This window comes from Asterias amurensis, chromosome 13 (genome assembly GCF_032118995.1).
Source record: "Asterias amurensis chromosome 13, ASM3211899v1".
NCBI lineage: Eukaryota > Metazoa > Echinodermata > Asteroidea > Forcipulatida > Asteriidae > Asterias > Asterias amurensis.
The window spans coordinates 20,646,142-20,718,230 of record NC_092660.1 but is presented as its reverse complement, the minus strand read 5'-3'; the positions used below and the strand labels follow the sequence as shown (position 1 = coordinate 20,718,230).

General features: G+C 38.8%; 1 protein-coding gene across 1 annotated transcript; it reads left to right on the top strand.

Moving 5' to 3' along the window:
* The first annotated feature begins 18,359 nt into the window (after positions 1-18,359).
* Positions 18,360-51,198, top strand: LOC139946528 (doublesex- and mab-3-related transcription factor A2-like). The gene is made up of 2 exons (XM_071944218.1): positions 18,360-19,052; positions 46,748-51,198. Exons 1-2 carry the CDS (start codon positions 18,635-18,637, stop codon positions 47,716-47,718), a joined length of 1,389 nt encoding a protein of 462 aa, XP_071800319.1. The 5' UTR covers positions 18,360-18,634; the 3' UTR covers positions 47,719-51,198.
* The last annotated feature ends 20,891 nt before the right edge of the window (positions 51,199-72,089 follow it).

The following is a 72,089-nucleotide window of genomic DNA, read 5'->3' as shown; positions in this document are numbered from 1 at the left end:
ATGTTGTTGCTAGTTTCCTCTTAATAATTCAGAGCTGTGTTTATTTAGCTGAAAAGACACCTGTGTTTGTATGGGAACGATCCAAGCAATACGAAATAAGAATTTGCCCCCATATGAATTCACAATTATCCAAGCTTGAACAATTCCACGTTGACCACAAGACACAAATGAAACCTGATACACCATAAATGTCTGTAACCATAACGTTAGAATTAATCGATTATACACGCCCATTTTCGATCAGGTCACGGCTGTTTCATGTCAGGTTAGTAGTGACTGTTTCATGTCAAATAAGTTCTTTGACACCTCGTTCAGTTTTGACAGCTACACTGCGGGTACGTAATAGCGCACTATGAAAAGACTGGAATGTTGATAACGCCGAGGTGTTTAGAAACATAATATTCTGGAGGTTGAATATTTTTCGGCAATGTTTATCCTTCCAAGTGAAAACATCCGTGATTTTTTACAACCCCCTCCCCCCTCCTATTTTGTTACCGACAAATATATTATTTTAATGTCATAATGAATTTCATCAGTGATAACGTAGCGTGGTTACACTCCTAACTACTCCTAATGACCATGGTTTGTGTCCTATAGCCCGATATGATTGTCTTCATCAGTGCTTCCGTGGCGTTTTCGAAACCACGACTTAGAGCTTTGGGTTTGGGCTCAGGCTACGTCAGCCTGTTTGGAGTCCGTACCGAAAGTACGTTTTCAACATTACAGACGGTGCCTAATCCAGAGCCTAAGCCATATCCTGTTGCAGAAACCAATATGGTTTCGTAAATGCTCAGCCTGTCCGTTTGTGCCTCTTCTTGTTGTTCCCCAACGAAGGTTTCTTTAAGTCCATGGTACTGGAGGCAACCTGGAGGCAACCTGGAGGCAACCTGGAGGCAACCTGGAGGCAACCTGGAGGCAACCTGGAGGCAATCCTGCTGATATGCCTAAAGGAAAACTTCGGCAGCAATGGAGACTTTCTTCTAACTGTGAAATATCCCCAAGCAAAAAAAAAATTGAAATGGGAAAGAATGTTCTTGTTGGACATTGCCTTTTGTCTTGTTTGAAGTTTAGGATTGCATTTGCTTTGTTTTTTGGCTATTAACTCGGCGAGTTTGTCGGAGCGATGAGATTACATCTTCATGGATATCCGAAGTACAAGGTTTAATCATGGAGGAAGAAAATAGTTCCTCCATGATTTAATGCACTTGAGCAAGTGAATCATTGTTATCGGTGTCGTTGTCATCGTCGTCGGTCATGGTGTCATTACTGAACAATGGAAGAAACATCCAACAGTGAATTGAATCAAGTATTTTGATGGTGATGCCTCTCTCATGGCTCTTGCTTTTTCAACATATTAAGATATCCATCCATTGGGCGTAACTTGCATGAACTTCTTAGAAATAGAATGCGTTTTCTTTCTTTGTTCACACTTGATGTGTCTGTCTCAATGAGGCTTGGGAGCTCTATTCTAAACCTTATTCCTTAATAACTTACTTAAAATCACAATTTACGATCAAACAAAATTACAAAGATTCCCCTGAAGCCTTTTACTTTTCTTCCATCAGTAACAAATTCCAAACCTCGCTAAAACTGTTGTGGCTGTCAAGTTTTCAGCTGAAGGCTTAATGGCTAAATAAAGACGTCGATTATGGAGCTACGGTGTATTATACACACCAAGTCAACAGTGATACTGTATCCGATAGTTCTACGTTGCATGGGCCCCTGAGGAACAACAACCAGGCGATACTAAACACCACACGCCCAGCACAAAAGTGCCCTTGACAAGATAGCCGCACCAACCGTTTTCAACCGTGGCTTGTTTGGACACTCGGGCCGTGTTTACGCGCCGGCGAGCGGGGGAAGGGAATCCGAGAATGTCTGGCAAGTTTTGTCAACAGCGCAGGGAATTTGATTCGCTAGTGTATCCTGTCCGTTGGTTGTTTTGGGACAGGGGCTTGGGAAAACATCTTAACAACCACATCAAGTTATCGATAACTCTTTCAATCATAGGTGAATAAAATTACTGCTAATTAGCTTAGATGGAGTTTAGATGGAGTCGAGTATTAGCTTAGATGGACTTTAGATGTATGGAGTCAATGTTGTTTGAAAAACGAAGATGCGCTGAAATCCGGTCTACCTTCACTGAAATTCACTTCAGGCGTGTTTTAATATACAATGGCTTTATTGGGAATAATAATATTACGTTTACAAAGCTGTAATAATTGCAAATTGATAGTTGCTAATGGATCCACCATAATCCAAGCAAAGTGTTTCTAAATTGCTCCAGGAAGAAAGAGTATTGAACGATTATTGAATTATGGAGGGTTCTGTACAATGCACATTGTAAGTTCTCAATTTGTCTAGAGTGGGAATCAGATATAAAACTAATAACATTGTGAGAAGACGAGACTGGAATATTGAAGTGAAAATAAACATAAAATACCAATTCACATATATACATAATCAAAATATATATCAACATAAATTGGATTGTATTGGTCATAATCAGATTAATGTGTTTGTCATGGTTTTTTTCTTTTAAAGTGTAAACTTTTCTTGAATATGGGCAACATTTTCTAGAGATCCTCAAATCACAAAGAGTATGAGCACAACAAAAACATTGCTTACCAGAATAAGGTTAACAGTCAAAATACCTTGCAACGTGTGCCGTCTGCAATTGGTATGCTATTTTGTTTTGCTAAGAAGAATTTGTGCTTAAAGGAACACGTTGCCTTGGATCGGTCGAGTTGGTCTTTGAAAAGCGTTCTATAACCGTTTGTTATAAAATCGGTATGGTTAGAAAGATGTTGTAAAAGTAGAATACAATGATCTACACAAATATGCCTCGAAATTGCGTGGTTTTCGTGTTACCTCGTCGACAAACACGGTCGGCCATTTATGGGGGTCAAAAACTTGACTCCCATAAATGGCCGACCGTGTTAGTCCGCGACGTAAAATGAAAACCGTACAATGTTGAGTGCTACTTGTGTGGATCATTGTATTCTACTTTTAAAACATCTTTCTAACCATATGCATTTCATAACAAACGGTTTCAAACGCTTTTCAAAGACCAACTCGTCCGATCCAAGGCAACGTGTTCCTTTAAGCAGCTCTATGAAATCGGGCCAGGTTTCCTCGGCTTGAGCTTCAACCTTTTGATGTGCCATCTTCAAAGTTCCATACATGAAGTATGTAGCTATATTTTGATAACATTAATATACATGTAATGGGGATTCAATGATCTATGTTATTTTATGAGCATAAATTTCATGTTTGCAATCAACACCATACCCGTATCTTATGTGTTTTAAACACGACAAGCCAGCGGCTTGAGAGGAGGCCAATCCATTTTGTCAGTTACACTCTTCACATGGCAACCAACATCTCCATCCTCTCACCATCGGGCACAATACAAGACGTAACTATGCCTCGACAAGTATCGACATTGCAACGCCTCACAAATCTTCAGATGTTAGTTTTGTAGCGTGTGTATAGTTCGCTAGTGGGTAGGCCTCGGGAGATCTAATAGTTGTATAAAGAACGATGATCATAAATAGAAGTTACCGTAGATTCTGATGTTACCGCGAATCTTCAGCGTCCCACACCCTGCGTAAACGCTCTAGGGTACGGCCGCTGTCTGGCAAGGTAACACAGCACTCCTCGTACTCACCAAAGGGTTCGAGTTTGTGTATTTTCTTGTATGAGTTGTATGTTTGGACAATATTTCCGTGTTACCTTAATTGACGCACGGGGATACAGGCGAATGATACAATCGCCTACCCTGGTTAATCATAATATACGCGGGTTTTAATTACTTGAAATAGTTATAATATATTGCATGCCTGGGATATACAAACTCCATCAGATCCCCCGTGTGCAAATATCGTCTGGAATTCTGGAATTTAAGAAGAAGAAAAAACGGGTTGAGTTTATAATGGCATAGATCTTGACGTATGTCAGTCAGTGTTGACGCCACTCAAACCATATCTGATATTAAGTATTGCTGGAGCAGAAATAGATTTCATGCTTTCTGTTTTTCCTAACTTGGCATCAGATTGTCTCTGAATGTTGTTGCTTCTCTGCAATATCGAATCCTCATCCTGTACATATTTGTCATATATGTAATATCAATTAATTGACTAAGTTAATTAGGAATTCATACTCGATCTTTGATGTGTTTCATCGGCCTCTTCAGGTGCAAGAGAAGAATACTGAGTATATGAAGCGAATGGACTCAATTGCTCTGGTGTTTCTGACCAGCAGGCCTGCTGACCAGTGTGAGTTCGAGTCCCTGTATTGACACTTGTGTCCTTAAGCAAAACACTTGGCCATTATCCCCTCGCTTGGGGAAAGCCTTGGTGTTCTCCTAGTGAATGGAACGGCGTTTCCACCTTTTAATGACGAATGTAGGTTACGACTGACCGACTGGTTTACGTTCCTGGTATTTGGAGACGAAGGTTCCTGAAAGAAACTTGGCCGCTTTCTCCTTTAGTGGATGATGGCGCTGTGGTTGCTAGACCAACTGCATGTCATACTGGTTTACTCTCTTGGTATTTGGAGACGAAGGTTCCTGAAAGAAACTTGGCCGCTTTCTCCCTGAGTGGATGATGGCGTTGTGGTTGCTAGACCAACTGCATGTCATACTGGTTTACTCTCTTGGTATTTGGAGACGAAGGTTCCTGAAAGAAACTTGGCCGCTTTCTCCTTAGTGGATGATGGCGCTGTGGTTGCTAGACCAACTGCATGTCATACTGGTTTACTCTCTTGGTGTTTTACTGATGAAGATGTCTCTAATTACTGAAGGAAACGTTGCCACTTTGTCCTAGTATTGTGAACGAAACGGAGTTTCCTCCCGGCAATGTTTTGAGATGACGCTTTTTGGCTTGCGGTACCAAACTGCAGACCTAACTGGTTTAGGTGTTTGAAGATCTCTAGTTGAAGCTACGAACAGCCTCTGCAAGTGAATGCAGTTCAAATCATTGTTTGCTCCTGACAATCCCTGATGCCACTGGAGGACTTTCCTTGAATCTTGAGATGACATCTTGTGTCATCTTCCCCATGTGAGTTTTACACTGAAATGTTGTTCTCCAGCTTGGGTTTCCATCCTCGTGTAGAATATGGACGACTTGAAGCTTGGAGACACCTTAAGTTGAACCATTAGAGAATAACTATCTGTGTAGTCGTGTTGGCACCCCCTCCCCCCCCCCCCCAACCAACCTACTTTTCGCGTTTAGTGCAATATTACTTCAAATATTTGAATATCCAAACGTCGCCTTTGGGCCACTTCGAAGAATCAAGTTTGTCTTCAACCCATTATCAATTTCAAATCAACTGAGCATTAGAGACGAAATAATATCGCATGATGCTTTCTAATACCATCAGTAAGCCGCTATAATACAAATTTAGAAAACCTTTAAAATTTACACACTCGGGGTCTTAACCAAATTTGACCCAACACCTTTAAGTTTTATTTTGTTTTAAGTGCCAAAAATTTGAACTTCCCAAACGTTATGATTTGTTTCTTGCGGATAATGTTCTTCAGTTGGGTGACAAAATCAGCAAACTTCCCAGACTTGACAACATCTTCAGTTTTCGAATAACGATATTTCTAATTGGCTACACATCTTACCGTCACCACGGAAACCATTGTGCCAAAGCCACGCCCATTCCAAGATGGCCAGTTGTTGATTAGAGGCTAACTACTGTAATTACATTTTTCAGATAGTGCAACTTAGTTACTATTTGCATTGTATTTGGAAACAATCCATGAACAGACCGCGGTGGGAACTAAACAATACACGCACACTTCACAAAGGAATCCGCTGCACTTTTTGGGGGTAAGAAAAATATGACTTTTTGTCAACAATAACAGCCGAAAATGACCCAAAGATTTATTAATCCTTCCAAACCGCAAATACCCTGGGTTTCCGGTTGAGCATTGTTCCAGGGTAGGTTCTTATGCTACTAATCGGCATTTGGATATATTCAAGATCTGCTCGTGTGGTTGTTAATTCGGAGTGTAACAAAGGCCTACTATGGTTCCTATCTCGAGGCAACCAACCCCTCACGGCCATTCTAACGGGCATTGTTGGTCGCAATGGTCAAGTCCAATCATCATTTCGCAAATAACTTTCAGCTGGAAAGTAAAGCGGATTAGTTGCTGTTTTTGTCGCAGACTATATAGGCTGTTGGGGATTGTGGGGCTAGCCAAAAAAATGCCATCGGCTCTCAAGGCCGGCTGGAGTTGTATTTTGGAGCGATTTTTTACACACATATGGCCCGTATATACAGTAATATTACGTGCACTGCATGTTATTCGGGCAATGTTTGGAGCGGGCACGGAGGCAAAGCCAGGCCGTTCTTTGAGCGCGGTTTGCCCCGGGGTACCCCCTTTGAACACCCCGGGCAAAGCAAAGCCTGTGTAGTAAACAACTTTTACATGTTTAACTTTTTGACTTTGGGACTTGTAAAATTGTGAAGACAATATTTTTCAACTGCAGCTACAGGCCTATATTTGTTTAAGCTTTCTACTGTATTTTTTGTTTGTAAACTAAAAAATTTAATAATGTTTTAATTATTTTATAATTTTTATTAATAAATGATGTTTCCATAGACTGTCAAAGATACTACGTTGACATTTTCAGAGAGGAGATCACTGTAAAATCTAAGTGAGGAAGTTATGCGTCATGAAAACAGCGTTCTACATTTATTTTGTCCTGAAAAGAATGTTTTGTGAAATATTAGGTTATGTATTTATGTTTTTGTGCAATGTGTGGCTCTATTTCCATTATGGTTTAACGACCTGAATACATTTAAAGTTTTTTATCAATTTTCGAGTTGCAAGGCCCAATTTTCACCGAGGTATTTTTCGCTTAAAATTGTTGATGTGTTTTCAAAAAGAAGACCCTACAAAACTTTCACAAGTATCACTGACAATGTGTTATAGCAAATTTGTTTGTCGTGGATGACGTGCAATAATGCCGGAATCACAACAATCATAATTCATTCCTTGAATCTATTAAAAATCATATTTTAAAATTGTAATATAATATTTGAGTCAAATCGACTAACAATTTGAACTCTGCATCTTTAATAATATAATGTTTTGGCGATTGATGTGAATCACAGTGCAGTCATTGTAAGTTATATTACAGTTATCACATCACAAAGTGTCGTGCAGAAGGTACAAAATCAAACGGTATACATTTTTATTTGAAACTGTTTGTTCAGAACGCGAGTCACGTGAACAACAAAAATAGAAAGGATTACCCTCGCAAAAAGTGCAAACGGGTACATTCAAAGTCTTTCTGCTTTTATATATGAGTTAAGCACGGAGGGCTTCACTCTAAAAGAGTTATTGCCGCGTGAAGGGGGATTTCGCGATTCTGAATGAAAGAAAAAAAAACGAGGGAATATAAAATGAAAATCTAGCAAAACGGCGAGACCAGAGTTTATTATCGCCCGTGGCACTTTGCAAAGCTGTAGCCCAGCAAGTACACTACTTTGTTTTTATGTAATAAGTTGCTAGCTCGATTCGATTTCTGTTGCCATACCATTTGGACACAATCAACATTGTGAACTGGCTTGGAAAGGGAATAAAAAGACATTCGTAACTCCCTTTTCCACGCTCCAACAATAGCACCAGAACAAATCAACGCATAGTTTGTCTGAATTTCTATAACTCCTCCATGAAAAAAGAAACACGATTAGCTTTTTTTTTTTTTCTGTGCTGACAGTCTACGCGAAAAGACAAAACAATTCACACGTGGGGAACAATTGAGTCCTCCAACTCAAAAGTACATTGACATTTATCTTGATCCTTATATTATTAGAGCTGTTTTGTTATTACATTTATAACCGGATTATGATGTTGTGTTTTGGGATGATTTTTTTTCCTCCCGCTAGTGTAGAGATTGGGATTTATACGAGCCCTTAGCCTTACACGACAAACACCGGGAATGGTGAGCCATGCTAGCGGGCAGCAAGCAACCCAGGTGCGGTTAAGCTTAGGGCGATGTACCCGGTTTCCACCTGGGTCTACCAGACATGTTTAGGGGTTTGGCAGGCTGGGGAGGGGGCTTTGAGTTTGTTGGTTTGTTTGTTCGTTTGGTATTGTTTGTAGGTTTTTGTTTTTCTTTCTGTTTTTCTCTCACAATTATTGGACAGTTGTTATTATTTGTTTCTAATTAGTCAAATCCTTTAAGAAGTTATCTTTTCTCCATGACTTAATGTACCCTTTGGAAATCAGAACAGATGGCCAATGTCAGACATTTCAATCCATTTCAATAATATTTACATTTCATTTATCGTACTGTGCTACATTTCGTGAATTTGAATTTGTTATGTTTTGAGAAACAAATAGTACAATCTTTTAATACGAATTATTTCAAATAATTATATAGAGCTCCCGAAATGATCCGGTTTTATTTTTCTTGTTTGTTTCATTTTTTTTTTTATTTAATAAAGAGTCCTTATAATTTGCATGGTATTATTTATTATTATTTTTTGTTATTTATTGTCATTTATTAGTTGTGGATTTTTGCAGTTTTTTAATAAATCCAATTTAATTTTCTGATGGAAATTAAATAAGCTTAATTAAATTAGGTTTCAGGAGAGCTTGTCTGATTTTGTGCCCATGAACAATAATTTCCCAATCTGCATTTTGTTGTTATTTTCTGACTTACTACACTTCCACTATCCCTTGTATGACATCATATCTAGGTCACGCTACAGAACTATAACCGTCGGGCATTGCCCTCGGCTCAGGTCATCAGATGACCTTGGACACGTGACCACATGACTGACCACACAGCTGGTATCCTTAGAAGTCAAATCAATCCCAATAAAATGATTTTCTGCTTCTATTTATAGTGATTATATAGATGACTTACTCCCATGGGATATAAAGAAAGTGTGAGTTTCCATTGTTTATGCCGGTTCCAATGCACTAATGCTTGAAATATTAATTATGTATTTTTTATTATATTGTTAGGAACTGGGTGCTGAGGATGGCTACGTTTGCCATTTGTGCCTCTCTGTCAACTGCATGTGCCTCGAGGGTCCCCCCCCCCCCTCCCAATGGTCCTGCTGTATGCGCTACGGACCACCCCCTAATCATGTCTCATACATGACTGGATCCTTTTAGAGCTCGCTATGGTTTAGATTTATACTGTTTTTACAGATCGGACAATGGGAGTTGTTGGCCTCTACGCGGGACGGGTAGACCTCCACCGACGGTTACAGTTGACATTATTTACTGGGCTAGGTTCCTTTCTTTTCTTTTTTGTTGTCCCCCAAGAGTTTGTGACGATGTCAGTGTTACTTCTGCCGGATATCTGGTTAACATGGAGAGTAGAATGTGCTTTTAGAAACAAGCGTGATAGTTGGTTTTATAGGTAGGGTTTTGTGTGTCGGACAGGCTTATGTGTTTTCTGTGCCATGCTCTTATGTGCTTACAGGCAAAGGGCGCCCCCTGTTGCCGGGAGATAATTCAATGTTCAGCGACTTTTGTGATAGTCTGGGCCCCTGTCTTTACGAGCCTCGTAGTGTGACGAGTTGTTCAAGACTGGGCCCCTGTCTTCCTCGAAGTGTGACGAGATGTTTAGGCTAAGTTCAGGGGGTTTTCAACGTCTGAAAATTTGCAATTATTTTTAAGCCATTTCACTATTATCGGCACGGGGTGATGGAATCAGCTTAAGTTTAGTACAAACTTATTCCCTTTTTTAAACTTAAGTACTAACCACAAGTGCAACAGACTGGGTAAAATGTAATTAACTTGGGGTCAAACAAAGGCAAGTACAAACATGACTTACATCAAAAATCAGAGAACTGTTTGGGTTTTTTTCGGTTTGAAGCTACATACACTAAAGTGAATTAGCGATAACACCAATATCAAATGGGTCGAGGTGATCATGATATGCGTCCTTTTTTTCACTCGTTTACCTCTGAATGTTGCAGCCGGTAGAAAAGAACCCTTTACGGGCATAGTCCGCTCGAAACTCGGTTGAAATCAGCGTCATTATATTTGGCCAAGAGGGTGGAACAACTCGACGTTTCGACCAGTTGCTCTGAAGAATTGTCTACGACTGGAACAGTTATAAAAGTTGTTTTAATGAATAGTCCGATTCTCAATGAATGCTCTTTTCTGTATGGTTTGGTTATTGGGCAGCCATATCATCCCTGCTAAAATACCCTTTTTCCAACCTTAATCTAATAAATACCATGTTGGAATCCATTAATAAAAAGATCTAACTGTAGTTTGAAAATCTATTATCATTTCGTTTGTCACTGTGACAATAGTTTGAATGGAACATCTGCAGTTTTCAAATTGGATGAATAACACGTTTCACAAGATAGACAATGAAGACATACATATCGAAACGTCGGTTAGTGAGGGTTTAACCATGCGTAAGTGATTTTTTGTTTTACACCGCATACTTCATCTTATTGTCATGAAGACCCTATGAACATAATGTTCGAAACGTTAAGAGATAACACGACCGCTGCTTGAAACCAACTCAATTAACACATCATCACAATTAATATCGGCACAGTCCTATTATACCTTGATAACAAACCCCGAATTGACCTCTGAATTTTCAGAACAAAACATGATTTTTGTTGTATTTCAATAATTCAGTGGCTAGTTCTATCGCTGGATTTCAGACTATTTCCCTTACGAGCCACTGCACCCATTAGTTCTTTCAGTCAAAGGCGGCGCAGTTCACGCCGGTCCATTGCGGATAATGAGTACGGGTCAAAGTGATTCAATGTTGGAACACAATTTGGATGGCTGAATTAATTAATATAATTATTGTGAGCGGTGCAGCAGCTTCAACGCTTTGCCGATGTGTCCTAATATTGTGGCTCCTGTTAGCATTTTGTCCAATTGGAATTTAATATCAATCTGTCCCTTCAATGTAATAGTATTTAGAAATGACATCAAGCAAACGTGTATCGTATATTTCTTATTTGAAAACTTGGTCTGGTACTTTTTTTCTGAAAGGGATGGTACAATATTGTTGTCGTTGATGTCGTTGTCGCTGTAGCTGTCGCTGTCATTGTGTAGTTGTCGTTGTTGCTGTCGCTGCTTTTGTTGTCGTTGGTTATTTGTTTGTTGTTGTTGTTGTTGTTGTTGTTGTTGTTGTTGTTGTTGTTGTTGTTGCTGTTGCTGTTGCTGTTGCTGTTGCTGTTGCTGTTGCTGTTGCTGTTGCTGTTGCTGTTGCTGTTGCTGTTGCTGTTGCTGTTGCTGTTGCTGTTGCTGTTGCTGTTGCTGTTGCTGTTGCTGTTGCTGTTGCTGTTGCTGTTGCTGTTGCTGTTGCTGTTGCTGTTGCTGTTGCTGTTGCTGTTGCTGTTGCTGTTGCTGTTGTTGTTTGTTGCTGTTGCTGTTGCTGTTGCTGTTGCTGTTGCTGTTGCTGTTGCTGTTGCTGTTGCTGTTGCTGTTGCTGTTGCTGTTGCTGTTGCTGTTGCTGTTGCTGTTGCTGTTGCTGTTGCTGTTGCTGTTGCTGTTGCTGTTGCTGTTGCTGTTGCTGTTGCTGTTGCTGTTGCTGTTGCTGTTGCTGTTGCTGTTGCTGTTGCTGTTGCTGTTGCTGTTGCTGTTGCTGTTGCTGTTGCTGTTGCTGTTGCTGTTGCTGTTGCTGTTGCTGTTGCTGTTGCTGTTGCTGTTGTTGTTGTTGTTTTTGCTGTTGCTGTTGCTGTTGCTGTTGCTGTTGCTGTTGCTGTTGCTGTTGCTGTTGCTGTTGCTGTTGCTGTTGCTGTTGCTGTTGCTGTTGCTGTTGCTGTTGCTGTTGCTGTTGCTGTTGCTGTTGCTGTTGCTGTTGCTGTTGCTGTTGCTGTTGCTGTTGCTGTTGCTGTTGCTGTTGCTGTTGCTGTTGCTGTTGCTGTTGCTGTTGCTGTTGCTGTTGCTGTTGCTGTTGCTGTTGCTGTTGCTGTTGCTGTTGTTGTTTGTTGCTGTTGCTGTTGCTGTTGCTGTTGCTGTTGCTGTTGCTGTTGCTGTTGCTGTTGCTGTTGCTGTTGCTGTTGCTGTTGCTGTTGCTGTTGCTGTTGCTGTTGCTGTTGCTGTTGCTGTTGCTGTTGCTGTTGCTGTTGCTGTTGCTGTTGCTGTTGCTGTTGCTGTTGCTGTTGCTGTTGCTGTTGCTGTTGCTGTTGCTGTTGCTGTTGCTGTTGCTGTTGCTGTTGCTGTTGCTGTTGCTGTTGCTGTTGCTGTTGCTGTTGCTGTTGTTGTTGTTGTTGTTGTTGTTGTTGTTGTTGTTGTTGTTGTTGTTGTTGTTGTTGTTGTTGTTTTTGTTGTCGACATCTCTTCAAATCGGTAAAACCCAACTTGTCAACTATTTATTGCCCTTATTCCGTGAGGCGGTACCTTTCCACCCTCATTCCATTCACAGAAAGTTTGCTTCTTATTACACGCCATGTCCCCCAGGTAGTGTGTAGTGATTGGGGGCCACAGCAGTGCCATTCTTCGGCGTCCACTCTGTCCGATGGAGACGTTTGACTCCTACCCTCTTCACCATCTCAAGTACCGGCTCATTGTACCCGGGAGTCACCGGTACTAATCTGTTTTCTTCGCAGAGTGTTTTGTTTCGCCTGTAATTATACCTCAAGTAAAGAGTCGTATCCCGTCCTCGAATGAGTGGGGTGGTCTAATGTTGTAAAGTCACTTTCTTTGACAGTGACACACCCATGGGGTGTTTCAGCAGCTTCTATCTTTTCTTTCTTACGGCAGGTGTTTTTAAAGAAGAGAGAAAATTACAAATGTTAATACGGGGGTATTATCCAGCTTTTAGGTGTATCTTTTTCTTGATCCATATGGTAAAAACATCCTGAGATAGCTGAGAGTAAACAAATTAATTCAGGGACATCAACGCCACACGTTATGCGAAGTTCTGTAATGTACACAGTTTGAATTCCGAGAAGAGGGTAGTGATACTTCAAAACAGTACCGATCCTGCAGAGAAATGTTACTGTCTGAAATGCTACTCGAGTAGAGAATTGTGTTAGATATCACTTTTGCTTATTTTGATTGCAACCTTTAGAAAGTACTGAACTAAACGTCGTGCTTAAAATCACTCCAACTTTCGTAGAAATACAATGTGATAAAGCTCACAATGTCGGTTGAAGGGAGTTTATAAGAAACTAGAGGGTGAACATGAAATGTCTCTTAAAAAATCATTAAGGTAGACCCTAGTGTACCTAAAAGAGAAACAATAACATAAAACACAGGTTTATTTAATCTTTTATGTTAATGTTTCGGTTCTTTTTCTTGAAATGATCTTTTTTTGCCGTTGTTGTTGCTGTTGTTGTTTTGCTTTGTTTTGTTTGATGCTGTTGCTGTTCTTCTTGATGCCTCTGTTTTATTGTGTTCCAAAACACCACAATGTACCAAGTCAGTGTCCCACTCATTAATATTCACAGCAGACTCGACCTTCCGATCGCTCCTTAAATTAACGCTATACCGTCGGACTTTATGCACCTCCATTTTATTAAGTGATAAAAAGCTTTTTAATGTAATTGTAAGCATTTTAAACACAGTGATATTATCCTGCTTATAAAAGTATGCCTCAACTAGGCCCTTCCGTTTAATACTCGTAAAATAAGAATAAAATATCAATTTATTGAATAATACGAAAAGTACCTATGACCATTAGGCCTTTATCACAATGTCAGTCTGCGAAACAAGAAATCCACCTTGCACAATCAGCCATTATTTCCTCGTTGGAATATACTCAACCGGGAACTGAGAAACGTGGCACTGATGTGTACAATCAGATTAAGGGGACGAACAATTGAATTGACAACCACTCCATTTGACGACTAGTTCACTTTGGCACATAGCTCATCGGCTTCGTTCCCTTAGCGTTGATTGCATTGGTGAAGAGGTTGGCAAGAAATCATTCCTGCCAAAAAGGCTGGTACATGTAAAAAGGTTCTGATGTAATTGTGACGGTCGCTAACTTGTTTTCTGTCACACAAACCTCGTAGTCTACATTCGTTTATTGCTAGTTATCGGTGCTCAACTCGAGGGTGGGTAATTTCATTTCAGAATCACGAACACTTATTGTTGCACGATGTGGTGCCCCCCCCCCCCCCCTCTCTCTCCCTTTTTCCCTTTTCCTGGTGCGAGAATAGGTAACATCGTGGAGTAGTCGACCGGGGAATGAGCTGGGTGATAGAAGATGGTAACATCTGGGAACTATTGGCTTCGAATGATACCATTTAATCATTGGTTTTAGTTAAAGCACATTGTGCGCTTTATAGAGGAGAATGTCTTCAACATTAGTGAAAACACCACGTGGACGTGTGTATGGTGTTTGAAGTCCCTATATAGGGGGGACATTAACATTCTAATGCTTGCACACACGTTTGTAGTTGCCGTCAATCACTGCATTCTCTTTGTTTTCTCATTGCTTGGACTTCTGAGTATTGTTTAACAATGTATTCATTGGTTTTGCACACGAACAAACCCGAGGACTGTTCTCTATATAATTTTACTGGATCCCTTTTGTTAAAGGCCTCGGTTTGTGTCATTCCCTTCCATTGTTTTAAAGGTAGAGGTAAAACGAGGACATCCATCCGGGCCCCTCTCGGTGTCCATGGTTAGACACGCCCCCACCCCTGTATACCCTTTTACATGACTGCTAGCGTAAGAAAGACCGTCACCTACTTACAATGACTGTCATCTCAATGTCGGCAACACGAGACACGAAACAGGCTTCGATTTTAGGATGAGCCGCGTGAGTGACAACGACCCACAGAAAATGAACAAACAACTTGAAAGCAACAGAAGAAGCAGGAACAAACTCTCTGGTAAATTATTTCGAATCTTCGTAGCAATGGCTACCTCCGGAGTGGGTGTTTTTGTTACATTGTATAAATGGGTAAAAAGGCCACAGTTCTGTATAGAGTTATGCTACAATAAACGTTGTGGGTACAATAGAGTGTTAGACTTTCGGCGGTCTGTTTAGTATATCATAATGATGCAGGTGTCTTCATTATGGTATCAATGTAATTGGGTAGAAACTGCTACCATTGGGGGCGTATCTATCTGAATGAAACTTGAAAGTAATTTGTGTGTATTGTCAAGCATTGGAAGTACTACAGGGTAACCAGTACCCACTTGACCTCATGAATATTCATCCCATATAACCCAATGATTAATCTTTACTAATGAGGTCAAACCAGGTCCTGTCTACCAGTTACTTTTTAACGATTGGAGAACCGAGTAAGTTGCCGAAACCTGTCTTAGACGACTTGCTAGGATCTGATAATGAGGTGATTATTCGATTACATCGACCCAAACAAACACAATTAGCGATCGATTATTATTATTCGATTACATCAACACAAACAAACACAACTAATAATCGATTATTATTATCACCAGGGCCCAATTTCAGTCCAGTTGCTTAGGCATAAAATATTGGTCAACAACATATGCTAAGCAAATGAGCAGGATACCAGGACCGAGTGTACATGTCATGGCGTAATGTTATTATGCTTAGCTTCTTTTCTTTAAGCTACTTTTCCTGAACTACTGAAAATAGAAATAATAATCAATAATGCTCATAAAGCGCTTAACATCCATGACTGGACCCCAAGACGCTGTAACTTAAAGTAACACCAAACAAGAGGTGGAAATAAAGAAAGACCATACAATCATTAACTTTAAGAAGATAAAATCACTGCTACTTTTTGGCAGACCAAGTTGCACCGAGCGGCTCGAAATCTTCACGTGTATCACAGATTTTGGTGTCATAACTGAAACCTGATGTCCTGATTTCATCCTTAGGTTAGTTGCAACCACGTGTTTGTTGAAAACAAGAAAAGAAAAAGGGGTGTTCCACAAAAATTGACATTTGAAGAGTAGACTTTCACAATCTTCATATTTTGATCAAAAACCTTCTAAGGTTTCAAGAGTCAAGAGACATTCCAAATAAAACGCATCTTCAATCAGTTCGTCTTCACCACAGTACTGATTAGGTGTGACGAAAACTATATATATCCAGTTATTAACATGAAAATACTTAAAAGAAGGAATTCGATGTTGTAGCATTCCCAGGCTTTGTCCCATGGAAGTTGTTATAACGCTAGAAGTGTTGTTGTTCGGTTATTCTGCATCGAGTTTCCATTGCACGTGCTGAAAAACACATGCTGTACATGCTTACCTGACGGTACATAATGACATACTCGCTTTCTATATCCGACAGCTTGGTTGTGTGACTAGCTACTTGCTAACTTTCCCGACAGCTTCGAAAGAAATTATTTATTGTTCACTCATATTTCACTGTTCATTTGCATATTTTAATTACTAGAATTCGAACTGGCCCCACCTGACGAGTTCTGTGATGAAATGTTTGGGCAAAGATGTTCGTGAATGCTGGTCGTGGGTTCAAACCCCATTCGGACCGCTCTGTAATTTGTCTTTCATGTCTTTCGTTCAGGACTCTGCAAAGTACAATTATTATTACGTATTGGTGTAAGGTGGATTTCAAACCTGCAAGTTGTCATGATAGTCCAGAATCAACTTGATGTGTGTGTTGTTAAGTTTCTCAAAGACATTGAACATTGTATGTATACGTAGGACCGGTCATTGTCGTCCTTTAGACATGTAGTTGTATTTTATTGAAATTGTTAGGATGCTAGAATAGAACTTACTTCCGTATCTATTTATGTTCATTTGTTTTGCTATATAGGCCCACCTTTTCTATATTATTTACAAACGTCCGCTTAAGTAGGATTTGAAACTTTGCATGGTGGAGATAAGGTTATAGAAGAGTTCGCTTGTTATCTCCCCTTTGCCGTTCTTGTTGATTTCCAACATTGAGTAGAGTTTGGGAGCCTTACGATGGGTGGCCATTTAAGCCAAATAATTACAATCAAGTTTAATAACAATTTTGTTCAGAGCACCTAAGATTATCTGTCTGTCATCCAAACTCATAATTATAATGATAACTATGATCTGTTTGTATCTTAACTAATTATATTGTCACTGACTTTATTCTTCTGTCTGACGTTGTTTTTGTTTTTTTCGAGCACGAGCTGTCGTCAAATATACCAGGAATATAAATTGCATTTAACATAATGATTTCAATCAGACTGTTATTATTTTTCCCATGTGTAGAACCTTATCCAAATTAATACACACGTTGATGTTACAGGCCTCTTTGTACGTAACAATTTAAAGGAACACGTTGCCTTGGATCGGACGAGTTGGTCTATAAAAAGCGTTTTGTAACCATTTGTTATAAAATGCATATGGTTGGAAAGATGTTTTAAAAGTAGAATACAATGATCAACACATATTAGCTTCGAAATTGCGTGGCTTTCCTATAACTTTGCGAACAAACACGGTCGGCCATTTATGGGAGTCAACAATTTGACTCCCATAAATGGCCGACCGTGTTAGTCGACGAGGAGGTAAGAGGAAAACCACGCAATTTCGAGTGATACTTGTGTGGATCATTATATTCTACTTTTAAAATATCTTTCTAATCATATGCATTTTATAACAAACTGTTACAAATGCTTTTCAAAGACCAACTCGACCGATCCAAGGCAACGTGTTCCTTAAAAACGCATTTCGTTGTTATAACAAAACAAAAACATTAAATAACATCACTGGGACCTGCTGGATTTTTTTTCTTCTTGAGAAAATGAGGATTAGTGTGGTAGAATGTGATATGAAACATCGTACCACCAACCTGTTTAAGTGCGTCTATACCTACAGGTAAAACCAAGAGCAAATGAGACGATTTTAAACTGTGAGACAGAAATTATTGTATTAAAACTCACACATTGAAACAATGGTTGGTAGACATCGGCTTCAGAATAACACACAACTGCATTTCATTCAAATGAAACAACACCTTACGAAACAATTTGTTGATACTTTGAAATATTAATGCAGTCCAGGATGTTATTTTGAAGTAACTGGTAAGTGTAAAATTTGTGGCTTATGGAATTTGCAATTCCTAAAACATCAACTATCGCATAATTAGTAGCAGAAAATAACTCAATCCAATGTTAAACAGAAAACTAGACTCCTGAAAAATATGTCTCGCTGCAGGCCCGAGCAAAGGACGCGATGAACTTCCTGTCGTCCAAGCAAACCTGCTTCCAGAATACTTCAACATAGCCACCACAACTCACACAACAACAAAAACTGTCATATTTTTTCAAGGGATATTGAAACTGAGTGACGTCACCACCAAGTGAGCGCCCTCAGGCATGGTCTGGGCCAATCAGGTGTCACGGTTGCCTTGTATCGTTGAGTAGAGACTCAACTGTGGACAAAACAAATAAAGCCTACGCAGTCAAGGAGAGGCGGATCACTGATTGGTTGGCTGTCAGTCACAGTAGCTCATATTCCTAGAGAGAAAGGTGGCAGGGGAAGTAAGCAGACCAGCCAGCCGGGTCTTATGGATCATAGAGCCGTGACGGGATAACGTAGTCAGTATCGACTTGCTAGTAACTACCACCAACCAACCAACAACGCACCACCATTGGATAGGGGTAGAAACTGTCTTACATGCGGTGTGTTGGTGTCAACTCTCTTCCGGTAGAAGCTATGCTATGAGACACACTTTTACAACATACTCTATTTGCTTGTGATTTTGATTTCTATCTATTGTTTTGTGAGATGAGTCTCTCCGGTGGACACATCGACTCTCAGCAGAATTCAGACATGCCGGTGTCTGCCCACCACTCCAATGCCCGCCACCATCACCCTACTCTTCTGATCAGGACCGAAAAGCCCTACCCACGGACTCCAAAATGTGCCCGGTGCCGAAACCACGGTGTAGTCTCAGCACTCAAGGGTCACAAGAGGTACTGTAGATGGAGGGATTGTGTATGCGCCAAGTGTACCTTGATAGCAGAACGTCAACGTGTCATGGCAGCCCAGGTAGCATTGAGAAGACAGCAAGCACAGGAGGAAAACGAAGCCAAAGAATTAGGGCTTTACTACGAAACAACTGACGGGGCAATCTACGCGATGAACGGCGTAGCTGTTCAGACTCATAAGCCGTACGACCAGTACCACCGTAGCGGTAGCCCTGGTAAGATAGTTTATTAGTAGTATTACCAACTTCGTAACAAAGTAAACTCGCACTTCAAAACTTTTCAAATTATTCATAATGACTTATCAAAACTATAAATCAATGATTACAATCAATGTTCACAGTTTCGGTTTCAGTTGTACGTCTTACCACTCTATGGTCTTAGGATCAACGGTTGAAACACATGGGGGTAGATTTATTAACGCCGATTTATGACCGCAATGAGCATATTATAGACAATCCTTGTTTTATAATGCTCCAATTTCTTAAACTACATCAAGTTAGTCTGAATTTTACTAAAGAGTTCTTGTTGAAATGTAACCTAAAAACCAACACCACATAAGCAAAGCTTTCCTACGAATGTCGAAGGTAGGCCTACCGTAATGGGATAGGTGCGCTGTTTACAATTGTCTTTAAACTGCCGGTCGAAACTCGACTGCGTTCACAAGACACGTCGCCGAAGATTACAGCGGATCAAAGTTTAATCGTTGTTGAAAAATGTCTCAAAATAATCACACTCTAAACTTCTAACTTTACCTCAGGAAAATCGCGAGGACTTTAAGTTAACACCAGAGAAAAACAATTGAGAAAGCGAACAGTTGTGACGGGTGAAAGTAGTTATGTGTTAATCTCCTGGTAGTAAAAAAGATCCTATACTGCTTACATACCTTCAACATATTGGATGAAACTTTGCTACAACTCGTTCTTTAAACCCATCCTGTATGTCCTTAAACTTCAAATCTTAACAAACTTCTTAATCAACTTCTTCATCGGCATGGAAGGTGTTTGGAAACTTGTTTAAACAAGACTCTTCTTGTTAGTCATGTTTCGTTTATCATTTTCTATAAAAACAATAAAAGGCGACTCTTACTTATTGTTGATGGATTTACAAGAAACTTGTATTATAGTCAAATTTACGGTAGTGGTATTTATCGAAGATAATATAGAGATAAATTAGTGGTAAATCTGAAAGCTTGCTAAAGTTCATAAGCTACCTATACCAATTATTTTCAAGACAACATTTCCATCTGAAGGTTCACTGGCTCAAAGTTCATACCAGTACCAATCCTCCAAAAAAATATTTCCATCTGAAAGCTAGCTGGTTCTAAAGTTCATACCAGTACCAGTCCTCCAGAGAAATATTTCCATCTGAAAGCTCATCGATTCTAAAGTTCATACCAGTACCAATCCTCCAGAGAAATGTTTCCATCTGAAAGCTCACTGATTCTAAAGTTCATACCAGTACCAATCCTCCAGAGAAATGTTTCCATGTGAAAGCTCACTGGTTCTAAACTTCATACCTGTACCGATACTCAAGACTGGATTTCCATCATTTCTCCCCCGAAATACTGTCAAAGTCAAGAAAATAGCATTTATAACGCTTGCCACAACAGGGGTCGAAATTGCCACTAGCCCACTAGCCCGGGACTACCAGATTTACAGCCGGGCTACTGATTTTTCAAGTTTGATAGCCCGACGGGCTAGTGGAAAAACAATGCAAAAATCATCATTACAAACAACAAAGAACTGTGCTATGGTGTATTGTAAAGTTTGAGCCGTGACGCGAGACATAATGTGTCTTTCGGGCTACCAAAATCTCACCAGGGCTACTAAAAATTATTGGTTACTAGCCCTGCTGACTACCATGAAAATACACTTAATTTCGACCCCTGCACAATCATAAACGTTTTGCTCAAATTGTGACAGCCATGGTTGTAAATTGCACGGGTTCATTGTTTGATGGTTGAAGAAAAATAGAAGATGAGGGATTAATTTACTCTTCCAAAAACAATAATGCTTTCACTTTAAAATGAATCTTGTGAAAGTTCGAACAAATTTTAATAATCCTTTTTTTTCAAGAACAGTTTGTGTCTTTGAAGGCACTGGACACTATTGGTAATTACCCAAAATAATTGTTTGCATAAAAACTCACTTGGTGACGAGTAATGGGGACAGGTTGATAGTATAAAATATTGTGAGAAACGGCTACCTCTGAAGTAACGATAGTTTTTATAGAAAGAGGTAATTTCTCACTCAAATATTTGAGAAGTATCAGAGGATTCTTAAAGCACACACATGTACAACAAGAGTGTTTTTTATTCTTTAATTTCTTTTTTTTTTACAACTTTGACGACCAGTCGAGCCCAAATTTTCACAGGATTGTTATTTTATGCAAATATTGGGATACACTCTGGTCTTATAGCCAAATATAATACTGGTCTTAGGTGTCCACTGTCTATAAGGTTGATCATCATTACAAACACAATTTAGTTTCTTCCGGAAATTTTGATTACCTTTCCAAAATGTTCGCTTCATTTTCTTTCTCATCACCTGTGAGGCTAAAGGTTAACTCATGATTTGCTACAGCATTTCAAATTCCAAAATATTCAAAATGGAAATATTTCTGAAGACACCTCGAACAAGAATGGTTTGTCCAGTCAGTATGATCATATACAATTTTGTTGGTAAATATATTTCTGATGATCAAGATCACATGATTCAAGTTTGAGCTATCACTGATGTGTATCTCGCATAGCATATCCACTGTATACACAAGCTGTACAGTCAAACAATAACGAAATGAACCTCGGTTGGAATTGAACCCAGTACCATCTCTAAACTCTAACAGAAGAGTCTCTTAACTAGCAGATAATTGAGCTGGATTTGTGCCGAGTTTGGTGTTAGTAATTAGCAGTGGCTATGCAGCAGTAATGACTACTGCATCAATTTGTCTTGTTCGTCGTTATATTGAAACGAGTAGCTAGCCCATAGCCGTATTCTCTCGCTATTTCACTCTCGAAAACAAATGCAACATCTCAGTCAGAATAAATCTCAGTCATTTAATTAGAAGTTTTCTGATACCTTTTTAAGATCAAGTTGTTGGCCATGACATGAATACCTATCACACTGTGAGTGAAGATGTATATAATTTACCTATAGAAGTTTCAGTTTTTAAGAAATAAAGTGAAAACGCAAAGCCATGTTTTCAGGAGAGTCGCATTAATCCGTTGTATGGGCTAAAACAATTTTCATATCCTGGGACGAAAATTGTTTGTGTGAAACTGTTTTACTCATTAATTCTCAAAAACTACAGCACCTCCGCAAGTAATAAAGGGAAGCTTTCTAAGTTGAATGTAATTGTGTGGAGGTTTGTGTTTTGTGTCATACAAAAGGTATCCAAAACCCTTTAAAGACACTGAACCCTTTTGGTAATTGTCAAAGACCAGTATTCTCTCTTGTTGTATCTCAACCTTTGCAAAAAATTACAAATGTATGAACATTTGAATTCAATTGGTCGTCGAAGTTGCGTTCGAAGTCAACTGAGTTCTCGAATTCTATTCAGGTACATTACTTGAGAGGGAGCCGTTTCTCGCAGTATTTTATACCATCAACAGCTCCCGGTTACTCGTTACCAAATAAGTTGTCATCATGCTAACAATTATTTTGAGTATTTACCAATAGTGTCCAGTGCCTTTAAGCATCTTACCACATTTTCTTTTGACTATTTTCTAATGACAATAATTTGCAAGTAAGTTTTAGCTCATGTAAATTATTTCAAAATCCCTGTGAATCGCAGTTAGCAACGATCAAGCGTTAAGGCATGATTTGATGTAGCTGCGTGTAATGGCTGTAAAAACGTAGCATCAGCGGTAGCGCGTGTTGGTTGGAAATGATGCCAGTTGATGTTTGTGTTTTGCCTTCCGATCTAATATGAAATTGAAGTAAGCGAGCTGTTAACTAATTGTTGTCATATGTTGACTGTTGATAAACTAAAATTCATTTACCTTTTTACTTTGGAACGATTTGTGCTAATGCCAATCTTATTTCACTTCCAATGATAATTCAAAACAGTGTCACTTCTGTTTTGGTTTTCCACAGTTGCAGTTTTCTGACTAACTGACAAAAATTTACACATGGAAAAAGGGAACCATTGTTTGATGACTGAAAATGAAGCCTTGTATAAATCACTTCTTACAGTAACTTCTTGGAAAAGTTGAATGGCTGAAAAGTGAAGGGTACCGCTTTGTGAAACTGAAACAATGTATAATTGTGAAACACGTTTTGAACCAAGGCCGTCTAGGGTGAAGTCTTTATAAGTCTGCTGATGCCCTATATTTCATGATGTGATTTGTTACGTTTAAATGTTTGTATTTCATGATGTGATTTGTTACGTCTAAATGTTTGTATTTCATGATGTGATTTGTTACGTCTAAATGTTTTGGGGTTCTTGAATAGATTTGTGAGGTTTACGAAAAACATTCACGTCCTTTTTTTTAATGAACTTCATAAGCATGTTTTAATTCCCTTTTCCATCCGAAGAACTAAGTGGGTTTTAAAATTCAATTGTATACACTCTTTTTTACTTCGAGCACATGATCCAAATAGAAGTATATGTTCTGGCATTTTAATGTGTGTGAACATTGTTTGATGCCTTAAGAATTTGAGTTAAAATTTTCTCAATTTCGTTTGATGAGTCTATGTTTTAAATCGGTCTTAGGGTTTTAGTCGTTATTTGGCGAAATTCATCTTTATAAGAGACAATTGAATTTTCTGATTAATAAGATGAAGCATGTTTGTTGCAATGTTGTGGAACGTTTGCAAGAAGTCCCGTTATAAAATAAAACCGCATTGTCTGGTAAACAAAGTACACCGTTATAAACGAATGAAACTAACCACACCATTGCAATACGATATTGCTCCCTGTCATTCTGAGTAATATAGTGATGTCAAACTAGTACAATAAACAGCATTTGGCTTGATTTTGAATCGACCCTGAAAATTCAAATCACTCCATACCATTTTGCGTTAACTAGCGCAAATAAAACTTATAAGTCAAACTGATCGAAACGTCAGGTTTTTGTATAGACCTACTGCACGTTGGTTTCGTGAAAGACAAACACAGACTTTATATCGAAACAGAAAGCATTTGGTTTCAATCTGAAAGTTCATACAAAAACCATTTCTCAAGCGCAATGTTGTCATCTGAACAAAATTGCTTTATTACTGTTAAGGCGTATATCAACGTGCTCAAAATCTCTGAAAACCCTTAACCGTTTTCGTCTTCGTCTTTTTTTTCTCATAGAGGATAGGAATGAATTAATTCGACTTCGTATTCTTTTATGTGTTTGGATACCTGTTGTATATCGTGTTTTTATGTCATGTCTAATGTTTTCTCTTGCTGCGTGCGATCCCAAGTCTGCATCAAAACCCGATGAGATTCAACCCACAACAAAGGAAAACCCAGAACCCTGACAACAACTTTCAGAGTTATGAATCCTCTATGCCTCGTTTGAACCCTTACACGCAGGACTTGCAATTGCAAGGTTGTAGGTTCGAATCCACCAAGCTTACAATTGATTTCACAACAACTATAATGAATATTGTCGTCTAGTTACTAAAACACAAGTTCTTGATTTGTGCAATTCCTAATCAGACGTTGATAGAGAGAGATTGGCTGTTGCCATCTTGGTATTAATATCCCCTTGTGTGAGTTTGTTGAGTTCCCTTGACGTGACGATCACACACACAGACAGACATAGGGCTATATAACCAGTTTGCATGTTGCAACTACGGTACTTTGAAAATAAATTAATTGCACGTGGTTTTCTCCCATACGGTACCTCTAATTTCCATCATCCTCTGTTGGAAAAAGTGGTGACAAACAAAATGCTAATTAAGGATCCAAGTCTCGAAACAGTGTATTTAACATAGAATTGTTGACTCATTGTAATATTAAGCAATATATATATTTCCGTAAAACAGCAAGTTGTTCGTAATTTATTAGCAGAACTGCTTAGCAAACATTTGCGGGATACCAGTGTGCTGTTAAGCAGAAAACGTATTACTACTTAGACTCTTTCTTGAACGAGTCTAGATCATCAGCTTGCAGCATTTTGTTGTGATTGACTTTTACACGTGCCCCATTATTTGACAATCTAACACGTTTCTAGATTGGTGGAAAAAGTCCACATTTTGATGGGTTCGTTCAAAAATCAACTTTGTGCGATAAGAGCGGAATGTCACCACGTTGCTAACTTACTTGATGTTCCAGGACCTTCACGTAACGACCACTCCTACTTTCTTATCAAATTCCTTTAGAATGGATAAGGAACTCAGTATGGTAGACATGCAATTGGACATGTGATTCTTCGCTTCCTTGATAAAGCCAATAACAAACTGGTCGAGAATTACCTCCAATTTCATCTCATGTAGAAATTTGTTACATAATAAACTCACAAAAATACTCAATATCGATCTGTATTGATCTATAAATCCCCCCTGCTATTAAATATTTAATCAAATTAGCAGAAACGAAATTGAGGAAAGGAATTAAGAATTGCAGATTGGGTTTTTTTTTTTTTTTTCAAATTTAGGTTTAGGTTCTTTCAGTTTGGGTAATTTTTCTAGACTTTGGATATTGCACTCCGAAAAAACTTTCTATGATGGATATATACGCCTGTCTTTAATTCCTTTACTTGTGACGACCGATTTATGTAATTTTCGATTCCCTTCGTCGAGGGAAATATAAACAAGTGAAACTAAGTACTTTTTGACTTATAAGGAATGCAACATCATTCAAAATAAATAATATCGTTGTACGAATGTTATTTTACTCGCAAACGAATAAAAACAACAGTAAATGCAATTTACACGACGCAAAATGAGTTCCGAGATATGACTCCACATTGTATTCTACTGGATAGCGGTGTCGTGCATTTTCTTTTTTGGATTTAAACATGACGAAGTTATTTTCTCGCTTTCATTATGTTATTTTGAAAATCTTTTAGTGGAACTTTGTTTGAAATATCCATAAGGAAAGCTATAAAGATGTTATTGTAAACTGAATAACGCAGCTTTCTTATGTATTTGTTTATTTTTTCTTCCATGTTTTGTTAAAACGAAATAACTGTGTGTGTTTCGTCCTCTTTTTAACCTCTCCTTTCCTTTTGTTTAATTTAGTTGTTCATTTATTAAGTTAGTTTTGATTTTATTTTTACATTTCATGATTTATTTATTGTTTTATTTATTTAATTTAAATTTTGTCATTATGACACTTTTGATATTGTCGTCAACGCTGATGTCATGGCCGTTGTCGTCATCGCTGATGTCATGGTCGTTGTCATTTACAAATAACATTTAAGTCATCCACATCGACAACTTCTAACTCTTCATTTTAGATGAATCTCGTACGATCATCAACCAGTTAGGTGAACATAATCTCAACAAATATGTAAGAAAGAAAACTAGCCGAATTTCTCGGGGATTATTGGGAATTTAAGTCGGTAAGAAATAAAACGAGCCGACTTAATACATTACCACACATCTTGTTTTTAATGATTATGTTTACTTCAGTAATTCAAGACGGCCCCAAGAAGTAATTAATATATAGGACACAATGACAATCGTCTTGACTCAATACTCTTGAGGACTACTGTTGGCGCTTCATAATTGAGATTACATTGTGTCTGATACATTCACAACGGGTATTACAATCCCAAATCAAAGTTGTTTTCACAAGCCCGGTACAATCCTTTTGTCCAACCCTCCCAACACCTGGATTGTAGCTTCACAAAGTTTCATTCTAGAAAGAAAGTAATAAGGGCCATTCTGTAACATCACAGAAGGAGATGTCCTCGAAAAGGTAGAAGTCTTTTCCCCGGGAGATGGGTGATTATCACCGGGGATTGTGTGGTGTCATGAGATTACACCAGCCCGTTGTTACCCAGCGTCTGCCCGCACAACAAAACCTCCCCGGTGCGGTCCAATAAATTAAGTTCCCTTTGTTAGTGTTTTCTGGTTGACAACACGAATTGGGATCGACTGTTGCGGAATAATCCTGCTGTAACAGATACGGTGGTGGATCTTATATTGTAGTAGGATTCTATTTGTACAGTATCAGTGTTCTTCTTGAGCTTCACATGTCTTGACTATCTTTTCTTCGTCTTCTCTAAGACTTTAATCCCATGAGCTATATAACTGGATTTAGGCTAGGTCATACGGGTCATAGAACCACTAACGAGGAGTAAGTTGTGGGTGTACATACCTTTAGGTGTTGAAGATGTTCCAGTGAACGTCATCATTTTTTGAGTTGAGCAAACTTAGCGTCACTTCATTCAACATTTTTTCCATCAAAATCTTCTCAGAATTTTCTCTGCAACAATTAAAGGCTCATTTTGGTTAAACTATAATTGTAGTTTGAAGTTTCGGAAACTGATTACGTCAATATTGCATTTGATTACCGCTATTGCAAAAAGCCGTCTTCCATCCGAATTCATTTTAATGTGTTTTATTTCTTCTCATACCACTTTGTAAGCTTTGAGTTTACAAATTATTTTCAAACTTTTAAAAACTTTAGTTCTTTATCAATTATTAAAACTTAAACAAGTCTTACTTTGAGAAGAGGTGTTATGTGCGGTCCCCGGTCGGTATAATCATAAATACATCATGTCTATTGTACGACGCATTTTGTTTTAAATTTTTGCGTCTTTGAAATTTTTGTAACTTTTATGAAATATTTTGCTCAGTATTCGAGAACATGTTGTCCGCACATTTTGACGTTTTTTGTATTTTTATGCTTTAAAACACTTTAAATGACTTGGAAAAATCAACAAGTACTACAGTAGAAACAACAGTATCAAGTGGTTTTTACACACAACATTTGTTAGGATTGAAGAAAGTCGGCAGTTCATTTTTGATGGCTAAATACCAATTTGTATAAAGCTGCATTGCGCAATGTGTTTATGCGTAAATATTGCTATTTGTATGTAATATGCCGTCATTGCTTGAGAGGGTAAAAAATAAGAACACATTTCAGCTAAATAAAGTTGCATTTCAACTTCGTTCATGGTAACCTAAAAACATGGAAAGCTTGTACCGTTAGTTGACAGCTTTTGAAGGACGAAAAGACTGAAACAAAAATCTAAACAAAATCTGATTTTTTGTTTTTCATTTAAATTTCCAACTTCTCATAATTCTGATGTATCTGTACATCATGGGGTAATTTAGATCACTTGATTTTAATTATGCAATTAAGTCTTAGAACCCAAATAAATAAACATGTATAAGTGACATGTTAACAATGTCTGGTTCATCAATTGAAACTAACTCAAAAGTATAAGATCCTTGTGAAGGGGAAGGTTGAAGTAGGTATGCCAGGGCTATTACCGTACCCACGGGTTATCCATCTTCATTTGCCATACCGTGTTTATATACGTGCGTACCGTCCATCAACCTCGTACTAGTACTGCCCAACTCTTCCGGCTTTCTCGACCCATCCGTGCAATGTTTCACTTGAAACACACACTTATTGAGTAAAACAATCTGGGTCTCACTTCCATCCAAGACACCACAAGCTAGAAAGCAACTGTGAAAGTAAAAAATAAAAGGACGAATGTCAAACGCGATTGAAGGAAGTACCGCCCACAAGCTTGTGAAGTTGATTCTGTTTGCGGGCCAATATAGTCGGGTCTCATCGGCGGTAGACCATCTCCAATGGATGGGACTATCCATTGCTCGCAAAAAGACTACGATGATTCTGGTTCGTTACTCCACCGTGTGAACTGGTATTGGTTGAGAAAAAAGCCCGGGGCAAATTGATGTCCGGATCGAGGAGGAAGAAGAAGAAAGAAGAAATAACGAGAGAGTGAGTCGTGATGATAGCAGACAGTAAAGTAAAGATGGTGTAACTAGAGCACTTATAAGGTGTAGTAAAATAGCTAGAGGGATCTGCAGTGTCTTACACCCCCCCCCCCCCCCTCCCTCCCTACCTCCTTTACAGGGGCTCCCCTGGGCATGACTCGTTCCCAGTCTTCACACCGCCGTGTAAACGTGTCCCTTGTCCCCACAACCTGTGATAGCTGAAGCTTCCCACCGCCGCGGAGGGGGTTGTGAATGGATAGCAACAAATTCAATCATGCTCGTCCGTGTCGCTAAAACAATTAATTTACGGTGTCTTTTCAACTCTTGCCGGCACCGGAGGGCGATGGTGTAGGGCCGCTGGTCGTCACTTCCCCATTACCCACCGCTCGTCGCTACCTTGTCACGGATAATTGCTGAAATTGTTCTAAGCGAAGCGGGTCTTTATTATGACGGAGGCATATCGTTCGTGTGTCATTTGCTATAATACGCTGATGATGGACCCAGTTTAAGTTGGGAGTGTTTGTTCCTTGTTTCTGAACGTGAGCTTTGCGTGAAGTGGTGTATGATATTAAGAAAGCCTACAGCTTCTTATTCCTGTCGGGTTTACCCAGATTCAAGTCATGTTTGTCTCTACTTCGGCGGTTTGTCTCTACTTCTACAATCAGTTTGGTTGTTGCCTTAACTGTCAGTACACTTGTTAAACACACACACCAAATCCCATTGGCAAATTTGATCAAAATTTAGAGTCAAAATCACCTAGTTCATCATTCCTTTTTTTAACAGATTTCTTTGCCAGATATTGACTAAAGTGTTTTTGATGGACGAGCATATTGAGGGAATAATTAGAATCCCTCAACTGGTATTTTGTCTTTGATGTGATTACGTATTGTGATGCCTTAATATCTTGCTGTGTGAAACGAACCACTCACTACAAACTACAAACTAACGTTTAACCTCGCGACCCTATGTCTCCCCAGAGGAATGGCGAATAACTGATTCTTTTACGCTTTTGTTTTGTCCTTTGTCTGAATATCTATTTCAATTAGCTCAAATCAAAGTGGAACTTAATTCAGCGGTTTAAAAAACATTTCCTGCCGTGCGCCAAAAAATACTGGTCTCACTTTCGCGTTTTTCCTTTATACTTGATAACAGCTGTTGGTGTTTACTTAGTGAGGTTTCATGTAATAATTCCATGTCATTATGGTGTGATGCTTGAAACAAAACTGTTTGTATTTATCGATTATAATTAAGTTAATATTTCATCCGTGGTTCAGTTATTGTAACAGACTTAAAAGTTGATGTTGACGTTTGCCCGATCTATTTTTCATAGTGGATTTAAATTAGAAAGGTGTAGAATCCTAATCCCGTTTTTATATTAATTAATTTCTTGAGCCTAATTAAGACTTCCTTTTGGTGTTTCCTCCATCTCATGTTAATTAATTATGAAGTTAGTTATTACTTGATCACCCAGAACAAAGGAACCTCAGTAGATACCGAGTGTGGTTACTGTTTCACAATTGAACCACTTGAGAAAGAACCCACACTTACAACGGCCATGCACTTTCGATACCAGCAATATTGATCTTTGCAGCGGGGTTGTTTGGCCTGCTCTCTGCCCCTACAGCCTACCGTGAGTATAGACCTCTAGCCCCGTACATTATTCAACTCATTCAAGCGAATACGTCAGCAGCCCCGGTCGGGGAATGAGAACACTTCAAAAGCTACCAAAAGGTGCTAAATTGGACCAGGGGGCTAGCAATCCCAATGTGCGCGCATACACACAGGTGGGCTGTACTTTCCACTGTTGTATAGCCGGGCCTACATTTCAAGTCTGCCCTGAATTTGGGCCCTCCAGCACTCCAAGTGGTTACAAAAAAGTACGCTTGAACCTCCCCCAACAAGAATGTTATTTTTTATTATTATTATTTTCTGCTCTTTTTGTCCGGCAGTTTGGCATCTACGCTATAAGGAACCCCGCGCTTTCCATGAGGGGAAATTGTTATTAATTATTTTGAGGGGGTGCAGTTGAGCGTAATATCGCAGTGCGGCTGCTCGCACCCTCAAAACACCAACTTTTAGCGGTCAATTAAGCGAGCCGAGGCGGACTGTATCGCTTCAAGGTATTATGGTCTTTGCCTCAAGCCTTCTTATACTTCAAATTAAAACTGTTTTTTCACTTCTGCTTCCTGGGTACTTTAAACATAAAAAGAGAGCGGTCCCTAAAGAGCCTATGAGGTAGAATGGGAAAGAGAAGGGGGAAAACTCCCCTTTTCTTTTGTGGAAATTTGATTAATGATTTGGTGTTTTTGTAGGGAATATTTTTTGAGGGATAAAAGAAAACTAGCTTTGTTGTGGATTGGAGGCAAGGCATCTTACAGGTGCTGGAAGTCGTGTGTTAAACATGGATTAAGCTGGATTGCGTCTAGATTAGTATAGCGACTTAACGAAGATAAATAAACATGTGGTAGGCAATTATTTTAGTGGTTGTTTTTTGGGTGTATTTTTTCTTTTCTTGGCATTTGTTGACTGAGGTGAGGTGAGTTTTTTTAAATGAGTGACGGAATTGCTTTTCTGGATTGTGTTGTTGAGTTTGAAGTGAGTTTTGTATGAGTGACATGATTGTTTTCTTTGGTTGTTGGTGAGTTTCGTATGAGTAGTTTCTGTGACTGAGGCTCAACCGGATTTGGTAATTATGAACCATAAACAACGACGTCTTCGCTTGATTTTCGCCCGTATTATTTCAATAGTCCTTTTTTCAAAATTTAAGTTCCATTTAAGTTCCATTTATAAGTAACGTTGAAGTTGACACATAATTAAATAATACAAACTAAACAGATGGATAACTACTTTTTATGTAGACGTTGGTTGTGAATTCTTCTCCAGGTTTTATTAGCTTTAGATGGAGATGTGGTTTCGGTCTTTGGTCTACTGAATGCAGACCGGTAGGGAAGCGGAAGGTTAGGAAACCATCTAAATTTAGTTCTATAACATGTTATCAAACTCTTTTTTAATACCAGATTGCTGACAGCCAGATTCAAAATAGCAACCGCCGGATACCAGTTAGGGTATTATCTTCAACGAAACTAGCTGACCAAACAGTGTGGATGTGTCGGAATTGGACGTCTTTGACCAAGGCTTGGATCATTGGCTAAGTCACGAAATGTAGTGAGAGTCAGCCAATAAGCCAAAGCCGCTAAATAGTAAGCCGTAGCCCCTCCTCCTCCCCCTGGAAAGAAGGGGTGGTTTTAACGCAGTGCCAGGGTTGGAAATGAGTATGGTGTCCAAACAGGTGCTAACGGTTCTTCCTGTGCAATCGTGACAACCAAATACTCATGATCGATAACTTCGACACCTTGGTCCAGAGTGATGCCTCCACCATTTATTCTATACCAGGATATCTCACAACTTCTGCTGTAAAAATGCTCTTTGTATCGCAAGAAGAATAAAAGTGCAGTCCACTCTAGACCTGGCTATATCTTAGTGGAACTCGGTGTAATGGGGGAAGGCAGCTAAGGTGTTTTCAACATAACTTGACCTAATTATGACCCTCTGAACTGAAAGTTTTAATTTTAAAACAATGGCGATGCAACCTCTTTTCGAGCGGGCCCCCTTGGCTAGTATAGGCAAGGAGCCAGATACTCAAGCAATAGATGTTTACAAAGGGTCTGGGTTTATGTGAAGGGTTCTGGTTTATTTGATTACTTCAAGTCCGTATCTGGTTCAGATCACCGTTTCTAAACCGAGGCTGGAATGGTTTCTAGACTGGTCCCTTTAATTATGGTATTCATTAATCCTACTCCATACAGGGAACCTGACCGGCTGCAGCATTGGCTTTTATCATTTACACAGTAGACTTTCCTTTAATTGAAGGTTATTTTACTAATTACAAAAATCTCCAGCAATTTAAGGCTTGTGTTTCTACCTCCATGGTTTCATGACTGATAATTAACAGTTAAGTCGCAAATGACCACTGTTTTCACACTGGCAGCTTGATTCCACAGCATGGATATACCCGTGGACAATTAAAACTCTACTTCCAGTGTAAACTGAAGGTCTTTCCTGCATGAATTTCAACAAAAGTCAACTCTAAAAACATCCGTTTCTGTTTGTAACAATGTGGTTCTGGTCAAACACCGTGAGTTAGCCGAGGACATACATAGTGAGATTCACAGTCAGACACATTTGGTGACAAGATGGGTCACCCTGGGGGGCCTTTTACAAGGTGACGGGGTTTGGTCGGGTCCTTAACCGGTTTACAAGTAAAAACTCATATCTAACGTCTAGTTACTTAGCTGCCGAATGATGACGATGGGGGAGCCAATTCAAGGCTCAAATTTACTCTCTCAACTCCTTCATTATACAGAGATATTGGTTGGGTTCCCTGTACTTATAAATGGGAAAATTGCATTGATTTAGGGTACCAGTTAATATTCTTACTAATCTCGATACTTTTTATAGAGCCCACTTTGCTAAAGCTGCTTCGTAGAAATTGGTGCCTGGGCCAATTGTTCTCCTCTAAAGCAAAGTGAGCAAGGAACCAGTCACAAACAATACACGTCATGTGATATTCTGGCTGGTAACCTGTTTCTGCTACGCACCATTGTGTCAGTTCTTATGAAGTTGCATCTGCAGCCAACGAAAATATTCTAGGCATAGTCGCTTCAGTAAAGCGGTCTGATGAACCACTTCAAACTGAGGTTTGGATTTGGGTTCCCTGTTTTCGACAACATGATTGGTATATTATAATCATAATTATAAGTGACCAACATTCTTGAATGTCCTGTCTATACCTTGTTGACGTCATTGTTCTGTTCGGCAAACAAAGCCGGCTCACGCGTTCTCTTCGCTGTCTTACTTGCCTGCAACAGATGCATGCGTGGACTCGACAGACAGACAGACAGACAGACAGACAGACAGACAGACAGACAGACAGACGGACAGACAGACAGACGTTACAGCTCAAACTGCGGAAATGACCCAAGTAGATTGTAACAAATACAGACACAGATGGACATATGCCAAGACAGTCGACCATAACACATCTTACTTTATTTTTTCGTTCTTTTCGTGACAATCCTCTTAAACATGTCTGTTGATAATTCTTGCTTGACTTTTTCCCTCGTGCTGAAGTTACCTTTCCGCACTGTTTCATCATAGTCCCCCCCCCCTTCTTTCAAATCAACAACAAGAGAAAGAGTTGGAAAAAGTGCAAGTTAGGGGCAGCGAAATACGCCATAGTGTAAAACTGTAGTCGAGCGAAGTAGCCATCTATACTACGGAGCTTAAGAGAGCAACGAGCAAGTCATGTGGACGTGAAATCGCAGCGGATTTATGTACATCCCTCCATTCCGCATGTACAAATTCTTAACGAGGTTTCACAACAGTTCATGCCGAAACGGGCAGCGCCAGAAAAGATATTCTCTCAAAGAAAACACGAGAAAGTGTTAAATAAACCGACCCATTTACAAGTTTGTGCCGTAAGTGCGAGTCCTCAATTAGGTTTTCCGGGGTGTCGCTCCCCGTGAACAAGTTGTGCAGCGAGGCGAGGTGGGCCCCCGCTTTACCCCTTCGCTGACACCCTGTACTTTTGATCCGCTGTTAAATCGATCCTTAGCGGGCTAGTTCCTCATTGACAAGTTCTAACCCCAGCACGTACGAACGCCCTTTTACACAAGCCATTTTTTCCCTACTCGGTCTCTTTCACTCTTCTTTTCTAACAGTTGCGTGGGTCTCTCCTAGTAGTTTGAAGCCCATCTGAGCGCGATAGACAAACGCATTGGAGCTCTGTGCAGGTGAAAAAACAAGTCTCTAATGATCTCACCAATGGTAGTGAAACCGACACTCTCTGCCCGTCGTTTTTCTAATACGAGCTAATAGCGCGTAGCTGGTGAATATCTTTAACGTAGGTGCAGGCCACCCGTAAGATGTCTACTTTTTTTCTACCCAACCAATTTGTAACTATTTCCAAGAGTTATTACATTTTTTGTCTCCAGTCTATTTTGGACTACCACGACGAAGGGTTCTAGGCACGCTATACTCTGGCAAGGAGGCAAAAGGTTGTAGAAGGGGGGTCGGTCGTCAATAAAAATAGACTCTTAAATACGTTGATTGTTGTACTGAAAATCATCAGAATTAGTTTTATTATTAATAGTATGTAATTGAACATAAAAGGTAGATCTAAGTATTATATTTTGGCAATAATTTAACTCAAACTATGTGCTGTTGTTATAAAAAGTGCAATGGTCAAAATAGCATAAACGAAACAATCATTTATAAGAATATAGCTGTTGATTTAAATGTATCCTTACTGTTGATTTTTATTTTAATCATCATTATAAACAAATGCAGCTCGCAGATTGTTTTTTTTTTCTTTTCTATTTTTTCGACTGCGCATTTTGACTTCGGAAAGCAAACACCAGACGTCGTTGACATTTCAATCTTTAACTGTTCACGAAGTAAATATGTTATTATACTAATTAGTCTTGCAGTGGCAGTATACTAGTAGTGTTTGTTAAGCCCATTGTATTAACACTTAATTTCACTTATTGTGATCGGTTGACACATTGTGTTGCTTGGCTGTGGTTAACGGTCAATTATTGCTCGGGTGCTCGCGTCATTCTGATTCGCGCCTTTGTTACCTAATGAAACGCGCCATGACCAAGACACATTCAACACTTGCAGTTGATAGACGATTTGCTCCCCGTACCATGCTAAAGAATTACGGTTGCACGTTCGACCGGCTCGCTGATCTGACAGACCACCCTGATCAGTTGGGAGAAGAATTAGCGCTGTCCCAGCGACTAGAAACCTCTAGCTCTCAAAAATCACCACTTTGGCACTCTCAATCCGCCTGTGAAGCCCTTAATACTTAATCTGTAGATGGGGGCAAGGTACTATTTAAACGCGTAGATACCTAATAAGGTGTGGGCAAGGGGCAAAATGACGCCAATGTTTTGTAACAGTCTGGTCTTGGAATGCAAGTTCGATTTGGATGTGTAATTTGTGTGTTAAATCGATGTCAGATCTTTCCCAACGCCACACACTGGCTCTCTTGCCATCTTTCTCTCTTGACTCGGTGGCCGACAATCGAAGCTTGGGGTTAGGGTACTTTATGGTGTTGTGCCAACACGATGACACGTGGTCTTTGCGTTAATCCACGGCGTTGCACAGCAAGATATCGTTTTGTTACCGAGTAATAAAGAAAAGCTTCAAGTCTCCTCATTAAAAAAACCTTCTAGGGTGAATAATGTCAAACAAATTATGAGTTGGCTTATGTGCAATAATTTAAACCAACTCATTGTAAAACTAGTGTTTTTCCCATTTTTTAAATCTATTCAAGGAATTAGTGGTTGCTTTAAATACCACAGTAAATCTGGGCCGGTTATTTTTGAAAAGCAAAACCTCAAATCCTATAGCCAAACAAGAAGAGTTACAAATTACTAGTCGTTTTAAAACAGGTTGAACCTGTTTTTGTCAGTGGTGTGGTGGTGCGTTGTTGTTGTTGTTGCTGTTCTCGGTGCTACCCAGAAAGGAAAACAAAAATTGTTTCGATTGAAAATTTATGCAATAAAGAAACAAGTCTGCTTTCGTGAATTTCAATGCAGCTTGAAAACAAATCAGCAGCCCCAAGTGGCGTATTGCTACAATGCTACATGTACGTACAAAAACACTAATAGACTGCAAGATGTACTAAGACGCTATAGGAATACGTGTACAAACCTCACAAACTTGTTAAGAAGTTCACTTCAAGTGTCTGATACCATCCGAAATCAATTCCCCCCTCGAGGTTTCAGAAATAATTGTAACAAAAACTCAGAAACCTGACATACCGCATAACGGCGACTTGTGCACTTTGTTCCAGCGGTCTCTTTCCTCATGATTCAAACAATTATAGGTTCGCAGTTTCTAAGAACTAAGCACACCATGCAACCACCTTGGCTAACCTTTGATATACATTTCAACCCCCCCCCCCCCCCCCTCATATTTTAGAGTTCCCACAAAACACTCCTGTATTTATTTCCATATATTGAATTTCCCTAACAATCTTGGATCGTTAACATACCTCCAACTTCACCTTCGTTGTGTTTGTTGCCCTGAATGTGGGCGACACATTGAGGGCAGATTCTATTTCATGTCAAAACACCGATGTGCCATCGTGCCAAGGTGAGCACTGATTGGTAACGATGTATACCGGCCATGTTTTCAGCTATGTACTTTCATTCAGGTACATCTGTGATCGCCTTCAAAAACAATGACATCAAATATAAGAAGAGCTTTTGATGAAGACTTGGTTGAGTCGACTTGTCTAGATGGAGACAAATTCCCGTGTGCAGCACGCCCCAAGGGAGAATGGGAGATGGTGAAGAGATTCTTAAGTTGTGTAAAAACAAGACGCTTTATTTCTTTATCAAAAAGGTCAAATGTCATCCCTGTTCTTGCCTGTCTCGCAATCAGTATAGAATACGACCACGTGAGGGAACTATTACGCAAATAGTGATCGTGATTTATGGTTTACGAGAGTCTAGTCGAATTTGCATGGACAGACTATACCTGGCGAAACAGTTATGCCGCCATTTTGATTATCGCAAATGAGCGCATGCTTTCTGCCCAATGGCGTGTACCTCTTGAAATTGTGCACCGCAAGAGGGCCTACAGAGTTCATAGGTCACTGGTAGCTCATGACAAAACACTGACGTCATAAACAAGAGTACGTTCGGAATTCGGTCAAGGACTGTTTGCATTATCATTGTCGAGTACAAAATGGCGGCTACAGAAAGCGTTCCTATTTAGCGACTGTATACAAAACGCCGACATCATCAGCCGAGTATTGTAGAGCCAAAGTCGCTTCTAGCGTTTTCTCAACATTAATTATTATAAACTACTTGCCCCAAATCCCCCTCGAGTTGACTTCGCTAATTTGAGCGAATTCTCATCTTATTCTTCCTTATCGCGTTATTATTTCTACCCGGATTAATCATCTTTCCAAGTTGCATAAGTTGCTACCAATTCATTGATTTATAAACAGCAGATGGGAGTTTTGCTAAAAGGCACAGAACCTGGATTTTCCTTTTCAAACCTCTGAAAAACACGTTGAAATTGTAGGCATGTTGCTTTCTATTACACCTCCAGGGATTGGAAGGTTTTTGCAGCGCCCAGCGGTTGTATAATATTAATTATACTGTGTTTAATATACCCGCTTGACTTGTATGAAGTAATTATGGCATGGACACAGGCAGAGATAATATTTGGCTGCCGGCCTTTTCATCTGAGAGTAGAAAGGAAGGCGGGAAACTGGATTTATCAATTTGCTCTTGGAAATGTTCTTTGTTCTGAAACTTCGTTACTGACAAAATTATGACTGGAAGTGGGCTATGGTGTTTGGAAATATGAAAATAGATTTATTCTTCACTATGGATAAGCGGGTCAATAAAATTCACGGAACAAGCTTTTTTGGTTCTTTTTAAAAATCACATTTTTTTACAAGATTTTATCAAATGAATTTGCAATGGTTCCTTTTTATCTGTGTGGATGCAGCTTTTATTAAATAACACATCGGATCAATAAAGTTAGTGTGCTGTTTAACTTGGCACAATAAATTTTAGCGTCACAAAATGGCCAACAAAAAATCAAAGGTACACTCTTTGGCTTTTCTTTCACATGCGGTATCGATCCAAGAAAACAAAATTCTTAACATGGTGATGGTTTCAAAGAATGTAAAGACAAATTTCTATACATGTCTAAATTGAGTTTTTATTTCACTTTTATATTTGTAAGAGATGATCTTTGTCATGTTCAGATGTGCCTTTTTGTGTTGAAGTCTTTTTGTTGGACCGCTAATAAGTTAATTAAATAATGTCGGTGCTATCGTCAGCTGGTACGGAGCAATACTTGTAGTTTGTATGTAGCTTTGATAAAATGCCGTACTGTTTTGTCGTCCAATAAACGTCGATGAAAGGAGGGAAGGGCCGCCATTGCTCTGTGTTTATTATGATGGCTTGTAGTTCAATATTCAACTTTGCAAACTGAGGTTGAGTTTACATTGGTTGAATCTTTTTAGGTCGCTCCACGGTTGCTTTTAGTTTTACGAAATAGTTCTTGACACTTGCCAAATTTCAAATGGAAATTTTTTGTTTAGTTTAAGATTTGGTAGTTATCTAAAATTAAAAAAAATAAAAAAAATAAAAAAAGTATTTCCGGGAAATATTTCAGTCCGAAAAAAGCCCCTCTGGAAATAGCATTGAGGGTCTGGCAAATAAGCTTTTCTTATTTTGATTGCCGGCCGCGTTGTAAATAGCCCATGTTAACTTACCAAATAACATAACCTGTATGGTTGTATGATGAGTTCATTGGAAACTTAAGGGTGGGAATAAGTTAACATTGACCATCCCCTCCCCCAAAAAAACTTTTAAAAATACAAACAAACAAAACAACAACAATAACATAGGCCTACTTTCAGTTTCAGTGTTCTCCGTAGAGGGCCTTTATTATAGTACAGTCTCAATGAATAGTTAATATAATTTTCAAACTCTAATACACAGTGTGACTGGTCTCTGTGTTTGCGATGATGAATAGTTAATATAATTTTCAAACTCTAATACACAGTGTGACTGGTCTCTGTGTTTGCGATGATGGGGTAATTTTGGTGCGATGTTGTGGATTTGTGTCCGGCCAGAAGCATCATGGGGGGGGGGGGTTGAAGATGGCTGGAGGCATGCATGAATGGTCATTTCATGCATGAGTTCAAATACATTGGTCTCTGCCAATTAGTAGAGGATGTTGATATCGAGTCTTCAGATATGAAATTAAGCTGAAGTCACGTCACAATATCAGTCTACTATCAGTGGCTGAAGCCAACAGACCGAGCTTAAAGTGACCACTGGGGACACTATGGCCGCTACAGCAAGGTTTACAAGACAATACGGTCAAATTGACAATAAATATTTCCAGTGTTTCAAAGGTTGTTTCTTATTAACATCACAAGATAACTGGCCGTATGGCTGGTTTTCTAGGCTGTCAGAAGAAAGGGAAAATCTTGACCACTTTGCAGCACTTGCTTGTTACACGAGGTGTACCAGTATGCCTAGGTGTGACTTTTTTGTTTTTAACTTGTAATTCTATAGTCGATTTTGTCTTTCGTGAAAAGGACCGTTAATGTCAAAGAGCTCATTTTCAAATGTTTAGTTTTAATAAACGTTCAAATGAACCCCGGAAGGGAAAATATCGGTTGTAACGATAGAAGTGATTTTCGTAATGAATGAACTGATCAGGTCAGTGTCCCGTAGCCAGTGTAATAAGAAACGAGCTTATCAAGCATCGTGCGTGTCGAATCAAACCTGTATCTGATTGTAATCAAGGAGCCAGACGGAATCTTCATAAAGTGTCTTTTCGGTTAATGTATTTGAATGTAAAAAAACAAAAACAAGATGGACACGCATTAATGACAGTCTAATACCAAGCGTCAAGTTCAAACAAAAATTGCAAAGAAAAACAGTTTGCGGAGTTAAAGGGACACGTTGCCTTGGATCGTTCGAGTTGGTCTATGAAAAGCATTTGAAACAGTTTGTTTTGAAATCGATATAGTAATAAATATGTTTTAAAAGTATAATTTAATGATCCACACATATATGCCTCGAAATTGCGTAGTTTTCCTTTAACTTTGCAAACTAACAAGGTCGGCCGTTTTATGGAGTCAAAAACTTGACTCCACAAAATGACGTACCGTACTAAGTTACGACGTATGAAGACCATGCAGTTTCTTGGAATATTGTGTGGATCATTGTATTCTACTTTTAAAACATCGTTCTAACCATATGCATTTTATAACAAAAGTTTTCAAACCCTTTTCATAGACCAACTCGCCCGATCCCAGGCAACGGGTCCCTTTAATACAAATCATCGCTCACTATTTATACGTCATTGGTTCCAGTAATTGTTCTTGTAACATAGTTTAAGATATTGCTGTAGGACCAAGCACGACTTCACGTGCATTACATAGGAGTTTGTCTGCTAACATGGTCACAATTCAACCCATAAAACTACTTAGCAAAGACATTACATTTTTAAGACAAAACAGGTTACCGACCAAACAAAAACATTTCATTTACCTTGTTATGATTTGTGTCCCGTTAATGTTTTGGTAATCAAAAGACTTTATAAAGCATCTTTTCTGCTTAACAGCTTTATGAAATTATGCTAAGCAATATTTTCTGCTTGACAGCTTTACGAGGTTAGTCCCTGCTTCATTACGTACCACTATTTCTGGGCTTTGTACTGTTGTCTTCTAATGATTAATGAGGTCTATAATTGCCAGGTGTTTCTCTCTCTATAGGAGAGGCGTGATCACATGGTTACTTAGTCTGGCTCACACCACAACACACCGCATGATATACAGCCTTGTCGTCTTAGCCACAGCAACATTTCGTGCCCGTGTTGTAGACGCGATTGACGGGGGTAGGACAACCCTTGTTCAGTCTCACAGCACGGAGCGACCATCGGGCGGGGATTGAGGTGTTAGTTGGGCCGGCCACCCCTCGTGTGTCCCCGGTGGTGGTGATGCCAATAGCCAGTCTAGCTCAGTCAGAACTTAAATCAATGCATATGCAATCAATCAATTTAATAACTTTTCATGATAGACCAAGGCCGTCTTGGGACTCAATAGGTCTTACGCAATATGTGTGGATAATTTGGAATAATGTTATATCAAATTGATCAACCGTATGAGATCCTGTTTCGTTTTAAATTACCTAAATCAAAACTCACTTTTCTTGGTATGGTAACGATTTTTATAAATTCTCCATCTGTATGTAAAACCGATGGTTATTATTGTAATAGTTTTTATTATTTTTATTTTATTTTATTAATTTGTCCCAGTTACTTGTTTCCGTATCCATTGTAATTATTGTTCCCTGTTCATTGTATGTTATTGCAGTGACGATGCTCAATTGGCATTGATTGAAATTTGGACTAAAAGCTATTTGGATATATACGTCAATGGTTATACATTATAAATAATAATAATAATAACTTTAATAATACATTTTCTCATCAAAGGGGATTAAATATCAACTAGAGTTTATCTCCTGTTGCACATTTTGATGTACGATGTTATTAATATGTTCCCCGGAGTGTACGTTATTTTTGACGTAACCTTTAAATGAATTAACTTCTGCAGCCTGATTTCGCTTAACACGTGCAGTTTGTTATTCTTAAACAAGACTGCTATGTAAGACGATAGTGGCCCATTGCGTATGACCACTCGACTTTCAGACTGTCTCATCTTCAATAAGCTGCTTTAAAACACACATCAAATCGCCTTGATTTTATTACTACAGTGACAGCCCTTGATTGCATTGTCAATACAGTGGGTGTGTACGATCACACATTGATCCTCTTGTTGCTGAAAGTAAACTTCCTCGGTCTGGCTACCATCTGGTCCACCTCATCATATTGAGTATCTGTAGCTGTGCAGTGAAACTGTATTACAAACGCTATACATTCTGCTATCTTCAGTAGATAGCATCAGGTAATTACGAAACGTGCAGTAAAACAATTGGTTCACATTATAAGGAGATATCAAAGTGAGCATCACTGGACTTGGGTAACTTTCGTGTTGTTCAGCATTATCTAAGGAATCCTCAGCAGTGATCAAACGATTTGATAGGAATGCATACTGCATACTTCCACCTTTGAATTTAAAATAAATTCTACCCCTGTGTGCCAAAATATGTAATGAAAAAAGATGTGGGTCTTTGGGGAAACAATGACAAGTAGATATGATAGTTTGAAGCACATTGTATGCCCATGCCAATTGCTGTGCCCATCACCACAATGGTCTATGTAAGTACATAAGGATTATTATTTTCATTTGTTTGTGTAGGGTATCTTGCTTAGCTTGTTTAAAAGTTTGCAAAGGTTTGCGAGTACATTTTTTGATACTATTTCTAATTCATATCTTGCAAACTTGCAAACACGTATAGACGACCGTAGATTACCGTTTGTTTGACTCCTTTAAAAGAGCTGGCGAGAGCGTTGATATGTCAGAAATATAACTCTGAACAAAATCTTTATAATTTCAACCCTATAAAGTATCTTATAAAACAAGTGTTAAATATTCACATGGATCACTTTCATCAATATTTCGTCCTCTTTCATCAAAGTCTGCATTAATTAATGTTGTCATCATTTCCTATAACCTCAGACTTAACTCATTTGTTTCTTATTATTACCACATGCAGAGAGGACACGTGACTAATCAATGTTTGTAACTGCCAAACATATCGCAGTATAAACCATTATTTGTTATCAACTTTGATCTCCAAAAGGAAAAACTTGCACTTTTAATCTTCCATATTCTGTATGGCCTTTCATTGTTCATGTCCCATATTTATCCACCAAGGCGCTTGCCAAGTCATGCGTACTATTTCCCCGTGGTTTTTATGACTTACCGAAAATGAAAAAAAAAAAAATCGAGACAAGTTTTTTTTATATTTTCAACAACATCGCCCCAACTCCGTGTTGCTGCAGGCTTGCGACAATAAAGAGTTGGAACCCATTGAGTATATTGCAGAAGTGACGGATTTGTTCGGATTTTCTCAGCGTGGGAAAACAGCCCGAGCTTCGTCAATCGGCTTTCCAATCGGAAGGGATTTAGCTCTGTGGACTCAATTTGGTTTGGTAGACCACGACCGTGATCTTGGCTCTAGGTTTTTTTTTTCTTCTTCGCTTCTGCCGTAGAGCGAGCGAACCCTCCGGGTAAACCTTGTCACTTCTGGTGCGGTAATCACAATTATTTTGCGGTTGATATTTTCATTGGGTTCGTAAACACTTTTAAGCCGAGCAAAACATGTGTTTGTCAACGGATGAAGGGAAAATGAGACTGAAAAAGACGGGTTTTGTGTTCTGCTTCCGTCAAAGCTCGATTTCAAGTGTGTAGGAATTGAGTAATAACAACATTGAGGTCGCTCATGACTGAAATATAAAGCGGAATTATCAATCTGCTTTTAAAATTGTCAATGTTTCTTTAAAATAATGATGCAACAAGTTGTGTTTGTTTGCTATAAGCAGTTTTACTTTGCAACTTGTCGGCGTGGACAATTTTATTTTACTTTGCCTCAATCTATGGGCATAGCAATAATCTAGCCCTTCAAAACCGCGGTAGTGCTTTCTTAAACAAAATACAACTGTTGTAAACTCAAGATGTAATACATAAGCCAAATGCAAACATATCGACCAAGTGGAAACATTTCTCCAAAAGTACACAAAAGTACAGTAGATGAACCCGGTGTTTACCCCCCCCCCCCCCGATCAACAAAAGTTACCCCGCAGACTCCACAAAACAATTTAATAAGGATTAAGATTTCTCCAAATTCTCAAAGAAAAAGATGATGCCTGAGGAGCTTGGTACATATCAACTCAATAAAAATAAGTATTTTGGAAGTTCAGCCCCCGCCCCCGAAACAAAACCCAAAGTCCCAGGCGTAAAGCCGTAGGAGGGGTCACCTGAACTTGTTACGGAAAACACCGACCCTGTTCTGCTTAGCTAGGCCTCACCCAGGCTTGAACACCCAATGCTGGCCTACCCCACTGGAAATCCCTAGTTCTTGGCCGTATACCCTTATCGCACCATCCGATCTACAGTGACAGAAGGTACCGGCTTTGTGCGGGCCTTTGATAGCCGGGATTTGGTGTTATTAGCCCCACCAAAGGACCCGGCCCATCTCTGCTTGCTGTTCCGTGAAATGGATCTTAATTCGACAAACGCGGCTCTCCTCTGAACCATAATAGTCCTTTATTGTTATTATTTAGTCAACAAAAATTACGAGTGGTCTTGGGGTCAAAACAACAAGCCGAAATAATGATATGATTTTCTTTCTCTTTTTCAAATTAGCAACTGTTGGTTGGTTGAGTGGAAGGGAGAGATTTCACGGCGACTCGGTGAGGCATGGAACATGTTTCCGTGTTCTTCCACCTTGGCTAATTTATGATTAACTCACAACACAGTTGGAAAACTTGTTCAGTTGACTTTATTAACAAAAAATACGTATTGGAACCCCTGCCCCCCCCCCCCCCCCCCCCTTCACAGACACGCTCACACACTCACACATCCGGCACAACCCAACCCAACCACCACTTACGTAAACTAGTGAAATAAAATAAAATATTATACGAAGAAAAAAAACAAGTGAGTAAAATAAAAATTGGTATATATTTTGGACTATATTTTTTTTTAAATAAAATAACAAAAAAAAACTATTCTTCACCCAATTATTTTATCTGCTTTATTTTTCTGTCAATCTGTCGAGTAGAGTTAGCGACGACTCTTCTATTTGTAGTTTGGGATTTCTGTTTTGTTCTTTTCTTATTCTTCTCCTTTTACGCATGTGATCTTGTACAGGACGAAACGGAAACATGGATTCAAATAAACCAATTAAAATACAACAAGCTCATGCATGCAAATCACAATGCGAATTATTTCTATTTCATATCCCCGTTCCACAATCGGCAGTTGAATCCAAACTAACTAATTCAACCTATAAAGAAATTAGTTACTCTGTACCCGACTTGGAATCCGCCATGTAATTAAATCTTGGGAAGTCAGCATTGTTTCCTTTGCGTCTGTATTCCTGTAATTCTCTTGTCCTATTCTACCAAGGAACTGTACTTGTACAATTCTCCAATGGTATCGACCGCCAGTCTATACTCCTGCTCAAGACACACCGCTGTTTTTGTATAAGATTACGATCGGTATCTTTCCCTTACGCTCGCGGCAACTTTAATTCGAGCAATATTTTTTCACTTTCTTTTTGAGCCAGCAGAATTAATAAATTGCTAATTATGATGTAAATGTCTCTATTGAAGGCATCACGCTGCAGCTCCCGCTTTCTTCTGCAATATCTTCCGCTAATTTCCAAGCGGTTGCATTTGTGTCCATATTTCTTCTGAGACTCCGTTATCTCATCCCCTGCAGAACGGATTCAAAGAGTATAAAATCAGCGCTGCGCGGGAATAGACAAAAAATAGATAGGGTTAAAATGATTTTGTTTTGATGACATGACTAGTCTTGCGCATTGAACTAAAAGGGAACAGGAGATGTGCTGTATAACATATCCGCTCTGTGCTTCCCAATAAGCGGCTACGTTTGATGTACGCCTCAAAACCATGATCTGTTTCATTAAAATAAAAAAACACGACCCGGTGAAAAGTTAGGATGAAATCTCCTGGAATGAAACGGTGATGACGGGTGTAAATTGGTTCATATATATCGTGTAAATGGCCACAGCGGTCCAATGGGCTAATGCACACGCATACCAACCACGCATATAATATTATTTCTAGATATTAAGGGAAAATTCGGTAATATTTCTGATTCATCTACGGTTGAATGAGGAAAGCATTTATAAAGTTCCTTGTGCATCATCAAGCTTGTAATTTTCTGTTTCTACAGCTTCGTGTGTAGGTGATGAAGGACACAGCAATTAATACACGATCAACGTGGCTTCACTATTAACATACATTTTAGGCAGACTTAATGGATTTTGTTCAAATGTGTGTTAAGACGCCGCATATATTGGAGGTCTTGTTAATACAGGTATTCAGACTTTGGGTCTAGAATGGCCTCTATAATTATTTCACCTGTTTTGAAACCTAGTACAGCTCACCTAAAAGACACCTATAGGGACTGGTCGATCAGCCAGCGCGGGATATCCTTGAAAGAAGGAATGAAATTGCACCATAAAACCTTGAAAGTTATTTTGTTTTGTATTTTTACTATTTTGGACATTTCGAAAAAAGATTCGGAAGTCTGAAAATTATGAGCGGGACTCTCGTGTTTCGTAGCATCCGATAAATGCCTTCATATCGTTCGTCTTGTTTATCCAATAATATAATAAATTGTGTCATATGTCGAAACGAGGTGATAGTAACCGAGCAAAACAAATCGTAGTGTATTTTACTTTTATTCTATACTTGGCAATATAGGACTTTCTTTGAAGAGTCTCGTATAACGTGGTCCTTAAGAATATTATAACTTAGTATTTTTTATTTTATTTCTTTTTCAGAATCTAAACGGCCTAGATTAGAAATTATTCGAGCTCCGACCAGTCCAACAGCTAGCAGCACCTCTGCATTGAGTCCACCCAACCCCATCTCGCCAAACCTTTCCGTTGAGCCACACCCCAGAGCAGACACCGAGACAATAACACAGAGACATATGGATGAGCGAGTATCCCCTCCTATGAAGTTGACCTCACCCACGCCAAGCCCGAGGGGTGGGGATATACCTCTAAGCCCCCGGTCTGATGGTAGTGGACGTATGCTCAGGGAAGACTACGAGAGAGAGGGTTACCGAGAGCATAATAGTGCTGGGTTCATGGAGCAGCTTTCCCCGGCCCAGCTTCTTAGTACCTTCAACAGTCGGAAAGGACCCCAGCGTGCTCCAGTTGACGTACTCTGTCGGTTGTTTCCAGCGCAAAAACGTAGTGTGCTTCAACTCGTCCTACAAGGATGCAGTGGTGATATCACACAAGCTATTGAGCAGATACTGAATAACCAACGAGAGGAAGCATCTAGCGGACCAGTCACCACATCTATGCCGACACCTTGCTCTCCTGTCACGGCATCATTACCGGCAAGTTTCCCTCCATCAGCCACAGTCACAACAGACTCTCACGGTGCTTATATTGCTCATAGACCGTATCTACCTAATAGCCAGCATTTAAACCCAGGCGGTATGAAGTCAGCATTCTCCCCGTTGACCACTGCTATGCCAATGCCGAATATGGACAAAGCACCCTCTTCAGTTGTTGCTTCAAATATCCCCCAGATGAGGTTTGCCTATCCACCTTACCCCCGAGGTTTAACCCTCTGGAACCCCTATCAACCCACTGTTATACCCACAGCATTTGGGGTTCGCCCAGCAACTGCCGCGGAGTATACTTTTAGTGGTATCATGCGAGATTTAAGCAATGGACATGGAGGCAAAGACTGTCGACCTAATGGAGCTTTCGGTGTTGGTGCTACTTGTGACTAGAACAAGTATTTCTTTCAAAAGTTAAACAGAACGTCAATTTTTCCCCTCTCAAAAATGGACAAGCTTCAGCAAAGACATAGTATACTAATTTAGAAAAAGGGTGTCAACTTTATTAATTTATTTCGATTGGACATTTCTCTTTTGATAATGAGAATTACCAAAAGGTTTTGTGAAATGTACGACTCTTGTGTGTTCATTTCAACATCCATACTGACGAAACAGCCGTTTTATCAACTTGTCGCTATATGTAAATGTTAGCATGGCAGTTTTTCCTATAAAAACTTGAACAAAACCCTGTGTCACTTGAGGTCACAACCTTTGTTCACGGGGTCAAAAAAGATAAATAGTGTATAATTGTAGATTTTGTACAAGTCCTTGTGAATTACACGATGGATAACATTTTGGGATTTAAAAAGACGCACAGTTGATGTTTTCTGTGTTCTAACAATTTGTCAATGTACAGTATATGCACAATACTAGTATATCTTCCATATTACGGTACCCATAGTTCACTTTAACAATGTTGAAAATGGTGCAGTTGTTGTATTCGTAAAGCACTGTATTCATCAAATCAAAGAGGCGGTTTTTCCAAAAAAATTGAACTACATGACCTATTAGACAAACTAATGCACTCGACAATGTCATTTCATTGATATTGCATTGCTATCGGTCTGCATTCAGGGTTAGGTGCTTGCTCTCTGTAGAATGTAGGGTTAATTTCAATATCCACTTTGATGTAGAAGTCAGACTCATGCCGGATGTTCACTTCGTGATTTTCATTGGTGGAGATTGGGCGACATTTGACACTCGGTGTCACTTGAATGGTGTCAGACAACACTTCATTTTCGTAAAGCTTGTAAGACTGTTTCGGTTATGGTAGCTTTTATAGCTTGGATGTTTAAGGTCACGTCCGAGCATTAATGGCTTCATCGGTGGCTACTGCTGGAACGCCAAAGTCTTATTCTTCAATGCTACCATATCAGCCATCATACATACCCATAGCCGGTCTTACAGTCAATGCTTGCGTTGTTTGACATAGTCCGAATCAAACGAGGATTCTATGTTTAAAGCTCATCATGAAACTCCCTCAAATGCGTTTTGAGTTCTTCAACAATCGGAGTTTTGGGTAAAAAATAAATAGATGGTAACGGACAATGTACCTCCAACCTCACTCCGTATTAATAGGTACGTCACTGTATAATTGCACTGTGTCGTTTAGAGTCATGTATTTCATTTACAACCATCGTGTCAATTGTAGTCTGGTTCCCTATATTCGACAATGCTAAATCTCATTATTGGGCCACCACTCTTTGAGCACCAGCAGCTCCTGTCTTTTCTATCGTGTATAAAATAATGTACTTTATGTGTATAAATCGGTCGCCATTTTGTTTCGGTGGTCATAAGAAATGATGAAATCAACGGGTGTTTTCGAAACTGCCATTCTGGCTCAGGCTCCTAGACCTTGTCTGCTGTGTCGAACATTCTGGAGCCAGCCCCAGAGCCTTTATGTTAAGTTTTTCGGCAAAATAAATGGTAGTTAAACTACAAACTTGCTTAAAGTGTCAAACTTGCTCTCAGTGGCAACCAAACAAATGAAATTTTGTTTTCCCCGCTGTGTTCTCTATTGACCAAAGCTTTCTTTTTATGTTGCAAAAAAAAGCAAATTTGTCAATATTTCGGCACAATGAAATCGTTCGCATCGAAAGTAGTTATTATTGTGTATGGAGATCTATTTGAGCAAAGTCAAACAACTGCGTTTGAATTCCGTTCTGCTAAAGTTCAACTTGTTTTCTCTTGTTTTCTTTCTCTTATAAATGATACGTACACCAACAATCTGCAAATATTTTCTTAATCTAAACCTTGATCTAACTTTCAAAAAACAAAAACAAATAAGCTGTCCAAGATATCGTACACAATGAAATATTAAACTTTTTCAGTGAGTCTCCCGCCGATGGAAATTTTATGAATTAATTTATAAAAGCCATGTTGAGTTCATGAGTGATTAGTTTGTGCACAGTTGTTTTATGAATGTATGATATTGTATGTACATATTTAAGAATTTAAAAAACGATTTGATATCTGCTCTTTAGGAAGAAACATCAACAGTGGAATTTTCAAAGGATACGACATTTAATTATTGGTATAAGGGGCAAGTTATAATTATTCGCTTTCTTCAAGAGTGAAAGGGTTTTTTTTTAAACAAACAAAAATCTAAGCCACCTTTTGTAACATCATTGGTTTGATTTTTTTCCTGGTGTTTTATTTTGTTTTCAGTGAGTTGGTTATATCACCAGAGCAAACTGTAAAAAAAATCATGTAATAAAATAAAGCTATGATTAAAAACGAATTCACACAATCAAGATCCCTAAACTGAACCGTGTTTGTAGGGATGACATTTTTGGCTTTTTAAGTCAATCAAGAAAAATTAAAAAAATAAGCAAAATGTACCCCAAAGGTTTTGGATTTTTATTGATCGTCAACGTTTTGTGTCCAATCTTGAATGTTTTTTCTACTTCTATAATCTAATGTATGGTCATAAAAATGAAACAAAAACTATTGTCGACAAATCCCCCCAAAAAACGTCTGTGGTTGAAATGCCCTAATCTATGTTAATTATTCAATAATTTACCAGAAAGCAGTGAACATAGTTCACTGTGCATTGTTTTAATTGATTAAAATACAAATCATTATAATCCGTGAAAGATTTTGTACAATTTTACTTGAAATATGTGTAATATATTTTAACAATTATTTGAATTACTCTTCGAGATGATTGGTTAGAAGTCGTCCCGCCATTTTGAGTAATTAATTATTTAAATTATACAAAGGAACTATTTACTTGTTTATTTACCACCGATTTATTTACATTTCTTCATAAATTTATATGACATGTTTTCCTTTTTGTTACGAATCATACTAATGTCATTGTGATACTTGTATTTATGCCAAAGTGGTTTAGCTATTCTCACTTGAACCATTTTTTGTGCTAAATCAGTCTTATTTGAATGAAACTGCCCGAATTGACTCTTCATTTATGAAATATAGATATGAAGGACAAGTCCTCAGAGGAGTCCCAATGAACAGAAAATGTTATTGATATTAAACAATGTGAGCTTATTGAGAGATTAAATAAAACATTTGCTCTTATACAAAACCGCTCAAACTTACATTTGATTCTGTTTTGTATTGTTGAAATTGCTGCATTGTTGAATAAATTAGAACGATTTGGCATACCACGTGGGACAATCATGACACCAAATACTTACTCAAAACTGAAGAATGAAACCATATAAGCAAGCGGATGTGGATTGCCACTCACAACCGGTTATCAATAATATTCTATTCATGCTATTACGTCATTAAGTCACAAAGGCCGATTTCAATCATGCAAATTTATTTGCAGATCTGTTATTTTATTGTTGTGAATTTCAAAACCCATTGTTTTAAAACCTCTGGGGTGCAGTGATGAACCACTGCTGGATATGCTAATTGTATAAGAATTCAAAGATGTTTTGTGTAAATTTCCTAAATAAAGGTAAGAGAAACAGACAACAGTTGGGTTTGCTTTTATTTGTTGTTGAAGTCCTGCAACAGAAAACGTCCGGGTGATTTCGCCTTTAGAGATTTCATTTTAATTTCTTATGTAAAATTCTTCCTTTTGAAATTTTGTTGTGAAAATGATGGAACGAAGGGAATTTGTGAGGCGGGCATGTTGGTTAAAACGTGGTAGAAAATGGAGAAGTTCTTGAAACAAAGCGTTGGTCAAATCATAACCAAATTATAGGACCATGTCCACACTTGCAAACAATTAAGACGAACAATTCACTTTCTGTGTAAGTAACCGATGAGTTTGTATAACGTGTTCGCCAAAGACATCATCTACCCGATCACCATTAAAGATACTCAATACTCGATCACCATTAAAGATACTCAATACTCGATCACCATTAAAGATACTCAATACTCGATCACCATTAAAGATACTCAATACTCGATCACCATTAAAGATACTCAATACTCGATCACCATTAAAGATACTCAATACTCGATCACCATTAAAGATACTCAATACTCGATCACCATTAAAGATACTCAATACTCAATAACCATTAAAGATACTCAATCCAAAGCACCTATATTGAACGTTTGCTCATCACACATTCTGTCTCTATTCAAACTGAATTTAATGTTCATTGGATAATTTCTTATGGCCTACGCCCGGGCATCTTAACCGAACCAGGTGGTCAGTCCCAGAGAACCGAGAAGGAGTTTGACGTGACACCCTGCTACCCCTGCCGTATCACTGCGGGTGTGTTGGACCATAGCTCCATGGTTGGACCATAGTTTTGACCATGCTTCGACAGCTCTATATTACACTCTCGGCAGAAACCCTTTACTGTATCCTGTTTGAGACTTGGTCAATTCAGCCCTCATCAAAGTCTCCCTGTATTGTCCGGGGTATAAATGCCCTGATGATGTGTTCTCACCCTGTATGTTAAGATTGTAGGACCCTCTGATTTACCCCCTTCTCTACAATGGCATGAGGGCTGGCGCCGATAGATAACGAGCTCTCGGGACCCTTTCTGCTTCCCCATTATGAACCCTTCCTGTCCCCTATAGAAACCCACCCCTGTCCACCTCCACCCTTCATCTACCATTCAGATTCAGCCTCTATAATTATCACTGGTTAACTAGTGGGGAATAATTCACGTCAATCTTATTGTGGTAGACTATCACCAATGATGGATCAGGACTGTAGTTTGCAGGGTGGGCTCAGTCATAGATACATCAGATCATCTGCAGGGATTGAATCAAGCACAAATAAAACTCTTGAGATCCAATGCAGATTTAACATCTAATTAAAAGCTGTTTTTTTTGGTTCGAGATAAAACCGGGAGCACTGAGACGTGCCCCCAAAAATGTTGCTATTTTTTGAAGTGGCAACATCAAGAAGCCAAATTCACATCCTTTAAACGCATACAATGCAGATTATCTTATACAAAAAAGCATACTAAATGGCACCAACAAGAGAAAACCGGAGAAAACAAGTGCCCCCCCCCCCTCCCTTGAAAAATAAATATTTCTTCCCTTTTTTCTCCCCTTTTAACCCCGCCACCCTCTAAAAGTTTGTTGTATCTGCTAAGACCACACTTTGGTATCGGCAAGATTAATATAAAAAGCAGGTTGATCTCCTACAATCAGTTGAATCTATTCATGAGTAGAAGTATCACAATTAGATCAGGTTTTCCTCAGTCTCTAGTTTAGCTGATAGATGTCGTTTCATTGACTGCTGCAAGTAATAAGTACAACTCTATTTCTGTATTTAACATACTGGAAAACATATCCAGAGTTCTGCTTGGGCAGCGACTTCCGAAGCATGCTGAGTTAGGTTTGATTTGTCAACGATTCATCACAGAGTAATCTCAGTCAATATGACGCTGATTGAGGGACATGTGTACTGAGTGATTCCATCGATGCATTGCCAAGACTCGACTCATTGTTCTGGTCGGTCAGAGAACTTCCACGGGAAACTGACAGAGGGAAATTACATCAGCGGTTCTCCTTTATAGCATTGTTCTCGATAGAGATCAACCAAGTCATCCCTTTCACTCTCGAAACGATAACCAATCTTCCCTTGTCTTCATATTCTATCGATCTGTTTGTAAAAAATGAAACAATCGTAGAATAGAAAACATGAGATCTCGTTAGTCTCTTTTCTTAATATCTGTGTTTTGAGGAATCTACTTCGGCATTGTCACTACGAGGTCTTGTTTGTAACTAAGCTACTGTATCCGTCTTATAAGCCTTTGCTCAACATGACAAGAAGGTTGCTTATTGGTCCATTCTGTGTACTGCGCTAACGTAGCTAAGCGTGGTTTCATCTAAGATGGCTTTGTGATGACGTCATTCCCTAAGTTCCATTTCAGAACTGAACAACGCCAACAAGAAAATCAAGGATTTGATTTCTACAAGTTATAGTCTATGCCATTGAATCCACCCCGGCTGTTCTGATCTCAGTTGGGCCTGCGTTCATCTTGAAAATTAGATTTTGAGTTATTGAAAGGCTCTTTCAACCACACACAGTCTGACCAACTGACCTCAATTTCACTGTTACGAAGTATAGGAGAATCAGTCAAAAGACCAAGAATGTTTAATCAATTATTATTCTTCGCTTTGAATTTGTACTTTTGTAAATGCACCGTGCATGTTGGATTAGTTTTCCTATGCTTTCCAGAACATCGGGGCGACTTCAAAGTTGTTCTACTAAGTGACTTATGCTTCAAATTATTCCCAGACTATTCCAATTCCAAGGTCACTGATAACCAATCCATGAAGAAGAGATGATATTGATATTTAAACTTCATCTTCATCCAAACATTATTTAAGGAAGTTATGACGGTAGGCCTGTCATCTTATATATGAATCGGGAAATCATGAAAAGCTAAACTTCCTAAGAATTGTACGGAAAGTCTCTGGTAAGAGTTTCCCGGAATCCTTGAGGATTATGGAATTATGGAATTCGCAAATTATGAAGGAAGACGTGAAATCGTGGAATATTATCACCAATATTAAAAATGATTCCAACCTTCTCTCAAACGTCTACATGCATTCATGATGACACTGGATCACGATATAGGAAACATGGCATCAATTTTCCCACAGTATATTATATCAAGGAAGTCGTCCAAATGTACTTTTTGCTGTACTTTTCCAGCCGCAGAATAAGAATGGTAACGATCTGGCGGCCATTTAACCTCTGACCTCTAACGGTGCCTGGGCTGTTTCTTTTCAATTGGCCACACAGTGGTGTCTCACCGCGTCACCGTTGCGATGGACCGTTGCGATAGGGGATGCGATGGCAAACAGAGCTAATTTGTCAACTCAGTAGGTGCTGTCTATTTTAACGTCATACTGAAATGGTTGGGACAGACGGAACACTTTGGTATTGAAATAAATATTAAAGGCGTGGTTTAACAACAAAAATGCTTCAATTCAACTCAACATTTATTTCCACAATGCAAAATATATAATATGATTAATATTGGTATTTAAACTGTTTGTTCTAAGATTTTGGGATTCAAAGAAGAAAGTTCACCAAACCCACACAAAAATTGGAAACGCTTGTAAAATAAACTTCCCAAGTCCTTCGCATACTCTACCATCATGGAATTGTGCATAATGATTTTAATGCAGAGAAAACAAGACTGCGCATTTAATGTTCCCGATGTGCAAATACTCGCTAGACTTGCCAAGTCTACTACCAATCCATTGCCTTCTTTTTAACTCTGATCGGCGGATAATAAAACTCATTTTTGATTAAACGACGGTATTGGTTGGACATTTACTTCTATAATTGGTTGCTTGTTTATTTATTTTAACGGCCAGTAGCCAACTAATTCGCTCTTGAAACTAGTAAATAATTAAGAAATTAATTGAGACGACGCCTCGAGGCAAGGTTACGAAGTTGTTTTTGATTTGGTGCTGAATACCCAACTTATACTTCTTGAAACGTCGGGTAACTTTCTAATAAAATTGTTACAAGGGCTGAATTTCACAGAAATGAACCAAAAAAAATAGTGGTCTCAAAATGTATAAACACTCTTCTTTTGTGTCAATGTCTCCACTTTCAACAAAGCATTATCGATATTTCTACCACCACTCGGAAACATATTTCTGCTGGATTTTGAGCAGCAATGTTTTTATTTCCAGCTTGAGTATTAACGACCGTGGACGTTACTGTATTCTCCCGTCCCTTTACACCCAATCCAGCCGGTCCGCCACATGACTGCCTTCTATAACTTGCACGAATTCCATCGCGACTCTCGGCTGGAAATGTTATTCTTGCGTATCGATCGAACTCCGAGAATGACCGACCATCGGGGACAAACCATGGGGCGATTGGCCGGCTCTCCACTGCGCAAGCCCCATAAGTTTCTTGAGTGACAGTGGTATCCGAGGGGTTCAAGAAAACACGTCATGTTGGGAGACGTCCATCAAAAAAGGACGGCACGGCATGGGATCTTAGGACTGGGGTGGTAAAACAAGAAGATATTTTATAAATTTAGTTCGATGCCATGTTTTTATGATAGTTGTTTTTAGTGTCTGTTTCTTCAGATTTTGCTTATTTTTTCACAAATGATATAATGGCCTGACTTAAACCCCATCTATATCGAATGCTTTTTTTTTCTTTCTTTTTAGAAAACCTTCTGATTTATTTGCTGGTTTGCAACAAAATAAATGTGCTACGTTTATAACTACGCGGCCATCTTGTTTTTGATAAAATCAAATCAGAACTGAGGCTGAGAGTAAAATAGTTTAATCCCTGTTCAGATATATTGAGAATATGTACACATTGATATTATCGCAGTCAAGGAAAAAGACCAGTGGTGTCACCAGACTTGAGGTTGGTTATTTCACTGAACAAGACAAAGACAGTTTTGTTGTTTTCTACAAGCATCGTTAAATTGGATGACTTTGAAAGGACATTGCACCTGACCGTGTCACATGACCAGTACCAGGGTTGTTGTACGTCTATCAAGTCAGCCACCAGCGGGTAGGGGGACTAGTTGTTCTTATAGATTAATACCATGTTTAAAATGTTATGATATGCTGTTTATACTACAACTCAGTTTAGTGTTTGAATAACACCGATTTAATGATCTACATATTGGACCCATAAAACCGGTATTTGATTCAACGTGACGTACGTCTTAACAGGTAGGCCGTTAGCTACTAAGCAAATGCTACACATATAAAGACAGAATGTACAAGTGTCAAATCTGCCATGAAAAGCAGTTGTTCTTGGGAGACCTTCCAGAATAAAATGTTGAATTTTTGAAAGCTTCTGTGAAGTAATCTCAAAATTTAAAGTTTTTTTCTGCTTACACGCAGACAATTTATTTGTTTTTACCTGGACGTGGACCCCCCCCCCCCTCTTCCCATGGCCGTTTGAAGAGATCTATCCTAAATGATTACTTTTCTCGGACAGATTTGAGAACGACTAACCTGAGTTCTGATTTCCAGTCAGAATAGAAAAATACACTTCATACTTCTTGAAAAAACAAACATTGCAACTTGTGACTTAATTTAGGGTCGCCTTGAAAGGTTACCTCCGAATAATCTGGTAAATATTTTTGTCTGATTTGACCAAGACCTTTACCAGCGATTTGTATCGATTCGTAGCCCCAGTCTAGTACCTAAATGTAGCCTGGGCTCTAGGTAGAGGTAACACGTTGGGGGTTTGCAATTGCTTGTTTTTCAGCGAAGATGGATTGTCTCCATGATATTGTCAACACTTACGCTTTACTTACTAACGATTATGTACAATACTTATACTTCTTACGATACTATCCTTACGATATTTACGTTATTTACTTACGATTTACGGTACTTACGATACTTACGATACGTACGGTACTTGCTTACAATGATTAACATACTTACTTATACCTGTTTACGACACTTACGGTACTTACTGATCTTGCGACACTTATGGAACTTACGATACTTATGATACTTACTAACTAAGTGTACCTACAATACGTACGACGCTTACTCACAGTGCTTACGAATAAAACGATATTTACGAAACTTACTCACGATACTTACTTAGAACTATTTACGATACGTACTTATAACCATTTACGCTACATACGGTACTTACATATGATATTTACGCTACTTACGGAACTAACTATGCTTATTTAAGATACTTGCGGTACTTAGTAGATTCTTACAACACTGCTAACAACACTTAGGATATTTACTGACGATAATGATACTATTATCGTCGGTTTTAAAATCTCCCTCAAAAGAACACTCAAGCAAAAGGAATAAACTTGAATGTTGAAGTTAATCACAATAAACTCAGTGGTAATCTTTTTCTTTTCACTCGTATATTCATCAATAAGTTGATTTAATATATTTTTATTTTCAAAACTACAATAATTTACCGCTGATGTTATTTATACCTATAGAGTCCTGAATTGTTGTTTGATCCATTGGTGTTTAATAAACGATTTAATCACTTGGGCCAATGCACTCTTGCTTCTATGAATTAAAATCTTCCCAATGGATGTTTTTTCTTTAATAGTTTGATGCAAATATCCCTTCAGGTCTTTTGCCGATCCAATCAAAATTATATTTTGTTATAAACGTTTTCCATGAAAAAAAATCTTTTTGTTCCCATTAATTTGCATTGTTAAAGTTAATAGCTATCTGATGAACATTTCGCGCGAGAGTGAAAAACTGAATTGACTGATGTGATGTTTGTTTAGGCTGTAGCTTTAAGGTTGTCATAATTGTTCTTTGATTTGAGAATATATCTATTTGAGCCATCCTGTAGGCTCACTATCACGGACCTTTACAAAACTCTAACAACTAAAGCTATTGATTTTTCATTTAGTCGAAGACAACGAGTCCGTTTGAGAATCATTACCGGCTAAAGAATACTCGGATAGGAAAGAAAAAACAATATAATATGAGGGAAATCATTTTTGTAAATATAAAAAGGTATGGAAGATCTCAAGCAATGTGTTTTGTTCGTATAAATGTGGCCACCTTACATCGTCTATCCCCGGTGGGCATTTATCAGGTACTGGGAAATTGAATACTATTATAGTGGAAACAATTAATTAGCAGTGTTCAACTCACGGCCATAGTACGACCACATATTTGTTTGTTTAAGATACCTTTTGAGGTGTTATGATACGGATAGTATATTCCCCCCTTGTGTTTAGAGAGAGAGAGATGATGGTGCCCCGTCCGGTAAGCATGGGGTGTACCGTCACATTGCTCGCCCGGGCCGCGGCAGGGCCTTGAGGGTGTGTTTGATACACCGCATGGTGAGGTGAACATTAAGCGGCTAGTGTCATCGAATATGACCAGGTAGTTGGAGAGAGCAATTAAGAATTAATACCTTAGAGGATGGTGGGAATTCCAGCTGAAAATGAACATTAAAGAGACGGTTAAACCAAATTTCTCAAATATCAGTCAAAGTTTCAAAACTTCAAAACAAAAATGAACTGACGACCGATCAGAAATTTGTCGACGTGTCTTGTTATTAATTGAAAGTGTTAAGAAACGAAAGACAAGATTGTCACTCACTTCGAAGCAAGACGAAGTAGAAATGTGAGATATGTTGGTATGATTGTTGGTAAACGGTCTTGGGGTTGACATGTGCGGCTTTAGTCATAACATTTTCGTCGTATTCGCTATTCACGGAGATACCAAAACTTCTGTTCTCGCCTGAAAACATTTAACATAATTTCACTCTCGTTAAAAATAAAATAAAAACACACTTGTTCATGCTTGATTATTTCACCATTTGAAAATACATTAGTTTAACTTGACTTTTCTTGACTGGTGTCTTTGAATGTTTTTATAGGCAAGTGCACCTTATAAATGTCATTATTATTAGTTAAGCAGTTTTAACACTTCACATTAGATGTTTCAATTACGAATAAAACGTTGACTTGGGTATAAGAAGGACAAGTTTTTGGTTTTTTAGACGACCTTGTCTCATCAAAACAGTTTACCCGAATCGAGACTGAAGGGACAAATTGCTTGACCCCGTTTCAGGTACATTCGAACTTGTAGTTATTATTGCTATTACTCAAAGGGCACAAGGAAATGGACCAATATTCATTTGCATTTATTAATCCATGTCAAAGACACTAGTTGCTGACGCTAATGTCCCCAGCTATTGTAATACCTAGTCGAAAGAAGTTATCTATACTCTGCGATTCTCGTATACTATTGATTTTGAAGTGTTTTTTGCTTTCCCTCAATATTGTACAATTTTCTTGACCTGTTTTTTGCAGTTTTGTAGTATACCCATGGAGGTGGTGTACGTTAGAATTACAACCATATAGTTTGCCCTGCTCAACCATGGTTCGACCGGGCATCGGAATGCAACATCCCGCAGCCCTATAGCACCCCCTCCCTATCCCAGCTGAGTATATACTGTATGAGTCTTACCACAGATCACTACAGAGCATGGTGCTTACTCCACTGCTTTTAAAAACATTGCTCTGTTTAGGTAAGATGGAATGAAACTGTCACAAGAATACATACCTTGCAGTGTTTGATATTGAATGGGATCTAAGGCATGGTACAGTATAGCTTTGAAAATAAGTAGCATTACAGCAATTATACAGCACTGGCTTAACTACTGCTTTTGATATGCTTACTGTCTTTGAATCAATATAACTATAAGGTATATACAACAATTGTAATATTGCAAGTCATTGATGCCTCTGGTGATTCTTACAATAAGTTATGGTACCGTGGTACTGTTGGTTGTGCTGGATGGTGGTTGGCTTACATTACTACTGACACTTCATGTACAATATACCTTCGCACAACTCCTGTTTGATGACATGCTTTATCTGTGAAATCAGAGAAAGGTACAGCATTGGTAATACTGTCTAGTTACAGCTTATCCTTTCGCAAATACTACATATTGTTACCTGTCAATTCCACTTAGGATCACCTTCTGTGAATAAATATAAGGTACTTAAACAGCCTTGTAAAACAAAATCAATTTACAATTTCATTTACTTCTCAAATACCAATAAAATTGCCCATTTGGGAACGCCCCGTTCTTTAATACGAAGTATCTCAATAGACTGTCGTTCTCATTTTGTAAACGAAGGATCACAGTTATTCTGAAACATGAAACTATATTTTAAAATCCCAATTCTGATCCTTCACTTTAAATGACTCAATGATTGGATCAAGTGAGCTACATGTATACAGATTGACAGTTTTACGGATAGTGTGTGCCACAACGTGAGCCACTTCACGTGAGGCAAATAAAACAACACGAGAACTGACTTCATGGTCAAACGATCTGTGAGATACATTGCGCAATCCCCCTCCGTGATTCATTAAGGTTAAATGGTGCTTCTGTTAAACACGGTACGGCGCCAAATTTGTACGCTGGCACCCCGCACGTGCACCAGCTATCCACGGAGCGGACAGCTGCACATGTCCATATCTATATTTCTGAACTCTGTTTCGCAAGAAATGCGGCGGCTGTTTCAGATCGCGAGTAAGATTATTTTAATATTGTTAATTATGTTCATTATCATGAGTGATTCTCAAAGATATACTAATATGAAAAACAAAATGATACACTTGTATTACCTGATTTTTTTGTAGGTTTCGGGTTTGGTCAAAATTGATATTTGAGATAAGAGTTTATAATGTAACAGTCGTCTGATTGAATTGTGTATAAGTGCCAATTCATTAACAAAAATGTAACGGTCTGCCATAAAGTAATGACGTGTATTAACTGGTCCCCGTATGCTCGCCTATTGAGTGAGCATTTTTAACTATGCTGTTGGTAGCGTAACGGGTACCAGCTCACATTCAATAAATACCCGTGGATAATAAAAATGACATTTGCTATCTACCTGGTATCCTGCTGTTTTGAGTGGCGTTATCAAAATGGCAATCAGCATTGTAACGCTACACTTACTCTTTACTTTCTTCATTGTCGGATACCAGTGTCGTGGCCATGGGAATCATAATGATAATAATAAAAGACCATCGAAAGTTTTGGAAAGTTGCCAAACCGTGTGAGAGGTTGTTTAATGAGAGTTTAGTGTGTTTGTTTTGTTCATAGCTCAATTTATTTCCACTCAATCATTTAAAGTGTCAAAAAAAAACATTACAGGAGAAAACAAAAATGTGTTCCGTCCTGTTGCGTTTAAGAAGAAAAACCACCAAACGTTAAGAAACGGGATATCAATAATATCGAAAACGTACCTTAGCGTCAGGGAGTCCAAAAAGCACAACAATAAGAGCAATTTGGTCAACATAACGGATGCTGTATTATAATTTGATTAACAAACAGTGGTAACAATTTTGTGAACATTACCAATTTGTGTCCAACTCCCTCCATTATAAATAAAGTAAGAGAGCTAGACAAAATAGACATTGAACAGCAGTAACAAGAACTGAATTTCGCAATTATTGCAAAGCCCCACAATCATATTGTAGAATAAGATGCTGCTCTCGATTGCTTCCAGAGAACAAAATGAAAATTATTCGGAACCCCTTCATCGTAGGCCAAGGGAAAAGACTCAAAGAGACAGCTCAGTGTTCTTTATTTTGCGATGGGATTGGAAGGTCACAAAGGCTTTTGTTTAAAAACACAAAATTGTGTCTCTTCTCTTCTTTTTTCTAAAGTCTCGCTGTCTCATTCAAACTGCCCTATTTTATTTTGTTAAAAATTGATTGAAATGAAGCATGTCAAAAGCACATGCAAACTCCAACTATTCTTTAATTAATTTGTTTTTCCAGAAGTAACTTGTACAAAATAAGAGCTTACAATGATCAACTACCAGAAAGCTCTGCATGGATATAAAGTTGGTACATGTCTTTAGGAGAGCAGTATAAAAACCTCAGATGTAATACTCTCTTTAATTTCCACGCACTCAAGTGCATCTTTCTCAAAATAAAATATGTGCACCTTTTTAGCGATAATAATTAATTCTGGGTGTGTACTTCTATTCTAGCCACTGGGATGAGTACATTTCTTACTTCAATTAACCTGCGACCTTTATCATGCTTTGATCTTCATATTTGAGCTAAAACTAAATAAGTGAATACGCTGGTTAAGCTATGAGTTTTTCGTTATGGTTTTCCGGTTCTTTAATTTATGAATTGCAAGAAACTTTAGAACACAATTATGTTGTAAAACACAGTCTGGATATTGAACACAAAGTCGATTAGTGGAATTGTTTTTTGCTGCCCAAGTTATGCGGTTATAGCTTTTCCTTTATAAAACACATCATCTTACTTCATAGTCGTGTTACATTAACAAACATTCCAAGTAAGCTGTAACTATCCAACCATAATTTGAAATAATATTTTGCTCCCCCGTCGCACGTTCTCCCCCCCCCCCCTCCCCCCCCCCCCCCCCCCGGAAGCAGGCCATACCTTGATGTCATTCACTCTATTATCCAGTCATAAAGTATAAACTGTATCACATACGGGTTATAGAGATAATACTTGCAAGTCGCTTCAGGCAAAGTTCTAAGCTATGCTCGAGTTTTCAAGTCATGAAGGGAAAGCAATAGGTCTGCTAGACCAGGTGCAGTCAGATCTCTAGGGAACCATACTATATTGTGTTATGAAGTGTTTTTCAGTCAGACAAGTCCAGGTGCGAGCTACTGCAACATTTGCACATTCCAGTTTGGGGTTGAGGTTTTTTTTATTACTTACTCATTCATAGGTAGTTGCGGTCATCTTAAAATGAGCTTATGAGTTAATTTGAATGAATGAAGCAATAATTAATATATACTTAAGTTTGTTAAACTCACATCATCGCAACAAGACTAATAGACGAAGCTTTTGATCAAATGATGCCCAGGGACAATTTGAAAATAAATCCTTGTGTTGTTTGAAACCCCATCACATCAAAACCAGATGCAATAAAGTGACATTAACACTACTAAGAATGGTATTGGTAATAAGATATTATGAAAGGTGTTGGAATTTATAATGCGATTTAGTATCTTATACATTCTCTATTTGGAAAAATACTTAACTTACTGTGAAACACTAAGCTGTTATTTGAAAGAACTTCTTCGCATAATGTTTGTGGAGCAAATAAACTCAGATTTGAGACTAGGCGGTGCCTGGCTTGACATGGACCCGTCACATAGACAACTAAATCTATTTCCAAGACGTCTTATATAATATGATGTTATACCCGAATTGTGTCAGTAAACATTTTGCTACGAAGGTGTTGACTTATTATGTTGTCCCTTATGGAATGAAACTTGACTTTTTCAAGCATGGAAATAATATCGACAGTCAAGATATAGCCAAGATTGATCTAAAGGTATATTTAAAATATCTAAGTTGCTGAGAATAATGTGATGTCACAATAAAAATCACTACGGTGATACTTATTGACAACTCATCTAAAGATTTGAGTAGTTTTTGAAATCAAGCCCAGGTCGTGTGACTCCTGGGTTGATGACATCAAACCTGTCCAAATTGACTTGAATCAAGATCATCGGCTGGAATCCGTGATCACGTGGTTTAACTGAACCCAAAGTGGGAGTGGCAAGTTGAACCTATAATTATTTCCGGGTCGAGCCTCTGACCCCACGACAGATTTGAGCGACTTTGGCTACAGCTACATTGGCTGCTTGCATTGATCTAGCCGTAGCCACAATCTGGTGGTGCTCGTAGGTGCTCTACGGTACCCGCCCATTTCGTCATCAAATCAGCTTTGTTTGTTCATTGTCAACCAGCGAGGTCCTTGACACAATATTGCACTTCTCGTGCGGTAACATTGGACACAAAGTAGCCCAAGTCCCCTATACGTCTAGCCTCCAACCATGAAAAACGGGCCAAACATGTTTGCTGTGTGTCCCTTCAAGCCACGATACCTTACTGTGCCATCCCGGTGGTCTGTCCAGACCCTATGGTATCGTTTACACCCAACCTCTATTATCCAGGTTTGTCTATCCTCGTTTATTTAAGATTCTTGTTTTTTAATAATCGTACATTGTGACATTTCCTAGTTTGAGATCATTCTGACGGGTTCCATCGTCACTGTTGGATTTCCGGTAGGTGTATGGTGCAAACCCGCCCAACACGTGCTGTTACTACCTTCACCTCCCCCTGGCTCTAACCGTTACAATATTGTTGTGGTAGAGGGTAGGCGGGACAAACTACCCAATTAACCCTGGGACTAATTGGTGACAGCAAACAGGGGTAAACACCATCAGACCCCTTGGATTCATTAAAGGGCTGATATAGCATTGTTTTAATGTGTTTCCATCATCTAACAACCTGCCTTGTCTTATTTTGGTTCAACAATTAGAATAAGCAACGGTGATTTGAGGCTTTCAAATGATATTTTCTCAACTTTAAACGGCTGGTGCTGTATACTGGACGGGCTTCCAGATTTCCCCTCGATGATTAACAAAATTATTATAACCTTACCTTTAAGCAAGGGTAGCCACTCCCTAGATAGTAACGGGCAGGTGACGTGATACACGCCACATGCCTGCGACACCGAACGTGACAAAGTGGCCGAATTCATGGAGTGTAAAAACAGGTTTTATGGTTTTGAAAGCTGCTACCACATTCAGGGCAGGTGGGTAGCAGCGGAAACAAACCAGCTAGATTCTGTCGAGGAGAGGTCTTCTGGGAATTTATAAAAACAAGACGAGATCTGAAAACACTTTTGTAGAACACGAGTGGGAGCTTATTGGAGGAAAAATGCTGCAATATTTAGTAGAATTCATTCCATTTTACTTCGTTTTAAATGTGCTTTAAATTGCTTGACCTGATTGATGACGTCACTTTGTAAGCCAATAATCGATTCGTCCTAAAACTACATTGAAGGAATTAAACAAAATGTGTGTATCTGCTATCGTTTTCTGCTTGTTTTCTTAGTGTTTGTTCATGGGTTGTTGTTTTTTGTGGTGGGTTTTTTTTGTTGCATTTGTGTTTTTGTTTTTTATATTTTCTAGAGTGGAGGTGTTTGTTGCCTTTATGGGTGTCTAGATGTCTGTTTTGATTATTTTTCTCCGTTTGGTTTCTTCTACGTCTTGAGTTGTCGTAATTTGTGTTAAGACTCATGCGTTTTCTCCGAGGATATAACAGAAACAAATTAGAAAACATAAAACATGTTTTGACGTTGTTAAAGGCAGTGGACACTATTGGTAATTACTCAAAATAATTATTGGCATAAAACCTTTCTTGGTGACGAGTAATGGGGAGTGGTTGATGGTTTAAAACATTGTAAGAAACGGCTCCCTCTGAAGTGCCATAGTTTTCGAGAAAGAAGTTATTTTCCACGAATTGATTTCGAGACCTAAGATTTAGAACTTGAGGTCTCGAAATCAACCATCTAAACGCACACAAACTTTTGTGTGACAAGGGTTATTTTTCTTTCATTATTATCTCGCGTGCCCTTTGCAAACTGTATTGCCCTTCCAAAGATGAAATTCCAGGCCTGAGAAAATAGTGTACATTTACTAAGGAGAACATGCCATGGCGTCCTTGCCCTTTCAAAAACGAACCAACGGGCCTGCAATGGTGTTTCATGTGATCTGAACAAAGGTATTTTTTAAGGCTACAACTTGGAAATCCCAAACAACAATTTTACTTCAGTGCTTGGTCCATCCAAGCACTTCGATGACCGATTGAGCTCAAATTTTCACAGGTTTGTTATTTTATGCATATGTTGAGATACACCAACTGTGAAGGCTAGGGTTTGACAATTACCAATAGTGTCCACTGCCTTTAAAACATAAAATGTTAGTTTGATTTATAAAACTGACATGAAACAGGATTGATGTTCTTATTATGGGTAAACAAATTACAAGAATTTAGAAGGACATTGATGGTTATTTCCCTCTTATTAAAAAGTTGAAAGCCATCGTGAACAAAGTTAATTACCAGTACCATGGTTTACTTTCTTAATACCCTGTTATAATTAAGGACTTCTTGTATCACATCATATCTGTAATTATTGATTCAAGTTTTTAGTTTTTTTTATCATACTTGAAAATGCAATAATGCAAATTCCAACTGCTTCCTTGAAGCAGATTGAAATTCTTTGAAATAAGTTAAACGCCAACGGAAGTAATTATAAATAGGAATTTGTCATTATTGCTGGAACAAAACCTTAGTGAGGCATCGTCAACAGAAATTACGATATTCCAAGGAATTTTCCAATTGGGAACAGAAGATAATTGTATAAGACTTCTCCTTAAAAAATGTGCAAAATTAATACGAAGGTTGTCTTCGTGAAATTGCCTTAAAGGAAATAAGACTCTACAATTCAGGAAAACAAATTACTGTTGTATAAGAGAAACTCTCGAAAACCAAGTAATGTGTTTGACTATTGCTGAACACACTTGATTTCAGTTGCGCATCTGCTTGTAATGTGACAATGTATTGTTCTTAGTGCGATAATTAGCCAATTAGCTCGTAAAAGACAACAACATATAAAAGTTGGGTAGTGACATGGTAAGAATTAACATGAATAATTTTGTCATCTTGTTATAATACCATATACTGTATGTGTTTACTATATTTACTGTAATACAAATTTGTAAAATAATTGTTCATCTTAGTTCAAGAGGGATCAGTTTCTGAGATTTGTTGCCGAGTATAAGTTCTATTTGTTCGAAACCAGCGTTGTGCTATCTCCGAAGATGCTTAGAAATACAGTGCTTCGGAAAGGCTCATGCCAACAGCGACTGTTTCTCCGGGCCAAACTTTGATATATTTTTGTTTCCTCCGAATCAGGAAACTTCCTCAGCACGAGATGGTTTTCTTGCACTTTTTCCCCTCAGTCCGGGAGCGAATAATCAGTAAATCATCCCACTCCGTCGATGTGTCAAACTTCGTCATGATTTTGAAGGGTGAGATGACGGGAGGAAGCCCAGGTTTGACAAGAGGGCACTCTTCAAGTCCACTTGGTACAGCTTCGCGCCGACGGTGTCATAGTAGGGCCCCGCTGATTGGCTCATCGTATACAGTACAAGCTCGCTAATTTGCCCCTTGAGTTTTGCGGCACACTTTTTGGAAGCGGTTTCTGTTTCGACGGCTGTTTCTTGTCCAAATAGCGGCGCTGAAGACAAGTAAATTCTCGTTTGCTGAACTTTCGAATTCATGAAAGAGTTCAATTTTTCAGTTAAATGACTGTTTTATGTTCACAGTCTTTTGTTATGATAATGTTAACATTTACCACGAAATTGTGCGTTCCTCAACCAGTATGAGTACAAAACTTACCGTACCTTCGAGAGCAGACTTCACCAAACAGTCGCCTGCCTTCGGAATGGCCCTTCCCTACTATCCCGGGGTAATCCTGACCCCACCGGGGTTCCCTAATCATCCAATACCTGACCCCACGGGGGGTCAGAACACCGTCAGGCCGATCAGCACGGTATACATGGATTTTAACATTATCATTTCAAATCCAAATTGACACAGCCAGTTGAAAATGGCCAATCTGAGGAATGTAATTTGGAAGGGAGTGACCGGGGAGATCTCCAGCCTGACACGTCTCTGACAGCGAATGGTTAAGGGTTGGTTATCACTTTTTCTCAGGTGAATTTACTGGTCTGACTCAAAGGGCTAATGTCGCCTGTTGCCCTCTATTTTATTCGTTTGTTTTGCTAATTATGGAATTTGTCAAACGTCGTTATTGCTTTGGGTAACGGAGTGGAGTGGGAACCAGTTAACACGTGCTGACAAAATGGTGCATGTGTGTTTTATTAATCACTAGTCAGTGTTTTGGATTCTTGGTACTCTCAATTTTGAGAGGCTCGGGTTTTATTTTTGGGTTTTTTGTGTACTGCTGTGGTCTAGATAAAACTTTCTCATCACCAACCACAACAACACCACAACAACACCACAACGTACATGTAATTTAAAAAAAAACACTGTCATAACACTGCAGCTAACACCACAACTAAAGCTACAACTAATGAGCAACACTGATGTCACCACATAACACCACATAACACAAACACAGCGCTTTCGTCTGTGAAACACCACAAACACCACAACTAACACCACGTCTGAAATCACAGCTAATAGTATACCAATCATTGACGCCACAGTTAAACCACAGTTAATGCTACAACTTACACCACAACACCACATTAACGGTTTGCTCATTAACGATCTATCTTATCTATTTGGTAAACTTAAATTAGCATGGAACCAGTCGGGAGCAATGGTATTTTAGCTGGTTAACCTATTTGAGCTAAGCAGCCCTTTCTGAGCTTAGCCAATGTTTCTGCTTAGCAGCGGTCATCAATAATAACACCGTTACAACGTTTTCTGTAGGCATGTCTTTATCTATTTGCCCTCCCTCTCTCTCCATCCTAATCCTACCATTCATCCTTTCTTCGTCATCATCTTTAGACTCAAACTCCATTTACTTTCGTCATTGTCCATCCTCTCATTGTCATCATTATCACATCAACCCCTCCCCCCTCCCCCAGTATGTGTTACCCTTCCCAACCATCTTCAACATTCACTTTCTTCTTACCATCAGCCCCCTTCCCCCCCCCCCCCCCCCCATCATCCCTTCTCACCCTCCATCCCATCATTCATCGTTCTTCTCTTATTGTCTAACCATTTGTTATTTCTTTCTTCTACCTAGCCTGTTTCACTCCACTGCAAGAAGAGGAAATCCTCTTCACCAATTATCCATCTCACTCTATCCTGAACTGTATGTTGCCAAGCAAGACCCTGTATGTTCTAAGTTCATCTCTCCATCTTCTGCTTCTGCTCCCTTGTGTATACTCTCCGTTTCTGGCTAACCTTTACGTCATCTGAAAACACTACCCAACACTCTCAAGATGCAACGACTCTTTCTTCCGTCTTAAATATTAATGTAAGTTGCCACACGGCGCCCTGGAAGTGTCCTCGTGACATCTTGAGCTTCGGTAACCCTCGTTCACCAACTACTAAGCAGTGCGCTGCAAAGGTTAAACCAACAACCATCATCGTGTTTCGAAGTCACCTCAAAAAAAGTCTTTATTTCTTCTTTCTTGCTCCTGTGAAAAGAGCTAAGACGGATGCCCCTGTGGAAACAGCATGAGACGTCAGTTTCTTCCAGTCAGTGCGTGTTTACTGTACCCCTGGTCTGAGGCTCATAGGTGCCCGGATCAGTGGGGTGCCGTGTTGTTCTTATTGGTCGCACAGTAGGCTGTATTTGATGATGCTCAAGTTGTTCATGACTTTGTACTCATAAACCATGTGTCAGTCTTCATAAAGTAGCTATAGACCTGACATCATAGCTAATAATAATGTATGGTATAGCATTATAATGGGTAGTAGCTGATAATATTTTGTCATTCCAATCTCCATTGGGGTTCATCTTTGATTTAAGAGCCTTCACTGTTTCCTTTTACTTTCCATCAACCAATTAGATCTAATCTGACAGTTCGATTACTTTCTCACTTTGGATCACTAAGTTTTACGAACCTTTAGTTTCGTTATGTTTTCCTGGACTCAATACCACACTGTACAATATTTATCTCTCATATTGCACTCATAAACATTGCCAGTGAATAATGTTCTATAAAGTTTAAGAGACTGCTTCAGTAAGGGGGTTGTCTTCATCAAGAATCCAGGGTTATCAAAGTAAATTCACAATCATATACCTGTGTTTTGTTCATTGGATGTTTCCATTTAGACTCGCCATTTTGATATTCTTGAACACACCATAATACATTCTGATGGAACAAGAATGTTCGGATTTGCACGATTGTTTTGGTTTTTCCCGTATACTATGTCTTTCTTTCTTTCTTTTCCCCTGCGTTATCTTGAATATAGAAATTATCATACATCATCAGATAATGTCACGTTCCTTTCCCTAAAAGTTCGCCTTCGGCGATCCGTTTTGTTTTAGTTCTTAGGGTTGACGCGAAACGAAAAACAAAAATGGATTTTGTTGATCGTACTCGAGTAGTTTTAAGCAAGCGCTTATATAGAGACCACTTTACTTGCGAAAACTCTGACATATTATTTTATTACTTGCATTACGTGGTCGTTTTACGACCACCTACTTCTCTAGTTTGTTGTCGATTTCGACTAGTAGAAAAATGGGAGGGCACGACAAAATGGGTGCAATAATGGTCTATGCACAAGCTGTCAGTCACACAGAATGCCGTAACGTGAGGTGTGGTTTTTGTGCTGGTTCTTTTGTTGGGTGTAAATATTGACTTAAGAACGATAATCGCTCTATTCGGGGTGTGGTGTCGAGGGAGACAGGGGGGTTGCTGGAGGTTTGGACGGCCTGGCTTTGCGAGCTATGCACGGTGTTACAACCCGTGTCACAACACTGCTCTTATTTATTTATTTGATTTACTTGAACATGGTACTACTAAAAACAGGAAAGACTTATGAAACAAACTTGAAGGAAGGACATTTACTTAAATTGGTTTTCGGAAGAGGAAAATTATTTCAACAGGACAAACAGCCTGTAAACAATTGCAGTTGCAATCAAATAAACAAAAGCGATTTAAGGAGTCTTATTAATTATATTTTCTCAACTTTTAAACATCAGATGAACACGTTGTCTATACAACTTGTACTGGTGCTACCGTGGCATAACTCTCATAATCAGACTGAACTAAACTAACTTTTTGTAAATAACAGATCATATAATTTGTCTTAAATAAATATATTTGGAGATTAAAGTAAACTCTAGTCGTCCTTTTATAGCAACTGGACCGGAATACCCAGCGGTTTTGGGGCCGTGCGATCTGCCTGTAACCAGGCCCAGGTTGCTAAGGGGACGAATTGCGGCCATTTTCTCAGCTGTTGTGGCTACGTTAAAAACACTAGACTGTCATGTCTCAGTTCCACATCGTACGGCTAGGCGACCCCTAGGCATCATCTTAAAGACGAGGTATTGGATGTCTTAACTGTACGGAAATAATCTCATGATTGGTAATCTAGTGTGATACATGGTTAAATTGGTTAGGTACAAGTTTTTCAGTCTGTGATATATTAAAAAACAATATGCTCTCTCATCTGACAACAATGGCTGAGTTTTTTAAGATTATTAATTTCTTTTACATTTATTTTCTATGCTGATTTTTTTAACGTAAACGCCTTTACATAAACACAATTTGACCATTATTGCTTACATCATATCAGTTGGGCAATTAACACACAGTTTCTTCCAAACACCTTGATCATAACTTAAATGAAATGTTCATTGATTGGTTTAAATATATTAGTATCCAACAAGTATTTACGATCTCTTTAAGATTATTCGGGTTTTGTATCTCGAGTTAGAGTGACAATCGATGAGGTGGCTCGCTTGGGGCTAGTATAAGGACTTAATGGCTGTCTACCTGTGACCCCTACCTCAGGGTGCAATGACCTCAGGTGACCTCTACGGCTATTACGCTGACTGAGACCTTACCTGTCTCCCTCAGTCAACTCGAAGAATTGGACACAAGTTTGAAAACAATTTGTCATAAGATTCTTTAAAGTGGGGTTTGAAAAAGCTTCAAAATGTTTGTGTATTTATAGCGGAGAAACTGACACCTTAAGACAATTCTTGAAGGCGAAAATGTCTCCGGTAATTTTGGAATTTTGCTTCGTATGTATAAATCTACTTTTTCCATAAATGTTTTAAAGGCAGTGGACACTATTGGTTATTACTCAAAAAATATTAGCATAAAACCTTTCTTGGTGACAAGTAATGGGGAGAGGTTGGTGGTATAAAACATTGTGAGAAACGGCTTCCTCTGAAGTGCCATAGTTTTGGAGAAAGAAGTAATTTTCCACGAATTTGATTTCGAGACCTCAGATTTAGAACTTGAGGTCTCGAAATCAACCCTCTAAACGCACACAGC

Bases quoted from the DNA above. Each gene is read 5' to 3' on its own strand.
- LOC139946528 (XM_071944218.1), top strand. From the start codon at position 18,635: ATGAGTCTCTCCGGTGGACACATCGACTCTCAGCAGAATTCAGACATG. The intron at 19,053-46,747 runs GTAAGATAGTTT...TTTCTTTTTCAG, and splicing joins CCACCGTAGCGGTAGCCCTG to AATCTAAACGGCCTAGATTA.